This window comes from Alligator mississippiensis, chromosome 11, assembly GCF_030867095.1.
Source record: "Alligator mississippiensis isolate rAllMis1 chromosome 11, rAllMis1, whole genome shotgun sequence".
Classification (NCBI taxonomy): domain Eukaryota; kingdom Metazoa; phylum Chordata; order Crocodylia; family Alligatoridae; genus Alligator; species Alligator mississippiensis.
In genome coordinates, this window is record NC_081834.1 from 74,449,184 (window position 1) to 74,521,005 (window position 71,822).

The window sequence follows — 71,822 nt, forward strand, 5'->3', positions numbered from 1 at the left end:
ATGGTGACATGCCCCTCTCTCAGCAATGTCATCAGGGCCTCAGCACTGGGCCAGGCCTGGAATGGAGGCAAGAGAAAGGATGGTCCCATTCCCCATCCCTAGAGCCTCGTAGAGACTAGGCTCCCTGAAGGGGCAGAATGTGCATCCCTTAAGGAGTGGGGTATGCAACTCCCAGTGATATTTTCCAGTTTATATCTGTCTGGCTCTGCCCAGGCTTCACCCACAGACAACTCCTGCCTCCCCTCATCCCTGCTTAGGTGTCAGCCAGCCCCAGGGAGAGCTTTCTGTTCATACCCCAGTGGCTGGCCCATGGGGAGCAGGGGCTGGGCTGCATTGCTCCATCTGAAATGTGCCCTGGCTGATCTCAGGCAGGCTGGAGGATGATTGCTTGGCCTGTGGGTACCCAGGGACCAGTTGTTCTGGCTGTGGCTTACCTGGAGCTCTCCCTAGGCCTGGCACATTAGCAGAGGCTGCTTCTATGGCAAAAGGAGTGGGCAGTGCATGTCCTGAAGAAGCATGAGGCACAAAGCTGCATCCCACCCCCTACCCTGTGTTTGTGGCAGCAGTGGCTGGGAGGCCGGGAGAGCTGGCTCTGTTGGCTGCAGGTGTGAGGGCTCCTTTGCTCAGATTGTGCCTGTGGTTTGTACATGACATGCAAATGAGGGTAAAAATGCAATGGTGAGTGTGGGGCTGTGCTCAGTAGGCGGATTTCTTCCCAGTGTGTTCAGCACCATGGAGCCTGGCACCAGCGTTGGGACGGGGGAACATGGGAGTCAGCACAGCAGAGACAGGGGACTCCTTGTCTGCACAGATGGTACAGAGCAGTGTGTGAGCTGCTGCCAGCCCCTTCAGGCTCATGAGTCTGTAGGTGCCCAGGCCTGGTGCCAGTCCTTGAGCCCAGAGGGAAATTTACCCAGGGGATCAGCCCTGGGATGTGGGGCGGGCACAGCAGTGCCCACAACCATTGTGAAAAGCATGTGTGTAAACAGAGCTGTGGTATCTAGTCCCTAGTGATGACAGCAGTAGGATGTTGCCTGCTTCTGCCTCACAAGGAAGTGCAAAAGACTATGTAGGACCCTGAGCCCCTTAATGGGTCCTGAGAAGGTGATGGGAATAATGCATATGACCATGAATCACTCCTTAGCATTTTTCATACTGCCTCAGCATGGAGTTGTGACACAGTCCCCATGCTGGGAGGATGTTTGCAGGTGCTGCCAACATGTCCATGGCAAGGAGAGACAGGCTGTGGGATTTCAGGTACCTTTTAGTTAGGCCAGGCAGGAGCAGCCACAGGCAGAAGCAGAGCACTAGCTCTTGCTCGGAATTAGCTGATTCAAGATGAGCAGTGGGACCAGGGCAGGGCAGGGCTGTCCTGGTGCTGCAGGAGGGGAGGCCAGAGCCAGGAGGGAAGCCCAGCTCCTGGGAGCGGCTCAGAAGACAGGTTGGGGTAGGGAAGGACAGGCCAAAGGATAGCAGCCTCGGGAGGGTTAAGGAGGGCCCTAATCAGCTGGTGCCCATTGCAATCAGCTACATCAGCCTCAGCTGCTCCAGCTGGCTGCAGGGAGGCATTGGCTGCACCTGGCAGACTATTATTCTGTCCTGGGAAAGGACGATGAGATGAGAGCTGTTTCCACTCTCTGCTCCAGGGCCCGGGTTGAGGTCTCAGATGTGAAGCCCTGGAGTGAAATGTCCCACAGGAGCCACCCCTGGGCCTGAGTTTGGGGCCTTACTTTGCAGGTGCTCCCCTTCCCTCCCCACCGTCCAGCCCCTGTGGGTTTTGTTCTGCCCCTGGGGCAATGAGAGCTGGGGAGGGAGCTGAGCCCTGTCTGGCTCTGGGTTTGTAAGGCTTTCTGCAGGCTCTTGAGAACTGGCACTGGGGGGAGTCTCAGCCCTTTCCCAGGACAGTGGGGGTGATGGGGCCTGAGCTCAGAGTTTGTACCATGTAAGCAGGAACTCATGGGCGTTGGGGTGCATGAGCTCAGGGTGACTGTCCCTGGAGTAGGAGCTGGGCAGCACTAGAGGGACAGGCAGGATGTTGGGGGTCAGGGCCTAGGAAGGGCTGGGTCAGATTTTGGGTTGGTTTTCATGGAGAAATGAGTGCCAAAGGGCCCTGAGTTTGTGTGAAAGAAGCTTCCACTTTTTGTGCCATCCCAACTCTGTTTGGCATCATGGTACAACTCCCCTGTCTGGGTGTTGGGACTGCTAGGAAAGCTGGTTTTGGAGGAGTTTCCAGAGAGATTCATAGAGGGTCACTCTGTTTTGGAGAGATGCAGCATAGTCTCTGGTCACTATAAGGGCGTGAAGTAATAAGTTGTTTTGGAGACGCTGGTGATTGAGCAGGTCAAGGTAAGGGTCTCTCCAGGCTGCACCATCCCTTTTGTGGGCTCTGTTGAGCTGGAGCTGGTAGCAGAGATCTGGGAACATCAGGGATCAGTCTGCATCAAACCTGACATATGTCCCAGTCACTGCTGCCTCCCCCTTCCTTGAACCCTTGTAGGGAGTGGGGACGGGGTGGTTCTGCCTGTGCCTAATTAACAGCCTGGGCCCTCATAATCAGGAGAAGAAGTCCAGCATTTCCCTGAAATCAGCAGCACAAGGAGGGTAGCAGAGGGAATCCTTGCAGGTGATGACAGTTAAATCTTGCTGTTGGTTCTGGTGCCCTGCTAACAGTGCTGTCTCTCCAGCCCAGTCCCCAAGCCAGTGCTGCTTGTGGGACCTGGGAGAAAAGGGGTCTGCAGCTCAAGGGTTTTGCTTTAGCAACAGAAGGACTTGCTTCACAGTGTTTCTGGCACAACAATACGAGACTGTCCTCAGGGCTCACATGCCTCATCTGTCAGTGTAGCAAGTTCTGGGCATTGCCCTTGGAGATGGTGACCCCCCCCCCCCCCATGCACAGGCTTGCTGCAGTGTATGGTAGGTGCAAGGTTGCTCATAGCAGCTACCCACTCCAGACCCTCCCAAGGAACCTGGGGAACCCAGTGCATGTGGGAGCTGCTGAATGCAAGCCCAGAGGCTTTGCAGGAGAGGTTCAGAGAGTCTCCAGGCTTCCTCCTGGCCTTGCCCAACTCTAGCAGCTGCACCTGGGACCAGGTGTCTGGGAAGAGAGATGGGTTAATAATCATTTGAATCTCACCTGCAAAGACCCCAAGGATCTAGAGCCTCCCTGGGATTGGGATTTGCAGTGCTGCAGTCCCCATTGCCTGGAGCACTTCCCATATCTGCCCAGGATGCCTGTCCCCCTGCCTCATGCCTCCACCCTCTCCATTGAGTAGCCTCCTGCCCATCTTTTCCTCCCTGGATCCCATTCTACTCCTCTCCCTCCTTTCCCTCCCCCGTCCCCTCTCTCCTCTTGTCAGGGAGAAGCATTGATTGAAAACCTCCAGGACATGTCCTGCATCCTTCTCAGAAATGGGGCTCTGCATCCTGGCCCCTGCCCCTCAGCTCTGAGACTGCTGGAGCCCTGGCTCCCAGGGTGGCAGGAGGTAACATGGGTGCTGCAGCTTCTCCCACCCTTCCTGCACTCTCAGGGGACTGAGGCTGGGTCCCCGGCAGGGGCTTTGGCCCTGGGCTCCACACCCTGACTGAGCAGTTGGAGCCTGTGGCTTGAGGAGGACAGTGTTTGCTGGGGAATCTCCTCAACCCTTTTCTGCCTGGAACCACATCTGCTCGGAGCTCTTGCCTCAGCCCTTAGTCACGTGAAGCTGCATCAGGTCTGTTTATCTGGATCTGCAATGATGGGCAGATTCCTAACATGATTTATTTGTGGTGAGCTCTTGCACTTCTCACCTCCGTGCCAGTGTCCCATTGCTTGGGCATACTTCTGTGTGCTAGCAGGCTTGGAGTGTAGCTCTGGGTGGAATGGTCCAAGAAACATATGTGAAGTCAGGTCTTTGATGATTGTTTATGTTGGACCAACTGCATATTTCAGAGGTTTGGCAGACAAGCTCACAGGCTTTACTCATGTTTGGGGAGGAAAGAAGTGATGCCAGAGTGAAGTAGCAAGAAGAAGAATCGGTTGTGTTGAGTCATGTCTGCTGCAGCTGTTTGTGGACTGGATTGAAGCAGAAGTCGGGTCAGGTAAGTGCAGTTCTCATCATCCAGGGAATGAGTGAGGCAAGGATTTGTTTTGTTTGGTGATGCTGTATTGGACTGTGTGCAGTTGGAAGAAGTGGAAAACAAGGCTTCTGGCCCAGAGGCCCTTTCCTCAGGTGCAGAAGAGAAGTAGGGGGTTTGAGCGTGTTCCTTCCCCGGTCGTACACTCTGCGAGTGCAGGCTGAGAGAGCTGCTGGCCCTTGTTCTCGATACCATGTAAGAAGCAGGTGACAAGTACCAGGAATGGGAAAGGGGATTTTTCTCTCTACTCTAGCTGGTCAGTGAAGCGTGTGGGGTCTGGATGCCAGCTGGGCCCTGTTGCGGTGTCTGTGCTGGGCACAGCAGATGTCAGGGATGTGGTGGGTGTCCCGTGCAATCCTCGGTGCAGCTGCAGCAGGGGGTCTAAGGGCCTGGCTGTAGCTGGCAGCTGCTTTAGTGTTGCTGGGCTGGTGGCTTTTCTGTGACTGTCAGGTCACAGGTTACTGTGTTACTTGTGGGGTGGGAGCTGGCTGGCTGGTGGGGGCACTGGGGCAGCTCCATGTGTACCACCTGAGCCCATGTATGTTCACTTGTCCAGCAGGACCATGGTTCCCGGTCAAGGGTGAGAACAAGGGAACCACGGGCTGAGGCTCCTGGCTGTGTGTGGCCATGATACAGCTGCCTGGTGCTCTTGTCAGTGTGTGCTGGAGGTGCTGTGTCCTGGTGAGAGCACTGGGAGGGACTAGGAGGATACTGAGAGATGCAGGAGGCACTGGCTGGGACAAGTCAGGGGCTGAGGGTTACTGAAGCTTCCTTCAAGGTACTGGGAGGATACTGGGGAGCTGTGGCTGTTGGCCAGTAAATGGCTTGTGGGTGATGCTCCTGCTTCTGCTTAGCAGCTGGTTCCTGGACTGTCGCCTGCTCCTCACTGGGGATAGAGTGAGGGCTGGGTTGGGGTCAGCAGCCTGCACTTCTGGTGCGGCCGCCGCCTCCCAGCCCTGCTGGTATCCACTCATTCCCACACCGGAGGCCTGTCCCCCTGCCAGTGTACTACATGCCTGTTGCACAGCCCGTCGCTCCTCCGCTTGTCCCAGCACAGTGGCCTGGCAGCTGTGGGGCCCATGGGGTGACACTCATTGAGACCCTAGGAATGACCAGTGCTGTCTGGATGGGATCTATGAGGGCCATGACAGTGCCCTGGTGCTCAGCACAAGGAGCCTTAGTGCCATCCCCCCCCCCCCCCCCCCGGCCATTGAGTGCCTCTTCATCCTCTGGGAGAAATGGAAGGCACTGGGGGGCTATTGAGAGGTTACTGGGTGGTTACTGGAGGAGCTGGGCTGTTTACTGGGTCTGCCTGGGAAGGTATTGGGAGGCCCTGGGGCATACTGGGGAGCTAATAGGAGGTTACTGGACTCCTTACTGGGGGACACTGAAGGCTGTGACTGCTGCTGGGAGGGGACTAGGAGGTAACTTTTGGGCACTGGGAGGTTCCTGGCCCAAATGCCCGTCACGCAATTGTCCTGGACCTGCCACTCCAACTTGTGCAACTCCTGGGGGCCAGAAGAGCCCCTCTGCATGAGCCTCAGCACCTACACAGTTGCCTGCCAAGCTGCCAGTGTCATCGTTAGTGTCTGGGCTTGGCACGGTCCCAATGTGTGCTTGGAGTGCAAGTTCCAATCATCCAGGCCCCCTGACTCCCTAGCTCTCACTCTCCAGCTCCCACCCCCTCCTAGGGAACCCAGGCGTCTGGGCACTCACCCCCTCCCCTTTCTCTGCCCCCACCAAGTTTTCATCTGCCCGGACAAAAGCAACTACAACATGTATGGTTCCCACTGCCCCACCTCTTGCTCTGCAGCCTCCTCGGTGGGCAGTGCTGAGGGCTGCATCTGCCTGGCTAACCTCATCTCCAATGGAACCGACTGCATCCTGGCCTCAGCTTATGGCTGCCTTGGCCCAGCAGCACCTACCACCCGGTGAGCTGGCAGGGGCATGGTGGGGTAGAAAGGGGCTGAATGCACCCAGATGTGGGGTGGGGCACAGAAGTGTATCCTACAGCCCCATTGCAGCCAGCTATGGAGTGGGGTAACACCAAGTGTAGCTGGGAGTTGAGATGCAACTGCCTCTGGCCTGGGGGGAGTGGCTGAGTATAACAAGTCGTCCTGGACCCAGAGTGTGATCTGCATGAGTGTTGCTGCATGTTCCTTCTTGTTTTCCCATTCATCCCCCACCAACAGGTGGGAGACGCCCGATTTGAGGAGGAGCGCTTTGAGTGCTGTACGTGCCGTGGTCCCGGGGACCTGACATGCAAGCACAGCCAGAGCCCGCCTTCAAGGACTGTTGGTTCCAGGACAGCAAGAAGGACTGCCAGCCCCCTGGTGACTGTGCCTGGCTCTGGGGTGGGGAGAACAGGGCCCGGGATGCAGACAGCTCCCCACATGGCTAAACCATGGCAGAAAGCTGCATATAGTAGCATCTCCAGCTACCTTGCCGCTAGCATTTTACGTGTACATTTTACACCTAAAATGTATGACTTGACTTTTACCCTGACCATGGAGGCTTTTCTGTTCAGCCTGTTTTGCACAAACTATTCGTGCACCTTTGGGACAAAGCTTGTAACAGTATGTGCAAGAAATATATTCCGGCTTCAGGAATGCAAATGCTGCAGAGACGAGTGCATGGGCTGAATGTATGCCTTTGCATCGGTGAGATATACCGTACCCAGCACAGAAAAGTGAGCTGGCCATAGACTTTTTAACACCTTCTGTGGGATGCTTGTACTAGTATAAGGATTTAGTCCACATATTTCTTATACAAAATACAGTGTGTGTCACTTTTCTTTTTACAATAAGAAAACATTTGTCTATCTGCTTTATATTTTAGTGGGTACAATGTAAAGGTGGTTTTCTCTCAAAAATGAAAGGTCAGAAAGAAGGGGAGGAGGAAGGGAAAGGAGGCACTGACAGAGTTGAGTGAGCTTTACCCTTCCTTTGCTTGCAACCAGTTGCTGAGGCTCTCATGTCTGCGTTGTCTTGTTTTTCAGAGCCTGCTTTCAGATGAAAGAAGCCAGAAAGCTCTCGACCAAAGACTGGAGGTACAATGCATGTTATTCATGCTCCATGTGTCAACTTGGAGCAGAAAGTGAAAGCTACCCTTCACCAGTGAAAGCTAGCAGCAGAGGCACAATGCCCACGGGTCCCTACTCTGTTCTAATCAGCTGTAACATCAAGGATACACACAGTCAGTTCAAACCTCTATCGATCACCGCCAATTCCAAGCAGTCTCGTCTACCCGAGCACTAAGGCTGCACCAACCTACTCCACCCATGTTGTCACAGCCACTAGTCCCACCAAACGTACACCACGCTACCTCCTAGCAGTAGCTGTCCAAGCCGACTACTACTTCACCCCCTGCCCTGTAGCCATCAAATCCCAACACCCTGACCTCTCCAACCCTCCACATTATACGCAACCAAGCTAATGCCACTCTATGCTTCACCCTCTAAATGAGGCTTCTGAATGTCCCTATGCTTCTACCAACTCCAGCCTCATGAAAAGGGCAGTCTCTACCCAAAGGACAAAAAGAAAGTATAGGGAAAAAGAAGCCAAGATTGGAATAAAGACAGTAGAGGCAAGATAGGAGGCAAGGCTGCAGGAGGAGAGTCGAGACAAGGCAGTGAGGCAGGAGTGGGGAAATCGGGACAGGGAAGAAGAGGATTCACGAGGCTGACTGGCACATAGTGCATTAAGGGGGGTCCCCAAGCAGGGCCAGGGGACAACAGCCCTGGGGCAGAGACAGTTGAGCAGTAGATGGGGGGCAAGGAGGAACAGGGATGACTTGACATGGCGTAGCCTAGGCTATGGTGCAGACCTCCCTACTCAGCACTTGGTGCTTTGGGCTGTGTAGCTGCTGGAGCCCCACAAGGACAGCTGTGGGTGATCCTCCCTTCCACACTAACTGGGCCAAGTGGCATTTCCCTTGGGTTGCCTTGTGAGTAGCAAAGACAACTGTTTTTGGTTTTGCTGAATGTGCCATAGTTAGGGTGGCCTTTAGTTGGTGCTGTTGAGCTTGTCCTGTTTCCATGGACTATGGACGTGTTATATTTGGCAATGGGTAGAGGGAGGAGAGTCTGCAAATGTTAGAGCAGCCAGTCAGAACTTACTTTCTTGGTTTTCTGTCTGGGGCTAGAGCCAGGGCGAGGAAGGTGCTGTTCGGCCCCAGAATCTGAACCCGGTCCTCAGTGCTGACAGAAAGTTACGCTTCCTTTGCATCCCCTCTTGGTCTCTCACCCAGTGATCCTGACCAACTTAAAGGCTTGGATGCTTTGGCCTTTGCTCAGTGCTGCTGCCCTTGGGAGTGGGAGCTTTATTCAGATGCTTCTGTGTGCCCCCCAGGGGTTCATTGGTAAAGCTCTGGAAAGAGGTGTCCCGTGGTACCTTCTGTGTGGTATTCCTAATAACACTTCTTTCACAGCAAATAACTGATAGCTCGCTATAGTCAAGTTGGGCAGGTTCGACCATTTACTCACAGTGACATACTGTATGGTGGCTCCATCCTGCTTCTGAACCCAAGTTAATCCAGATGGAGAAAGATAGTTGTGATCCTTATTTCCATCGGAGTCTGCCAAAAAGCGGTCAGGCAGGCACCCCTCTTATGCATTAGGAATAGAAAATGTTGCCACTTTGCATGGTTCTGGCCGTTCCTCCTGAGTCTGTATTTAGGAGGGACTTGGGGCTATGTTGAAATGCCACCAACACTCGAAGCTCAGGCTATCATTGTAATGGCCTGAATTTGGGCTGGTTTGATTTCCCAAACCATTTGTGGTGTTACGTAAAACTTGTGAGCACTGTTCTTTATAACATGCAGTATATTTGGTGATCTTTAAGCTGTTACTTTTTTCTAGGATTCTGTTCTGCTGATTTCCTTGTCCTTGGAGGGTATGTCCTCGCACCTTTTGGCTTCCTGCTTCCATTTTTATGTACTGATTGTATTGCATCATTAGAGGGCCAAAGATCAGGGCCCCTTTCTGGTAGGCCCCGTAGATGTAGTTGTCATAGTAGCTAGTGTCTCCAAGAGAAGGGTTTTTTTTGGTCCGTTCCGGTTTCCTCAGTACTGCCTGTGCGAGCTCCTGTTCAACTTGTACAAGCACTAGTGCTGAGCAGCGGGGATCCAATATCTGAAAAAGTCTACTCGCCCTTGCACTGCTGAATAGCGGAAACACCAGGTTTGGTTTTCATTCTCATTGTTTGCAAGGAAGACTGGAGAATGGATCTGTGGGATGGTGGTGCTTTTTCCCCAAAGAAGTTCAGCCTTTCTGACAGGCAGGTTATTGGAGGCTGGACGTGGCAGTTTGTCTTGACAGTTTTGCATCTGAGCCTTAAGGGCACCCTTTGGCCACGTACAGCCTGTCCTCTGGAACAGCCTTCTTGCACCCCTGCTCCTCAGCAACATTTTCAGTTTCATGAGTAGCCCTGACACTATGGCCTGAATATCTCTCCCTTGATTTGTATTTCTTTTAAAAAATCCTTATGTATTGGAGCACTGGACTTAACTGCTTTTAGCAGTAGGTCTGGGAGGGTGTTATAATTGGGTCTACTTGAGCAGCTCACACATAGTATGGTCATTAGTGGTATTTATTATGGGGAGACCGAGACATGCCTTGCACTGGTTTTGGAAAGTGAGGAGTATGGTTTTTGAAAGCTTACCTGTAAGATTTCTGCTGTTTTTCACAGAACTGTCAGGCTTTGTGTCCAGCTCTAGTTATTTCAGTGCAGAGTTGCATTATGCTGGGAGTCTAAGGAGGATATGGTACTTAGGGAGGGTGATATTTAGCATATAGGGCAAATGGCATATGTTGGTAGATCACACCTTTTACTGGACTACACTCTGGTTGTAGGTCCAGGAAGCAGGATGGCTGTTGTGAGAGACAGCATGCCTGGGCCTCATGTTGCTGCATCACTGCATCTCTCTTGTCTGTTATAGCTAGTCAGTAATGTCCTGGTTGTACCCACATTTCTTAAGCAGTGTGCCCCACTTTTTGAAAAAGCTAGGTATCACTATGAAGTGATTGCTTTTTGGGTGGATGTGTAAGACCCCTGACACTTGATGGAATGAATTGGTTGCTTAGCGTTTCCTATACCCAGAGCCATAAACACCTGCATTATTTATTAAATAATTAGGCACTGAATTATTTATTAAATATGTACCATAAACATAACTCTGCCTCTGATACATGCTCTTGAATTAGAGCAGTGGTGCACTGGTACTAAGATATGCATCCTTCAGTGTTGGTGTGCACTTGATCGCATGGTTTCTTTGTGAGGCGCAGACATGCCTGTTTAGGATGCTTCTGAGACTGTCACTGCACTAGAAAAAGACATTTGATTTTCTCTAGCCTGGTTTGGTGCCACCTGTGGCCAGGAAGGGTAGTTGGTCATTCGGTTTGGACAGACTGTGGGCAGAGGTAGGAGAGATCAGAGCCGTGGCTTGGTTGGATGCATTGGGGAGTTTGGGAAGCTTTCCACAAAGGATGGGGGCTGGCTGGGATGGCTGCAGCCTGCATAGGATTGTGGGGCATCTTGTTGGGGTTGGGATGTAGTTGTGGGGGCACTGACTAGACTTTGGGGTACGCTGGGTACTCAAGCAGTAGGGTGTATCCATGCTGTATTTCAGGACTCTGGAGGCAGGAGCTCTGAGGCTTTGAGAGAAGAGCCTCGGCTCCTTTGGTGTGTGAGCCTGGAGACTTTTTGAGCTAGGAGCAGGCTAGGAACTTGGGGGCTTCTGCAATGGTTAATTGGATTTCATGGGCTCAGGGTGGGGAGGTGGCTTGATTGGTTGGGAGCATCCTGGAGTTACACCAGGATTCTGGTGCTGGGGCTTATTTTCCTGCAGCCTGTGGACTTTGGGACATGGATGGGGCCGCGGCGTTGGCTGTGGTCTGGGGCTTGGGTTGCAAGAGGGGTCCTCAGGAGATTGAGTCTAAACCTGGTGTTCAGGGAAAAGACAACATGTTCTTGGGTCATGCCAGATACTCAGGTGAGGTGAGGTGAGGTGAGGGGGCTATGTTGCTGGGGGGCTGAACTAATTGGTAGAATGTCTTGATTGGTTGTATGCAGATAGGGCTTGGAAACCTGTCTTGATTGGATTCCATATTTGGGTTTGGACAGGGATAAGAACATCTCTGGTTTGAAGTAGACATTGTGTGATGATGGCAGTGAGTGGGGCTGGCTGGGCTGGGTGATGGTGATGGGGCAGCTGTTTGGTCTGGGCGTGGGACAGGATGTAGCCCTGTCTTGTTGTGTTGTGATCAGTCCCCTAATTAGTACTTGGTGGGTTAAAGTTAGTATAGTCGTAGGCTAGCTTGTTTGGGTGCTCCCTGTGGGGCTGCTTCTTAGTGGGGTGCACACGGGAGGGCCTTGTCATGGCAGTAAGAGTGAAGGCTGGCAGTGCTGGGGACAGAGGTTTGATGGAACTGGGATGCAAGGATTGTTTGGCTGCATCTCAGAGCTTAGACCAGGTGCAAATCGTAGTGTGTTTGGTGCACCATGAGGGGTGGGGGTTGGCATGGACAACATGCACTTCACACGTACTGGTTGGAGTCCACGAGTTTGGATTCCTGATGGGATTTGCTGGGTGTTGTGTTGGGAAGGGGTGTGCAGGCACAGTTGGTGGCAACTGCCTGTAACCCATGGGCCTGGTTTCGGGATGCGCACAGAGGCAGCCCCTAGTTTGGTTGGCCGTGGGCTGGGGCTTGAAACTGGTGGTGGGTTGCAGGTTGCTGAGGGTAGTCCGACTGCATTGGCCTTTAACGTATGTGAAACATGGGATGCTACTGCAGCTGCACTTCTTCCTGTCCCCGTTTATTGTTCTCTCTTTATAAACCCCCTGTCTTACCTCACTCCCCTAGACTCATAGATGTTAGGGTCGGAAGGGACCTCAACAGATCATCGAGTCCAACCGCCTGCATAGGCAGGAAAGAGTGCTGGGTCTAGATGACCCCAGCTAGATGCCTATCTAACCTTCTCTTGAAGACCCCCAGGGTAGGGGAGAGCACCACCTTCTTTGGGAGCCCGTTCCAGACCTTGGCCACTCGAACTGTGAAGAACTTCCTCCTAAAGTCCAGTGTAAATCAGCTCTCTTTAAGCTTGTGGCCATTATTTCTTGTAACCCCTGGGGGCGCCTTGGTGAATAAATCCTCACCAATTCCCTTCTGTGCCCCCGTGATGAACTTATAGGCAGCCACAAGGTTGCCTCTCAACCTTTTCTTGCGGAAGCTGAAAAGGTCCAGTTTCTCTTGTCTCTCGTTGTAGGGCTTGGTCTGCAGGCCCTTAACCATATGAGTGGCCCTTCTCTGGACTCTCTCCAGGTTATCCGCATCCTTCTTGAAGTGCAGCGCTCAGAATTGCACGCAGTACTCCAACTGCAGTCTGAACAGCGCCCGATAGAGGGGAAGTATCACCTCCTTGAATCTATTCGTCATGCATCTGCTGATGCACGATAAAGTGCCATTGGCTTTTCTGATGGCTTCGTCACACTGCTGACTCATGTTCATCTTGGAGTCCACTAGGACTCCAAGATCCCTTTCCAATTCTGTGCCACCCAGCAGGTCATTCCCTAGGCTGTAGGTGTGCTGGACATTTTTCCTCCCTAGGTGCAGCACTTTGCATTTCTCCTTGTTGAACTGTGTTCTGTTGTTTTCTGCCCACTTGTCTAACCTGTCCAGGTCTGCTTGCAGCTGTTCCCTGCCCTCCAGCGTGTCCACATCTCCCCATAGCTTTGTGTCATCTGCAAACGTGGACAGAGTACATTTGACTCCCTCGTCCAAGTCGCTGATGAAGACATTAAAGAGTATCGGTCCAAGGACCGAGCCCTGTGGGACCCCACTGCCCACACCTTTCCAGGTCAAGACTGATCCATCTACCACGACTCTCTGGGTGCGACCCTCTAGTCAATTCGCCACCCACCAGACTGTGCAGTCTTCCACATGACAGCCTCTTAACTTGTTCACCAGTATGGGGTGGGATACCGTATCGAAGGCCTTCCTGAAGTCTAAGTATACGACATCCACCCCTCCACATGTGTCCAGGCATTTCATAACCTGGTCATAGAAAGAGACTAGGTTGGTCAGGCACGATCTGCCCGCCACAAGCCCGTGCTGGTTTCCCCTCAGTATAATTTGCCCTGCCGGGCTCTCACAAATGTGAGCCTTGATAATTTGTTCAAAGACTTTAACAAGGATGGAGGTGAGACTGACTGGCCTATAGTTGCCTGGGGTCCTCCTTCCTCCCCTTTTTGAAAATGGGGACCACGTTAGCCCTTTTCCAGTCTTCTGGGACTTGGCCCATGCGCAACGAGCGTTTGAATATTCCTGCCAGTGGCTCTGCAATGATGTCGGCCAGTGCCTTCAGCACCCTCGGATGGAGCTCATCCGGGCCTGCCGACTTAAAGGCATCCAGTTCTTCCAAATGACTCTGCACCACCTCAGGATCTACGTATGGAAGTCTGGCACCTTGCTGCTGCCTCTCTACAACCCCAGTGAGAGACTTGTCGTGCCCCTTCACTTAGGAACACTGAGGCAAAGAACTCGTTGAGGAGTTCAGCCTTGTCCCCCCTATCTGTCACCAATTGTTTCTGCCCATTTAGCAGGGGTCCTATTCCTCCCTGGGCCTTCCTTTTACTCCCAATATATCTAAAAAACAATTTCTTGTTGTCTTTTACTTGGGTTGCCATCCTCAGCTCCATGGTAGCTTTGGCCCGCCTAACTGCCTCCCTACAAGCACGAGCAGAGGAGGTATATTCATCTTTAGTGATCTCACCCTGTTTCCACTTTTTATGTGCTCCCCTTTTGGCCCTTAGGCTGCCCTGGATTTCTCTGGTCAGCCATGGAAGCCTCCTGGCCCCTTTCCATTTTTTTGCCTCGCTCGGGGATCGTCTTGCTTTGTGCCCGAAGGATTGTTTCCTTTAGGCACAGCCACCCTTCTTGGGCTCCCATCCCTTCAAAACTCCTACTTGCAGTGCGTCCTTGACTAATCGCCTGAGTGCATTGAGATCAGCTTTCCTAAAGTCTAGCACTTTCACCCTACTAGTTACCTTACCCACTCTCCGTCTTATGTTGAATTCTATTATAAGGTGATCACTGTATCCCAAATGGCTACCGATCTGGAGGTCCCCTATCATGTCATCTCCTGTTGCCAATACCAGATCCAGTATGGCATTCCCCCTACTGGGACCATGCACCTCCTGTGTCAGGTGGAGGTCCTGTATACAGGTTAGAAACCTGCGTGAGCGATGGGACCTTGCTGTCTGCGTCTCCCAGCAGATGTCCGGGTAGTTTAGGTCCCCCACGACTACCGCCTCTTTAGCTTTTATGGTCTCCGAGAGTTGCCTCAGGAGCCCTGCATCTATTTCTTCCCCTTGGTGTGGGGGTCTGTAGCAGACCCCTACCACCAAATCCCTTTCTCCTTGCCCCCCATGTAGCCTAACCCACAATCCTTCTACTTCCTCAACCTTGGATTCTGTCTCTATGAGGGTTGATGTATATTGCTCACTGACATAAAGTGCAACCCCCCTCACCCCCCCCTTTCTTCCCCGACCTGTCCTTTCTGTACAATCTATAGCCCTCAATATGTACCACCCAGTCATGGGATGAATCCCTCCAGGTCTCTGTTAGCCCCACTAAGTCATAGGTGTTTAGTGCAAGCAGGAGCGCTAGTTCATCCTGCTTGTTCCCGATGCTCCTAGCATTAGTATATAGGCACTTGAGCCCTGCGACTGGTGCCTTTGCTGCCCCCCCGCTCCGAGTCCCAAGGGGCCCTTTGATTCTTACCTTCTTGTTTCTTACCTGTTCTGTAGTGCTGGTCTCCCCATGGCTTTCAGGTTTCCAATGTTCTCCTTCAGGCTGGGCTGTCCTTGTGGGTGCCACATGGTTTGGTGGTCCACAGCTTCCCCTGCCCTCATACTCCCCTCCCCCCGACGAGCCTAGTTTAAAGCCCACCGGAGGAGATCCGCCAACCTAGTAGAAAACACACGCTTACCTTTGGGGGACAGGTGAAGCCCATCCCAACTGAGCATGTCCCTCGTTGTGATGTGCGGGTCATTGTCCAGGAAGCCGAAGCCTGCCTCGAGACACCACTGCCGAAGCCGCCAGTTGGTCTCTCTGATGCAGTTCTCCTGCAGTCTTCCTCGTCCGGTCACTGGTAGGATGGAAGAGAAAACCACCTGTGCACCGAACTCCTTCAGCACACCACCCAGAGCACTGTAGTCCGCCATCAGGTGATCGGGGGTTCTCCTGGCCGCATCATTAGTACCCACATGGACTAGGACCATGGGGTAATAATCGGTGGGCTTGATCCTGGCCTGGATTACCTCCGCCACATCCCGAATCTTTGCTCCAGGGAGGCAGCATACCTCTCGTGCCGAGGGGTCCTGGCGACAGATGGGTCCTTCCGTACCTCTCAGGATGGAGTCGCCTATGACGAGCACTCGTCGCCTCCTCTTCTGGATCCTCGTGGATCTCTTGATCTGTTCGAGTGTGGAGAACGTGGTGTTTCTTCTTGCCCAAGGGTTTCCTTCTCCCCTTCCATCTCCTGCAGGGTCGCCAGGGCCTTGTACCTGTTCACCAGTCGGACTGGAGAAGCTGGTACTGGTTCGCTGTGAGCTGCTCTGGTCCTGGCTGTGACCGTCTGCCACTCTGCTGTGGAGGGCACTCCCCGGGCTGCTTCTTCCTTCGGTGCCTGGGCCTGCAGGGAAAGGAAATAACTGTCAATTTCATCCTCCGCCTCCCTGATCCCCCTCAGCCTGCTAACCTCCTCCCGGAGCTCCCTCACCTGCGCCTCCAGAGCCCTAAGACGGGCACCTGCCGGACAGGTGTGGGGGCCCCCAATCTCTGCTCCCCCCGGCCCTGCTGGGGATCCCCCACAGACCAGGAGTTAGGGGGACATCAGCTCCCTCATGGGCTCAGTCTGGGTGGAGGCCTCGGACCTGCCCCGGGTAGCCTTGTCCCCCTGGGCAGAGGCCCTAGCAGCACTCCTCGTAGACACCATTCTATAAGCTGCTGGTTGTAGACCTGCGCGGTGTCTACGCCCTACCCCTACAGGAGTCCCATTCCTGGCCCTTCCTGCCCGCCCGCCGGCGCGAACGCCTGCGCAAACGCCGGCGTGCTCTTACAGAGTGCACCTGTTTGCGTGCTCTGTTCGCGCCTCGCGGCTCGGGAGCGCAGCTCCCTACCGGCTCAGCTATATGGGACCCGGGGGGCTTCACCTCCAGATCTGGTTCAGCTGTGCCGGGTCCCTCCACCCCACTTACCTTCGGGGGATCAGCTGCTGCTGCCCCCGCTGCCGATTCCTCTGCTGCTGCCGCATCTCCGGTCAGTCGGTTGGTAAAAGGGCACACGTGCGTGCGGGACACACGTGTGCTGCCTCCTCTCCTTCCCGCTGCTGGTTCCCAAGTATCTCTGGCTCTCTATATATGTCTGCCCAAAGATATGTCTGTCCCTATACATCTCTGGCTCAACATATCTCTTCCTCCTTATATCATTGGCTCCTTATACTTCAGACTCCTATATTTCTGGCTCCTTATATCTCTCTCCCCATATATCTCTGGCTCTATATATTGGTTGGTGAATTGGCTAGAGGGTCGCACCCAGAGAGTCGTAGTGGATAACTTGGTATTGACCTGGAAGGGTGTGGGAAGTGGGGTCCCGCAGGGCTCGGTCCTAGGATCAATGCTCTTCAATGTCTTCATCAGCGACCTGGACGAGGGAGTGAAGTGTACTCTGTCCAAGTTTGCAGAAGACACAAAACTGTGGAGAGAAGTGGACACTCTGGAGGGCAGGGAACAACTACAAGCAGGCCTGGACATGTTGGACAAATGGGCACAAAGCAACAGAATGCAATTCAACAAGGAGAAATGCAAAGTGCTGCACCTAGGGAAGAAAAATGTCCAGCATACCTACTGCCTAGGAAATGACCTGCTTGGTGGAACGGAAGCAGAAAGGGATCTTGGAGTCCTGGTGGACTCCAAGATGAACATGAGTCAGCAGTGTGACGAAGCCATCAGAAAAGCTAATGGTACTTTATCGTGCATCAGCAGATGCATGACGAACAGAACCAAGGAGGTGATACTTCACCTCTATCGGGTGCTGGTCAGACTGAAGTTGGAATACTTCATGCAATTTTGGGTGCCACACTTGAAGAGGGATGCGGATAACCTGGAGAGGGTCCAGAGAAGGGCCACTCGTATGGTTAAGGGCTTGCAGGCCAAGCCCTATGAGGAGAGACTAGGACAACTGGACCTCTTCAGCCTCCGCAAGAAAAGGTTGAGAGGCTACTTTGTAGCTGCCTATAAGTTCATCACGGGGACACAGAAGGGAATTGGTGAGTATTTATTCACCAAGCCGCCCCCGAGGTTACAAGAAATAATGGCCACATGCTAGCAGAGAGCAGATTTAGATTGGACATTAGGAAGAACTTCTTCACTGTTCGAGTGGCCAAGGTCTGGAACGGGCTCCCAAGGGAGGGGGTGCTCTCCCCTACTCTGGGGGTCTTCAAGAGGAGGTTAGATAGGCATCTAGCTGGGGTTATCTAAACCCAGCACTCTTTCCTGCCTATGCAGGGGGTTGGACTCGATGATCTATTGAGGTCCCTTCCGACTCTAGCATCTATGAATCTATGATCTCTGTCCCCATATATCTCTGGTTCTATATATCTTTGTCCCAATATATTTCTTGCTCCTTATATCTCTGCCTTCAGATATTTCTTGCTTCTTATATCTCTGGATCTATAGATCTCTGTCCCCATATATTTCTAGCTCCATATATCTCTGTCCCCATATGTCACAGAGCCCTGAGGTGCCCTGCTCCCATAGAGGGGAACACTGCTAGGGAAGAAGACCTAGCAGGGAATAAGGAGCCCAGCTGTGGGTTGCCAGGGCAACCAGAGAGAAGGTCAGCTGACCCTAAGGGGCAGGGCCTGTCTCTTATAAAGCCCAGGAGCTGAGGCCAGAGGCAGTTCCCTGCCAGCAGCCAGAGAGGCAGGAGCTCCTGGAGTAATGATGCGAGAGGCAGCGAGAACCGCAGGTACAGCTTGACTTGAGTTGAGCAATGTTGTTGTAGCCACCTGGCTATATGTTTGAGTTATAGCCAGGAGGCTCAAATTTGTGTTGCTGTTTGTTAAACCAATCGGTGGTTTGGGTGAGGCTATTAGGGGTTGGAGGAGGCCTCATAGGGGACTCGCAGCAGACTGCGAGGACCCCAGCACCAGTAGGCGCAGCACACGGGGTGCATAGACCCCAGCCCCAGAGAGGGGCATTTTAGAGGCCCAAGTTGGCTGCGGTGAGCCCCAGAAAAGGGGGGCAGCATTTTTAGGAGCCAAGTGTGGGCCCAAGTATAGGCACGGAGAGCCCAGATAGGGGGCAGCTTTACTGAGGTACCCAAGGGTGGGCAAGGAAGGCCCCAGGAGGTGGCAGCATTGTGGATAAGGCCCCAGAAAAGAGGGCACAGAGTGAGAGGGGGCCGGAGGGAGCCCTCACACCTTAGGGAGCGTGCAGTAAAGGAAGGAAGGCCCAGGGAGAACAGTAAGGGGCCGAATAGTGAGAGAACTGAGACAACAGTGATTCCTATCGACGAGGTGTGGACTGCGGTGTAGGGGAGGAAACGGAGCTGCAGATAGCATCCCCTAGTGGCAGAGCAGTATAAGGGCAGCCTCCTGCTAATTAATACTAATTAATTAATTAAGATCAAGGCATGGCAGGCGAGTAGGCAGGCGGCTGCCCCAGAGATAGGTGTGTGGGCCACATTAAGAGTGGCCCAGAGCAGATGCCTGTCACACCATATATTTCTGCTTACTTACATTTCTGTCTCTATATATCTCTGGCTCCAAATATCTCTCTCTCATTATAATTCTGGCTCCATATATCTCTCTCCCCATATTTATCTGGCTCTATATTTTTCTGGCCTCAGATATCTCTGCCCCAGATATACCAGGCTTCTTATATCCCTGGCTCCATATATCTCTCGGTCCCCGTATAGCTTAGCCCCGTATATGTCTGACTCTATAGATCTGTGGCCTCATGTATCTCTCTCTCCTCCATATCTCTGCCTACTTACATCATTGGCTCCTTACATCTCTGTCCCCATATCTCTGCCTACTTACATCATTGGCTCCTTACATCTCTGTCCCCATATCTCTGCCTACTTACATCATTGGCTCCTTACATCTCTGTCCCCATATCTCTGCCTACTTACATCATTGGCTCCTTATATTTCTGACTCCTTATATCTTTGGCTCCATATATCTCTCTCCCCATATATATCTGGCTCTATGTATGTCTGTCCCCATACATTTCAGACTCCATATATTTCTTGCTCCTTATATCTCTGTCCCCATGTATACCAGGTCCATATATCTCTCTCTCCCCCTATATCTCTGGCTCTATATATCTCTGTCCCCATATAAATCTGGCTTCTTATATCTCTGAGTCTCTATATATCTTTGTCCCCATATATATCTCTCCTTGTATATACCTGGCTCTGCATATCTCTGCCCCCATATATCTCATCGCGACCCTCAATGCACAAACTAAGTCTATTCCATCTTGGAGGAAAGGCAGCAAGAGGGCACAGCAACCCCCCTAGCTCTCCAGGGACCTAGCAGACCTCCTGAGGCTAAAAAGAAAGGCCTACAAAGGATGGAGGATGGGAGTCACCTCCAAGGAGGATTATTCTGCACTGGTCTGGTCCTGTAGGGAGCATACCAGGAAAGCCAAGGCTGCAACTGAACTCCAACTAGCTTTGAGCATCAAGGACAATTAAAAGTCCTTTTTCAGATATGTGGGGAGCTGGAGGAAAAGCAGGGGCAACATTGGACCCCTGCTGAACCAGATGGGGCAACTGACACCTGACACACAGGAAAAAGCCAACCCATTAAATAGGTACTTTGCGTCAGTCTTTCATCAGTCCCATGGGATGCCCATGCCCACTACGGGACAGGGAAGTCCGGATGAGGGTGACCCCCTGCCCTCCATTAATGCTGACTTCATGAAGGAACATCTTGAGAAGCTGGATACCTTCAAGTCAGCCGACCATGACAATCTTCACCCCAGGGTACTCAAGGAGCTGGCGAGCATCATAGCCCAGCCTCTAGCACGGATCTTTGAAAACTCTTGGCACTCTGGTGTAGTGCCCGAAGACTGGAAGAAGGCCAATGTGGTGCCTATCTTCAAGAAAGGGAGGAAAGTGGATCCGGCTAACTATAGGCCCATCAGCCTGACTTCTATCCCGGGGAAGTTCTTAGAAAAGTTTATTAAAGAGGCCATCCTTAATGGACTGGCTGATGCCAACATCTTAAGGGATAGCCAGCACGGGTTTGTTGTGGATGCTCTTTCTTGACCAATCTCATTTTCTTCTACGACCAGGTGACCTATCACCTGGACCAGGTAGGAAGAGATTGATGTCATATATCTTGACTTCAAAAAAGCCTTCGATCTGCTTTCCCATGATCACCTCTTGGAGAAACTGGCCAATTGTTGCCTTGGGTCCTCCACGATCCACTGGCTGGAAAATTGGCTCCGGGGTCGGACCCAGAGGGTAGTAATTGATGGAACTCAATCATCATGGTGTCCTGTGACCAGTGGGGTCCCCCAAGGCTCTGTCCTTGGACCCATACTGTTCAACATCTTCATTAGTGATGTGGACACTGGAGTCAGAAGCGGACTGGCCAAGTTCGCCGACGACACCAAACTTTGGGGCAAAGCATCCACACCAGAAGACAGGTAGGCGATCCAGGCTGACCTGGACAGGCTCAGCAAGTGGGCGGACGAGAATCTGATGGTGTTCAACGCCGATAAATGCAAGGTTCTCCACCTTGGGAAGAAAAACCTGCAGCATCCTTATAGGCTCGGCAGTGCTACACTGGCTAGCACTATGGAAGAAAGAGACTTGGGGTTCATCATTGACCACAAGATGAACATGAGCTTGCAGTCTGATGCTGAGGCTAGTAAAGTGACCAAAACGCTGGCTTGCATCCATAGATGCTTCTCAAGCAAATCCCGGGACGTCATTCTCCCCTTTGTACTCGGCCTTGGTGAGGCCGCAGCTGGAGTACTGCATCCAGTTTTGGGCTCCACAATTCAAAAAGGATGTGGAGAAGCTTGAGAGAGTCCAGAGAAGAGCCGCGCGCATGATGAGAGGTCAGGGAAGCAGACCCTATGATGACAGGCTGAGAGCCCTGGGGCTCTTTAGCCTGGAAAAATGCAGGCTCAGGGGTGATCTGATGGCCACCTACAAGTTTATCAGGGGTGACCACCAGTATCTGGGGGAATGTTTGTTCACCAGAGCGCCCCAAGGGATGACGAGGTCGAACGGTCATAAACTACTCCAAGACCATTTCAGGCTGGACATAAGGAAGAATTTCTTTACTGTCGGAGCCCCCAAGGTCTGGAACAGCCTGCCACCGGAGGTGGTTCAAGCGCCTACTTTGAACACCTTCAAGAGGAAACTGGATGCTTATCTTGCTGGGATCCTATGACCCCAGCTGACTTCCTACCCTTTGGGCAGGGGGCTGGACTCGATGATCTTCCGAGGTCCCTTCCAGCCCTAATGTCTATGAAATGTATGAAATATCTCTGCCCCCATATATCTCTCTCCCACTATATGTCTGGGTCTATATATGTCTGTCCCCATATAGCTCTGGCTCTATTTATCTCTGGCACCATATATCTCTAGCTCCTTATATCTATGCCTCTATATATCTCTGTTCCCATATATCTCTGACTAATTCTATCTTGGTCCCCTTACATCTCTGGCTCCATACAGCTCTGTCCCCATATTTCTCCTGCTCTATAAATCTCTGTCCCCATATATCTCTGTCCTCATATATCTGTGGCTCTGTGTCTCTGTCCCCATATATCTCTCTCCCCAATATATCTCTGGCTCTTAATATTCTCTGGCTCCATATATCTCTGGCTCCACCTCAGTGCTGCCAGGGGTCCTACCTCCATGGTGCCACCCTTACGGAGCCCCTCTGAGGCTGCCACCCAGATGGAGCCCTTGTGGGGCCAGGCAACCACCTGCCCCTGAGCTGTGGGTGTGGCCCGGTGGGATGCCTGGGGTTGGGACTCGGGTCTGGTGACTCCCTTACCTGCCCCTCCTGTGAGCACCTTCAGGCTCTGGAGGGGCAGGTGGCAGAGCTCCAGGCTGAGGTAAGCATGAGACCCCGTGTGCACAGCGCCCAACTAATCGGTGGCAGCAGGTACCTTTCAAGGGCAGGGCAGTCCGAACGATGCTGTGCCTGCTTCCCAGGCACCCCTTGGGAACAGGTATGCAGCCCTGGTGCCCCTGGAGGAGGAGGCAGAAGAACTGGTCACCAGGGGAATTGAAGCCGGTCAATGTACATCACCGGCTCAGAAGAGGCACACCCCAAGAAGGAGACACACAGTTCTGGTATTCGGGGACTCCGTCCTAAGGGGGACCGATGGTCCAATCTGTCACCCAGAGCCCTGGTCACAGCAGGTCTGCTGCATGCCTGGAGCGAGGATTCGCAGTTTCACAGAGACCATCCCTAAAATCATCAAACCCTCTGACTACTACCCACTGGTTGTGGTCTATGTGGGTACAAATGATGCATCTAAGGGCAAGCTGGATAACATTATGGAGGACTACAAGGCCTTGCGACACCAGCTGAAGAGGATGGGAGCTCAGGTGGTATTTCCCTCCATTCTCCTGGTAAGTGGATGGGGTAGGCATCATGAGGCCTGCATTGACATGGTTAACCAGCTGCTTCAGAGCTGGTTCCACAAGGCAGGCTTTGGGTTTTTTGGCAACAACCCAGGTTTTTGTAAGGAGGGAATGCTGGGGTGAGATGGGTTTCACCTCTCCCCTAATGGCAGACCTATCTTTTCCTCTAGGTTGGCTGATCTCATATGGCGGGCTTTAAACTAGCTTCAATGGGGGAAGGGGTCGCTTCAAGTGGAGAGGGTGCTTCACCATCATGCAGGGTGACAAGAGGAAGGGAAGAACAGGTAAGTGTCAACATCTGAGGCCACAACTGTCCTGAGGGTGGGAGGAAGGCATGAGCACCCTCAGGTGCCTCTGCACTAATGCTTGTTGTATGGGGTGTAAGCAGGAGAAACTATCCCTCCTGATTGCAAGTAAGAACCCAGACTTAGTAGGGCTCACAGAAACCTGGTGGGACCTTACTTATGACTGGGCAGTGGGCATTTGGGGGTACACCCTATATAGAAGAGACAGGACAGACAGGAAAGGGGGGGGGGGTTGTGCTCTATGTCAAAAAGCACCTCACATCATCAAGGATTAGCTTCCGGTTAGAGGAGGGTCGGGCAGAGACACTATGGGGCAAACTACAAGGGGGGCAGGGCGAAAGGACCTTACGGTGGGTGTCTACTACAGACCACCCAACCAGGGGGAAGAGCTAGACCAGGACTTCTCCAGTCAGCTTATGGAGGCAGTTAGGTCAAGGGACGTTATTGTCATGGGTGACCTAAACTACCCAGACATTTGCTGGGAGGAGCAGACAACCAGGTCTGACCGCTCGCGTAGGTTCCTGGCTGTATTACAGGACCTTCAACCTATCCAGGAAGTGCACAGCCCCACTAGGGGTAATGCCTTGCTGGACCTGGTCCTGGTCACGGGGGATGACCTGGTGAGGGGACTACAGGTCCTTGACCACCTGGGCAATAACCATCATCACCTGCTCGATTTCATTATCCAACGCAGGGCGTCTAGGGCTCACATGAAGGCTAAAGCCCTTGACTTCAGAAGGGCCAACTTCAATGACCTTCGGAGACTAGTGGGGGAGGCACTTAGGGCCAAGAAGGTATAGGAGATGGGAGCCCACAAGGGATGGTAATACCTTAAGGGGACGATCCTCCAGGCCCAAAGGATAACAGTCCCTGAAAGAAGCAAGTGGGGTAAGAGCGCCCAGAAACCCCCTTGGCTCAGCAAGGGCATTCAACAATGCCTGAGGACTAAAAGGGAGGCATACAACTAGTGGAAGGGAGGAGCTATCACCAAGGAGGAGTACTCCTCCTCTGCCCGGGAGTGTAGGAGGGCTATTAGGAAGATCAAGGTAGAGATGGCACTCACGCTAGCGTCCAGGATTAAGGACAACAAAAAGTCCTTTTCAAGTACATTGGGAGCAAGAAGAGAGCACCAGGCAATGTAGGGCCCCTTCAAGACACAAACAGTAATCTTGTGGCCACACCAGACAAAAAAGCTGTTATTTTTAACAGTTTCTTTGCCTCTGTTTTCCTGAACAGGGACCGGGATATCCCACCTACCAGAGGTAGGGACAATCTTGGGGATAGCTCTATCAAGTCTTCAGTCAGTGCAGATGTAGTTAGGGTTCTTCTGGAAGGGCTAGACTTTTTAAAATCTGCAGGTCCAGATGCCCTCCACCCAAGGGTATTGAGGGAGCTGGCAGGGGTCATCGCGGAGCCTTGGCCCAGCTGCATGAGCATTCGTGGTCATCTGGCCAGGGCACCTGGCATTGGAAACTGACTAATGTGGTCCCTATTTTTAAGAAGGGAAGGAAGGAGAACCCAAGTAATTATAGGCCTGTAAGCCTCACCTCGGTTCTCGGGAAGCTCTTGGAGAGGATCATCAAGGAGCATATCTGTGGGGGGCCTGCACGGGAGATAATGCTCAGGGTTAATCATCATGGCTTCACTAAAGGCAGGTCCTGCCAGACCAACCTGATTGTCTTTTATGACCTAGTAACTAAATCCTTGGATGATGGTGTCACTGTAAGCGTGGTCTTTCTAGACTTTAAGAAGGCCTTTCACACTGTCTCTCACCCCATCTTCATCAAGAAATTAAACGACTGTGGCACTGATGCCCGCACAGTTGGATGGGTAAAAAATTGGCTGATGGGGCGCACCCAGAGAGTAGCTGTGGACGGGCCGTACTCAACCTGTTGAAATGTGAGCAGTGGGGTACCCCAGGGCTTGGTCCTCAGGCCCACACTGCTTAAAATCTTCATCAGTGACTTGGATGAGGGGGTTGAAAGCACGTTGTCCAAGTTTGCTGATGATACTAAGATGTGGGGCAAGGTGGGCACACTTATAGGGTGGGAGATGTTGCAACTACATTTAGACAGACTACAAAAGTGGGCAGACGAGACTAGGATGGGGTTCAACATAGACAAATGCAGGATGCTGCCCCTTGGGAGAAGGAATCCACAGTATACATTCAAGAGGGAAACTCCCAAGCCGGTAAGCACGGAGGCGGAAAGAGATCTTGGAGTCGTTATTGACTCCAGGATGAACATGAGCCGCCAATGCCAGACTGCAGCCAGCAAAGCCAGCCAGACCTTGTCGTGCATCCAAAGGTGCATCTCAAGACAGTCCAGAGAGGTGATCCTCCCCCTCTATGCGACTTTGGTCAGGCCGCAGTTGAAGTACTGTGTCCAGTATTGGGCGCCGCACTTCAAAAGGGATGTGGCCAGCCTGGAGAGGGTTCAGAGGAGGGCCACCCTCTTGGTGAGAGGGCAGCAGGACAGGCCCTATGAGGAGAGACTGAAGGACCTGAATGTGTTCAGCCTCAGCAAGAGGAAGCTGAGGGGGGACCTGGTGGCTGCCTACAAGCTCATCAGGGGGGATCAATAGCAAATAGGCAGAGCTCTTTTCTCCCCAGCACCACCTGGGGAGATGAGGAACAATGGTCATAAGCTGATGGAGAATAGGTTTAGGTTGGAGATCAGAAGGCAATATTTTACAGTTAGGGTGGCCAAAATCTGGAACCAACTTCCCAGGGAGGTGGTCCTCACCCCTACCTCGGGCATATTCAAGAGGAGGTTGGATGATCCCGTCTGGGGTCTTATGAACCCAGCATTCATTCCTGCCTGTGGCAGGGGTCAGGCTAGATGATCTGTTCAGGTCCCTCCTGACCCTAGCTACTATGAAGGGGAAAGAAAATTCCCTACTTGGGGCACAGCTCTGTATTGTCATCATTTGCTGTTAGTATAAACCACCAAAAAATGAATAAAGTACACCCCCTTCCCATGCTCAGAAAGAAATGTGACTCACGGGAGAGTCTTTGAGTCATGGTGCTGCCCCCAAAGATTATCCCCACCCCCTTCTGCTCAAGTTTGTCTCAAGGTCCATCTAATCATCTGTTTACATATTTTTCCTCATCTGTCTAGCAGGATATCACTTCCTGCTTTCAACAGTTTATCAGAGACTGTGAGAGCTATTTCTTTTTCTTTTGGACAGCCAAGTGGAAAATGTCTCTCAGATTCAGTCTCTTCCCTTGTTTGGTTGATTACAAAGCCAGTCATATATTCATAGGTTCATAGATGCTAGGGTCAGAAGGGACCTCAATAGATCATCGAGTCCAACCCCCTGCATAGGCAGGAAAGAGTGCTGGGTTTAGATGACCCCAGCTAGATGCCTATCCAACCTCCTCTTGAAGAACTCCAGAGTCGGGGAGAGCACCACCTCCCTTGGGAGCCCATTGCAGACCTTGGCCACTTGAACTGTGAAGAAGTTCTTCCTAATGTCCAATCTAAATCTGCTCTCTCCTAGCTTGTGGCCATTATTTCTTGTAACCCCCGGGGGCGCCTTGGTGAATAAATACTCACCAATTCAATTCCGTGTCCCCGTGATGAACTTATAGGCAGCCACAAGGTCACCTCTTAACCTTCTCTTGCGGAGGCTGAAGAGGTGCAGGTGCCCCAGTCTTTCCTCATAGGGCTTGGCCTGCAAGCCCTTAACCATACGAGTGACCCGTCTCTGGACCCTCTCCAGGTTATCCACATCCCTCTTGAAGTGTGGCGCCCAAAAATGCACGCAATATTTCAACAGCGGTCTGAACAGTGCCTGATAGAGGGGGAGTATCACCTCCTTGGATCTGTTCGTCATGCAACAGCTGATGCACGATAAAGTGCCATTAGCTTTCCTGATGGCTTCGTCACACTGACTACTCAGGTTCATTTTGGAGTCCACTAGGACTCCAAGATCCCTTTCCGCTTCTGTTCCACCAAGCAGATCATTTCCTAGGCAGTAGGTATGCCTGACATTTTTCCTCCCTAGGTGCAGCACTTTGCATTTCTCCGTGTTGAATTGCATTCTGTTGTTTTCTGCCCATTTGTCCAACCTGTAAAGGTCTGCTTGTCGTTGTTCCCTGCCCTCCAGAGTGTCCACTTCTCTCCACAGTTTTTTCATCCACAAACTTGGACAGAGTACACTTCACTTCCTCGTCCAGGTCGCTGATGAAGACATTAAAGAGTATCGGTCCAAGGACCGAGCCCTGAGGGACCCCACTGCCCACACCCTTTCAGGTCGATACCGACCCTTCCAATACGACTCTCTGGGTACAACCCTCTAGCCAATTTGCCATCCACCGGACTGTGTAGTCATCCAAGTCACAGCTTCTTAACTTGTTCACCAGTATGGGGTGGGATACCGTATCAAAGGCCTTCCTGAATTCTAAGTAAATAACGTCTACCCCTACTCCAGCGTCCAGGCATTTTGTAACCTGGTCATAAAAAGAGACTAGGTTAGTCAGGCATGATCTACCTGCTATTAACCCATGCTGGTTTCCCCTCAGCATAGTTTTTCCTGCTGGTCTCTGTTACCAAATTTGCCCATTACTTTGGGGTGTGCTCATTTATTAGGGATAGTTTCTAGGGTCTTGGTGATTCTGTCCATGTGCTGCTTGTGTTACTATATGGAGCTGTATTTCTCCCTTCTGGAAGCCCTCACCCCCAGTGGAGCTATCTTGCAGGACTCAATCTCAATGGGACTGGGTTCCTCCAGTCACCAAATCAGTCATACACACAAACACACACAAATTAACGTGACACGCCTGATCTGGCCGGGCTGATCAGCATGGACAGGCTGACACCCTCATATGCCAAGAATCAGTTCATAAGAGCGACAATAAAATGCAGTCAAACACAAGCACACAGGTAAACAGAATCCCTCTGAATCTGGCTGGGTGTCCAGCTGACACCCTCATGGGCCAGCATTCAGTTCATAAGGGCACGTCTGAGTCAAACTGGGTCAATCAGCCTGTACAAGCTGATCCCCTTATGTGTTTCAAACTCAGCACGTCCCAATCTTTGGCCTCTTGATGAGGAAACCCCACAATAATTTAGGCTTCACAGGGATCTTTAGCATAGGTAAAAGAAGCGTTGCTGCAGAGCATAGGAGGAAAAAGAAGCAGAGAAGGAAAAATATACCCAATTACTACCAGTTTGCCTATAAAAGTTATTTATTGCTAAGCATATGAAATATATAATAGTACTAGTAGTAATAGAGATGCAAAAGAAAAACAAGCACAAACAATGACAATACTACCCTGGTTTCACTAAGTATTTGGGGAAACTTAGCTCAAGCTTAACTGATATAGTTCAGGTTCAGAAGTTTATGCCTAGAAAGAAGAGAGAACGCTGGGAATCTCACCGAGTCCACGGTACCCAGGCTGCAAAGCTGACAGGCACAGTCTGTAGCACAATCCTTGAACAGAGAGACGATCTGTTCTTCCAGCGTCCCAAGAACGACAGGGGATGGTGTCAGCACAGGAGTTTTCTTCTTCTTCTTTCTTTCTCCTTTTCTTTCTCCCTGCTGCTTCTTCTTCTTTTTTTTATGCGCACACACTTACAGATTTTTATACCCTCAGTTCAGCTGCTTTGAAGCACCCTCAGTAGTGTAAATCATTGTCTTTTCTATTGACAAGGGGTTATCTGGTTTGGACCATCTCAGGAAACTGATTGATAATCAGGAAACACTTAAGATTAGGGAGTAACCCAAATACTTGGGAGCCAGCTTGAGATTCCTATGGATGGCAGATATCCTGATGGGATATCTCATGGTTTCTTCAGGAACAATAGATAGCTTGCAGCATCAGGATTTTGGATTTTTACTTGTTGTGCACAAGCCTCAGCTTAGCATGACTTTTCCAGATTTTACTATAGTCTTTTAGCAGACTTAAAGCAATTATTGGGGTACTCATAACCTTTTGTGGAGAGGACTCCCACCAGTCGTCTCAGGAAAGATACGACAACACCTGTGATTAGGGCTCCAGCAGGCTGGATGCTGTGATGAACCCTTAACCATTGTTCAAATGTTGCCCATACCCCCTCTGACTCGGTCTCTTCCCTCAGCATTCCCTAACCCGGCAACCGAGTTTTAGTCAATCAAGTTTAAATAGGCCTCCCATAGTGGGACCGGGGAATGTACGGCCCAAGATGCCTATTAAACTTAGAGCTGTGTGTGTGTGTCTGGGGGGAGAAAAGTCCTTAGCAAATCCAGATTAGAACTGGTCTGATAAATGCTGAGCTGGGTGTGTGTGAACATGGGTTAATTAACGTTGGAAGCACAGATTCCCCATCATGCAGCGCTCTCCTGCTTCTCTGGTCCCAGAATTCACTGCAGTCTCTGCTTCAGGCTTTCTGTTTTCCAACTCTCATGTAAATGAATGGTCATCTGGTTCCATCTCGGATGTAAATGAGACCTAGGGCAGTTGTTTCACTCTTATCACCCTTATCTGGAGAGTTTTAGGTGCGTCTCTCACTGCATCTTAATCAGTTTTGTTTAGGTAGAGGAGGGGAGGGAGAGGGGGGGTGAGTCCTTGTGAGTCAGACAGACTGCATCCTGTGCCAGGGTTGCCCAAGAATACAGAGCTGAGGTGTAACAGCTCTCACAAATGTGAGCCTTAATAATTTTTTTCAAAGACTTTGCCAAGGATGGAGGTAAGACTGACTGGCCTATAGTTGCCTGGGTCCTCCTTCCTCCCCTTCTTGAAAATGGGGACCACATTGGCCCTCTTCCAGTCCTCCAGGACCTGGCCCATGTGCCACGAGTGTCCAAATATTCCCACCAGTGGCTGTGAAATGAAGTCAGCCAGTGCCTTCAGTACCCTCAGATGGAGTTCATCCGGGCCTGCCGACTTAAACGCAAGTCCTGAGATTTCTTTTCTGCACGCCTCAGACTTCCTGGTTTCTATCTCTGGCTTTTCATCACTGATTCTGTCTGGTAAAAGCCTGACTGCCTGTGTTGCAGCCGAGGTGATTATTACACTTCACAGTAATGAGTTAGAAACCAGTACCTGGCTGACAGTAGTCAGAGAGAGCATTATGTGCTGAGTAAGAGCTTAAATGTCTTAGGTGTGTTCTACTGAGAAGCCGTTCTAGACAGGAAGTGCTTGCAAAGTCATTAGGGGAGCTTTAATTTCCATCTGGGCAGCCACCTGAAACGTCCTCTAATCTTTCAAGTTAAAAACTGTTCCTTACAAATGCAACACTGTCCTTAAGTCTTAAAAATTCATATTTTTCAGGCTTAAGGGACATCTGTTTCTATGATAGTAGTAATAAAAGGAAGGAGAATGAACGAATGATGAGGTAGGGATCCATGCATTCAGTCCACTCAAATCTTCCACTCACTCAGATCTGAACCTGAAATGAAACTCACCACCAAGGACACCCACGACCTTAAGTGTGCTTCCGATTGCTGCATGATGGCTCACTCTGCACAGGATGTGCAAGCGACCCTAGAGCTCTTCAACACTTTGTACAAGAGACTTGGCCTGTCCCTGAACTCTGCCAAGATGAAGCTTCTCCACCAACCCTTCCCAGGCCTGCTGGAGAACTGATCGTTCCTCGCAGTATCTATATAGACGGGGAGGCTCCGCAGTATGTGGAGCACCTTCCATATCTCGGCAGCCACCTCCCTCAATGGGCTACCATCAATAAAGAAGTCCAGCACCGGGTCAGCTGCTGCAGTGCTACTGCCTTCAAGCTGTGACAATGTGTCTTCAAAAATAGAGACCTTGGGAAGTCGATGAAGGTCCGGGTTTATAAGGCTCTTGTGCTGACCACCCTCCACTACTGCAGTGAAACCTGGACCATCTACCCATACCTCATTAAGGCCCTCGAGAGCTTTGACCGGTGGTGCTTGCATCAAATCCTATGGATCAAATGGGAGGACTGCCAGACTAGCATGAGCGTCCTCCATGAAGCTGCATCAACCAGCATCAAAGCCTTGCTCTTGAGAAATCAACTCCAATGAATAGGCCACTGAGTCTGGATGTCCAAGAACCACCTCTCTCACCAGATTCTCTTCTCCCAGCTCTCCACTGGCCAATGCTCAAAGGGCTGCCAAAGGAAACAGTACAAAGACAATCTCAAGGTCACCCACAAGCACCGGGGCATAGACACCAATGGCTGGGAGGAGCAAGTTGCTGACCATTCAGCATGGCACTACCTGGTCCACCAAGGTGTCTGCCAGTTCGAGGCCCAATGACATGATACTGAGGTGGAACGGTGGTGGTGGAGGAAGCATAAGAGGCCAACTCAGGACTCTGAATCCCACTCCCCCCATGCAACAACATGCCCCCATTGTCAAAGAATTTGTGTATCTAGAATCAGTCTCCGCAGTCACCTGAGGACCCATCAAGCCTGATGGATGTCATCCTCAACCTCGAGGGACCACCAATGCATGCATTCAGTGCAGGTTTCCAGAGAGCTCAGCTCCCATTTATGTATCAGAAAAGGGGAACAATTTTTGGAAGAGCTCAGGTCTTTGGGTTCTGAGCACTGCTAGAAAATCTGAGCAAGAGCTGATCTGGCAAGGGGCATGTGGGATAATTTTGTGTCAACAAAGGAAGAATTTTGTGTGTGAAAGCATCTAATCATTGATCTTGTGGTGTTCTCTATTGTTTTTCCTCACTACGTCTCCATTTTCATATAATGTGAACCAAAATGACGGTCCTTAGGGAGAGGGAGCTTTTCCTTTCTTGCAACGGTGAGAGCATCGCTGCCAGGTCCCGGATGAGTTTTTATTGCTCAGCACTGATTGCTGCTCACAGGCAGTCTAGGAAAAATGTCTTTTCTGCCTGTTCATCAGAAAGAAGTTTGGAGTCAGTGCTTGCAAGTGTCTTCGGTCATTTTTCAGTAAACTTGCAAAGACATGTTTTCCCCACATGTACTTGACAGAGTGGGGTTTTTAAAGTGACCTTTTTTCTTTAAATACTTGACCACGGGGAATGAACACAAGGGTAATTAACACTGAGAGCATTTCTTTGCCCAGAAGAATTACAGGCATGGAAATTAGGGTAAAACTGCACTTCATAAATGTAGTGGATGCAAAACATCCTGGACTACATATAGACATTGGATTTATGGCACATTATACCCTGCTTGTTATCTGGTTAACCCCAGGTAACCTCTCTACATTTTATCAGTTAGGTTCTTATCACCAGGTCAACACTCCTCCTTTCCCTGCCATGCATCTGTCTCATACCTGTTGTCTCCCATAGCCTCTGTTCCTCACTGCATTGTATCTGCATTTTCACAGACCTGGATTTTGCATATTGGCCTCCTATTCCATCCCAGCAAATCATTTTGGAACCAAGAGTTCTAGTTTGTTGCATGTCTTCTATCCCATGCAGCTACTTCAGAGCCTATGCCCTGGAAAACATCATGACTGAAACCCCACAGACTTTCAACTGGAAGTTGACGTTGATAGCAATGGATTTACAGATCAAATTAATATTCTGAAACGTAATTAACTCTAATTGAAATGAGCTATAATTCAGTTTAACCTGAGTGGAGCATCCATAGTAGAGTCTTTTCTTTTAACCTTCCAATTTCCCTTTCCTTACAAATGATGTTAGTAGTAGTGGAATTTGAGGTGTGGGGAGGAGGAGGAATAGCAGGGAAAGAGCTTGTTCCACTTGTATGGTATACTGAATGTGGGACCTTTTTAACTTTTATTTACAATGAAGCCTACCGGCTAACCCCACACTGAAGCACCCTTATGCCCTAGGCAGCCTGTCCACAGCATGTTGAGCCAAGGGGAGCAGCCCTGGGCCTGCAGGCTGACCCCAGGGCCCCCCACCACCCGGGGCTCCTCCAAGCTGGCTCAACATGCTGCAGTCCTGGGCAAACGTTCAAACAGCATGTCTGGGAGCACTAAACTCCGAAGCAATAAACTCCAGGGTTTATTGCTTCACATTAATGTAGATGCACCCAACCAGTAGGTCTTTTCATGCAGTTAGTTACTACTCCACAGAAGGGAAGGTGGCAGAAGGTGGGTTAACATTTCTCTGTGAGCTATTTGGTAAATTCAAAATCCTTGCTGCTTTTCTGCTCTAGGAAATAAGGAAACCTCTTAGTCCCCTGTGGGCACACGGTGCTTCAAGTGGCAGCACTAGGTTGAAAAGGACTTGGACTCCAACCTGCCAGTAGCATAACTGAACTGCAATGGAGAGGGAAAGCCTGGCAAGGGTTATTTCTCCTGGCACAACTTACCTTCCTCCTTGGAGACAGCAGGGGCTGTATTGAGATTGTCAGGACAAAACCAGCTATGACAACTAGTGCTAATTATCATATTTACTACGGTGGTCCCTAAAGCCCCAGACTGTAATGAGGACCTTATTGTGCTAGGCAGCTGTACACACATAGTTTGATACAGTCCCTGCCTTGAAGAATTTACCTTCTAGATGGGCAATAAGGAAAAGATTGATTGTGGCCTCCCCATATTTAATGTATAGGAAACTGGAGCTCAGATTGCTCATAGGCACCTACAGAATCTCATTTTATTTTCTACAGTGATCCAGGCCCATAGCCTTTAAGTCTCCGGCTTTCACTGACACTTGAGCTTTCTCTGTGCCAACTTCATTTGTGATAGTACTTAGACTTCTGAATCAGCACATACTTCCAGAAAGAAATTAATGATGAGACTTTCCCAAGGTCACATGTCAAATCTGTGGCAGACCTAGGAGTAGAAGATGTTACTTGTGAGCACCTGAACGTTGCTTCAACACAAGACCCAGCTTCTTTCCGCACCTTGGTATACTTGCTTTCTCAAGAGGGCCTGCCAATGTGGTTTCCAGTTTATCTGCTGGTCTCCCATCTCAATATCTCCCCTCTTCCCCCCTCAAATAAAGCATTTTAAGCAAGGTGGTGAATCCCCTGTCCCTTCCAGTGAGTGAGCAAGCTCCTCAATCTCACATGGTAAGCGTGTGTATTACAGCATGCACTAAAGCAAATCCTGTGATCAACAGCTTCCATTTGTTGCTTTGCATTGTTACTTTAATTTCACCTCAAACATATATGTCAAACTTTGTTAGCGTTACTTGCATTGCCATAGCAGACGGATGGCAGCCTTGGAAGGATCTGTTTCTGCTTTTGTTTCTCATTTAATATATAAATATGTACAACAAGAAACAGAACCCACAACTGAACTAAGTTATAGTTAAAGGGTTCATAGTGGTGTGACTAAATGAATGAAAAATCCAAATGTATGGCATTTCTCTGTACATAGCGCTTGAAACTTGAACAGCTTGGCAGTTGTAACATTGCAGAATGTTTTATTACTGTGCATTCCCACAAGGTGAATTCAAATAAGGATTAAAAGGCACTATAAATCAGATTTCATAGCTGCCTAAACCACCAGCAAACTGTTGGTACTTGTTTTCAAAAGCCAGCATCCTTGATTCTTTTAAATGTCCTAGTATCTCCTGGTCCAAAAACAATGATAGACTACCAAGGCCCCCAATCTTGCACTGATCTCTATGGAGCATCATCCAAACAGTACACCATACTAACATAGCATTACTTCCTCTTTCAGTGATTGAAGGGGTGTGTGTGGTTCTTCCTTCAATAAGGTACCTAGCTCTTCAGCTTCAGTAGAAACTCCTGCTTTAAGTGAGATTCCAGAGCTGCAGGAGGAACTAGTTGGAAGTATTTTGGTAAGACATTTCATCAAAAAAATACCATTTTTAACAGCCACACATGCACACGCATGCCCTGTGGACAAAGGCTGACAATTTAACTTGGACAAACTTTTTAAATTGTTTAAAGGAAAATTTTGTTTTTCGTTTGTTTTTTAAGGACATTTCATTTTGAACTGTGTTGGTTACAACAGGGCATCAGTGGTTGGCAATAAAGAAGTTTCAAGACTGCTGGAACATTGTTTTGAAACAACACAACAGAGAAAAGCAATGCTTGAGGGGGATATAATAAAGGTTTACACAATACTAAGTGGGGAAGAGAGAGTAAATAGGGATGCAGTATTTACGGTTTCTCACAATACAAAAACTATGGGTCATAAAATGGAACGCAGAGGTAGTAAGTTCTTTTTCGCATAGCATGTAATTAAAGTGTGGGCCTCATTGCCACCAGCTGTGGTGGCACTGGGCAGTTCAGCTAGATTCAGAAAGGGATTGGACACATGGTGGGAGGAAAGGTGCGTCACTAGCTATTGAGCATGGGAGTTAGGGGTACAGCCTCCGAATATGAGCTTCCTAGACCTTAAATAAGGGGTGGGCAAAACAGTGGATCTGGCCGGTGGCCAGACTCCATTTCCCAGAAGCCCCTGCCTGTGTGGCTGGGGCCAGTTTCCATGGAGAGCCCAGCAGCAGCTGTGCTGTGATAGCAGGAGGGCGGGGTTTCTGTGGAGACTGGCCTCCACGGCTCTGGCATGGCGCGTGGCAGGACAGGGGAGCTGGTGCAGGGCTGGGCTGGGATGCTGTGGTGGTGACAGCATGGCCCGGAGCCAGGGCAGAGCCATGGGCCACTGCCTGCACACCCCTGCCCAGGACACGCAGGCTGCAGATCACGGCTCTGCCCTGGCTGTCACTGCCGCAAGATCCCAGCCCAGCCCCAGAGCAGCTCCAAGCCCTGCCAGCAGGAGAAGCGCTGGGGAGGGGCTTGCGGGGGCTATAGCCACCCCAGAATTCCCAATAGCCAATCCTTCCAGTGCCGCTGCCACCACCTGCTCATCACAGGTCCCCCTCAGCGCCCCCAACCAGGAAGAGGCTGGCACCGCTGGTGCTGCCAGCGCTGCTGGGGCCGGTCTCCATGGAAACCCAGCCCTGCTGGGAGGGAGCGAGGGTAAACTTGCCCCCCCCCCAGTTCCAGCCCGAGGTTCAGACCTTGCAGGGCCCCCCTCAGGGATGCTCTTAGATGAGCTGATGAACACTTACTGTGGCTGATTCACTGTTATGAAACGCTCCAAAGGACTGTAGGTTTCTGATGGGGTTGCTAGTGACCATTTATTCCTAGCTCAGGGAAGCACAGACTGGTTTGACAATTTAAGCGCTCTGAGATAGAAAAAGAATCCCGGCAATGGGGTAAGAAGTGCCCTTGACTCAGGGAGTGACAAGTATCCAGTCTATCACTTTGCATTACACAGACATCGGAAGAAAAGAAAATGGCATATGCTTCTTGGAGTGTTGCTCTGAGCCGCCCTGCTCTGCCATTCACCCAAACCTGCCCCCGCCCTGTTTTTTTTTAAAGCAAGGACTCATCTTTGCGGTGATACCAACAGACAAGTCTGTATCCTCTGCATTTGAAAAAGCATCGAGCCACTGTCTTCAAATTCCCTGCTCTTGATTTTAAGCCGGATTGGAATCAAATGTAATTTTAACTCTGGTCCCATTCAACAAATCTCTAGTGAAGTCCTATTAATTTTCAATCAAACTTCAAGAAAACCAATTAGCATTTTCATTTCTATAGAGCCACAGAGGCAGAATGTATAATTAGCCTCCCCACCTTGTTCACAGAGGAAGAAATGGCATGGAGAGACTCCTCAGTCCACCTCTCCTTACAGTATATTTCTTTTATCCTGCCTGCCTCTTGGAGGCACCAGATGGGATGTCTTTAGGTGTCTGCAGCCCTACAGTCCCTCTTCTCCTCCAGCTGCTTTTGATGTCCCCCACCCCACCCCAGTCACTGCTGGTGCCAAAGCTGCACCCTGAAAGCACAGTGCCCACATGCTGGGCATTGCATAGCCTCCAGCCCCTGCTGGGATTAGCATTGCCATGTCTTAAATATAAAATGATCATATTAGAAGCTCAAAATTATCATCTTTGCTGAAAAACTATTGTACACTGAAAATATGCAAATAAATATACAAATAAGCCTGTTTCCTATTTACTGTATATTGTCAGTGAGTGTGTGAGAACTGGATCCTCAGAGTGGAAGCATTACTTTATTTTGAGGCAAACAGTCACAAGAAAGTGTTAACAGCAAAGCCAAAAGCCAGCTAAGACATCCTGACGGGGACTTGGGTTTTGCGTATGCTGCCCTAATGAGCTGCCTCACAAATTATCATGTATTTTGAACACTTTTACTAGTATTGCTGTTACATCATACAAGGGTGGAAATTACCATGCATATATGACAATTATTGTACACCTGTCAACACTGGTTGTGCTCTCTTCACGGCTGCTGCCTCCTTCCTGCCTGCACCAGGAGCTGCTTGCTTGCATTCATGCTCCTGCAAAAGGTAGTGCCCCTGCTCCTGTCCCCTGAGCTACTGCCCTGCACAGAGCCAGTGCGGGGCTCTTATCCCTGAGCTTTCTCCAAGCCAGCCCTGGCCAGGGACTCAAATAGGGCCCTGCCTCATGTGCAGCGAGGACAGGGACTCTTGGGCCTGCACTGTCCCTCTCTTCTCATGTGCCCGGCTCTCAGGTCCATCTCCCCCATGCCCATAACTTGCGGTGCATTGATTCTCACAGGAGCCCTAGGGGCCAGGGGAGTGCTAGTGTCCCTAGTATGATGTGGGGGGCATTCACTGAACACCGCAATGTCTCACAACCAGGCTTTGGCACCTCAGTGAATGGCGCTTCAAATCCTGTGTGGTACAGACATTCAGAAAACCCATGGCTCTAAGTTATGCAGGATTGTGTAAACACAGTATAGTTTAGCATCTGCTGTTATTAATATTATTAGTATTATTAGTATTAGGGATACTTTTCCTTTCCTTTGTTGTGTGCTTGGGGGCCTGTTGGCCAAGCTTTCAGGTCCAAAGTGCCCTTCTCCATACTGAGCCCACATTTGGAGAAGGCCATGGAAACCTTGTCCAACATCTCTCCCAGCTGTACAGTTGGTCCAGCTGCAGATGTCACAGCTTTCCCACCCCTTCTCGCCTCATACATTTCTAGGACCATCAAGGCCCCAGTGACACTCCCCCTGTTGCACATGGATGTCTTCCTCAGTACTCGGACAACGGCTGCCAAGGTGAAAGCCTCAGGGGTGCAAATGGTAGCTGTATTGGTCTAAGGACATAGGCAGACAAGGTTCTTTGGGTGAATCTGATATCTATTATTGGACCAATTCAAATAGTTGGAAAAAATTCTTCTTTGCCAGCTTTCAGGTATAAATACCTTCATCAGACTAAGGAAGTGTCTGCAGATGGTCTGTCAATAAAAAAGGTTAAAGCCTGATACTTAGTTAAGACACTGAGTGCTTTCAAAGAGTATGTGATTCAGTTACGGTTTTTGGCAGACCTGTGGGAAGCACGTTGGCAAGGTGTCTGCCCTGCTCCTGAGCTTTAGCTCCTATGACATGAATACCCAGCTCCATAAGTAAATACGAAGAAGAACTGCTTATCATTTTTGCAAATGTAGAGCAGCAAATACAAGCCACCTGAAAGCAGGTCTTACAGCCCCCTGCTAACGGACATTGTCTTGCAGTATGTCAGTAACTTCATCTGCCTCTTTTATGTAACTTCTCTTATTTTGTGAACAAAATATATCTGCTGAATTGGGAGGAAGTAAATCTAGAAGACACCAACATTGTTTTATTATAATAAAGCTATTATCCCCAACAGATGCTGCCCCAAAATTAGTTTGTTTCATAAGTGCATCCCCAGTATTGCTTCAAAACTGCGTGCAATATTTAGAAACGCTGTTCCTAGACAAAGGCCTAATTAGGGTCCCTGCCTGTTTTCCAAAATGTTTTGTGAGTTTGAAAACAGAAGGGGTGGTGGGGGTGTTGTGTGTGTGTTTTGTGAACACACAACATGCGAGCCTCTGCTGTGTATCTGTGACTCCAGAACGTCCCTTCACACCACGGTATTTCTGGTCTTGCTTTCTGTTCATCCACTTTCCCTGGAGAACAGTTTGTGTTGCTTATTTCCTACCGGGGTTGCTGGCACTGCCATGGCCCTAAAGGATCCTGTCTGTAGGAGGAGAGGAAAGGGTTAAAGCAGAGCCTTGGAACTGAACCCACCGCAGCTGAGACTTGTTCTGGCCTTGATTAAAGGCTGCCAAAGGGAGTGCGGGTTCTTGCATATATGTGGTGAAGTAAAGACTTGTTTGGTCCTTTTATTTTTTTTTAACTTTTGGGTTTGTTTTTTTCATTTCTCTCTCTTTTGGGGGGAAAAAAACACTACTTATTAGTGTTGGGATGAAATAGTTTGGGCAGTTGGGCATTTTGCTGAGTGGGTATAAGCCTGTTTGTAAAGTTTGGGATGAAATGGATAGTTTGGGAAATGTCTACAGTTGCTCTTCTCTGACTGTCAGAAAGAGTATTTGGTGACAGCCCCTCAACAGATCAGAAGAAATCAGCAAGCATCCACCCTTGGGTAGCCAAGGTTCGTGTCTACTAACTACAAGCCTGACATCTACATGGTATTAATAGGGGTGTAGGTTGTAGCCCTGTGGGTCTAAGGATACAGGCAGACAAGGTGCTTTGGGTGATTCTGATTATCTTTTATTAGACCAACTTGAATACTTGGGGGAATTTTTTTTCCCCGACTATTTAAGTTGGTCTAATAAAAGATACCAGATTCATCCAAAGAACCTTGAATGCCTATGATATCAAGAGATGAGCTGTAATTGTGGGCTCAAAGGCTGAGGGTGCAGATTCTGCTTGAAAAATGCAGCTTCTTATCAGAAGCTCGCTTCAGAAATGTGCAGCTTGGATACCAAAAGCATTTTGTTAACAGGAAAATCATTAATGTGAAACTGTGCAAATGAGAAGGTTAGAAATGCTGAAGTGATTTTGATGCTTCATTGTTAGGTTTGTTTTTTTGGGGAGGTGGAGACTTCTTTGTTCATTGTGTTTCTTCAAGTGGCATTTGAGTTCCTAACCAACTTTGGGCACTTTTGACAATTTTACTTGCAATATAAAAATACAAGCAATAATGATAAACATCCTAAATGCATTTTCAGCTCATAGGGTCAGTCTCAACTGGTGTATTTGAGTGTAGCTCAAAATGAGGAGTTAGATTATGCCATTGCCATGACCCAGTATTTTCAGGCCTCCCAATGCAAAACCTACACCTGTCTTGCAGAGAGAAAAGGAACTTTCTCTTAGTAAAAAGCATGAACCCTGTAGCACAGGCCACTTCTTACCATTTAATTAGTTTATTCAATGTAAGGTCATGGTCAAGATCACGCCCAGGTTTCTTCTGTACCATTTTTGGTGGAGTTGAAAATGCTTTGTGTAGCAAATATACATCAAAGCCAGGAGGTGGTTTCAGTGCCAGCCAGCTTGAAAACCAAAACCAAACAAAAAAAATGTTCTGGATTTGAATCTTCACAGATGCCAATTAAAGGGAGGCCTTGAGATGTAAAGCAGCACACAACAATAATAAAAAACCCACTCTTGGGTTGAAGATGTGCCTGATTACTAATGAGCAGACAGTTGCTATGCTATTCCAGGTGCTGTTAATAAAAGCCTCTTTTCCTGGCAGCTGTGACCCTGTGACAAATCCAAAAGACTCATGGGTGGGATACGTTGCCCCTTGGTAGGTGTCCCAGGCAGGTCATGTGAGCCTAGTGAAATAAAACCTAATCCACAGCACAGAGGGCTGTGTGGATTTTTTTCTGATGAGTCCATCCATGAAGCAGTGATTCAGTTCCGAGAGACCTACCACGTCACTTAAGTTTTGTTCTGTTTTCTAACCAGTTTCTCCCCCTCTCCTATTTTCTGCTTGGAGTGAAGCAAAACAGCCTTTTCAGCCTCAAAGTTTTGGGTTTCTTTGAAAGGCACCCAACGTTTGATTTCCACTCATTCATGACAATGTAACTCGTTCATTTTTAGTGTAATTTTTTTCCTGGATTTGTGCCTTTTTAAGTGAAAGGAGAATCAGGCTCCCTTTTAAGAAGGAAATTAGTCCATAAGACTTGCTAACGTTGAAGCGTATAGCAAAGCTTTATATATGGCAGTCTTCTACTGCTAGTTTTTAGTTATTTGTGTTTTTGCATCATTTACAATAAACTTTTAAACAAGTTCATAAGGTGTTTGTTTTTTCTTTTGAAGTATTTCACTACTAAGCACCTAACTTATTTCTGCATAAGATGACTTACTTGTGAAGAATAAAATGTCCTCCAGTGCTAACAGAATCTGTCGTCCTTTCATAACAATCACTACTATCGAATGTGTATCTTGCAAATTAAATCGAGCATTTAACATTTTTGACAGGAAGTTTTTTGCAGTGTTTTGCAGTGATGGCCTTGAGCCAACTAGCAACACTGTTGGGGACCCTGTTTGGGTACATTATTAGTCATAAGTATTATTTTTTGTAAGTTTGAATCACTTGTTTATCCTTCAGTGAAAGCATCTACATAATTATCAATGTGAATTATTTCACACTCAAGTTAACTGAGGTCCAGAAAAGTTAAGTATACTGTTCCATGGTTTTGGTGACAGAGCTGAGTAGAAAACACAGAAGTCCTTGTTTTCAGCATCCTTTTCTAACCATTATAAAAAAACATAAAAATCAGCCTTTTTTTTTTTTTTTTTAAGAGTTGCCAGCTGTAAAATTCAGCCTAAGCAAAATGCTAGCAAGCACTCAGGGAAGGATATTCTCATTTCATCAATGCTTTGTCTTTCTCACCCAGGCAGAGAACTGCCTCTGCAGAGGATAATACACAACATGGCCAAAGGATTAAACAGCCCAAGGAGAGAGCACCATTTGTATATTCTGCTACAAGGTACGCAAAGCAAGCACCTCTGTTAATCAATCTAACTTATATAATTGAGACTGCAAATTAGAGAAACAATCAAGTGAGAAACTATTGTAATTATGCAAAATCAACCGGTGAACTATGTGACAATCTGTCAACACAATTCATATATTTCAACACTGCTACATGCAGTAATTATAGAGGGGGAAACAAGGGGAACTACACTTCCAGTGCTTCATTTTTTAAGCCTCACTTGGAAAGCAGTGGAAAGGTAAAATGGTGTCAGTATTCATTTGGGGAACAAACCAGTGTCTATTCCAGTTAGCTAGAGCCTTTGCAATAGGTATTGGATCTGATGTTGGAAACTACAAAGTCATCTGCTGTCCAATCCTGTGTCACTGGATTCTAGCAGAGGAACTTCTGTGTCAGGAGGTCTACAGGATCCAAACCGAGTCACTAGAGCACCTTACTGTTACACAAAATGTCATTCAAAACTGTTCCAGGTGGTATCATGTGCACTGTTGGGTTAGTTTTGATATAGAAATGTGTGCTGCTCAAGTTGGAGTTGGATGAAATTTGTCATTTTTTGAAGTTAAAAAAAAAATACTTTTCTGACAAAAAATAGCTTGGGCATTTTGACTTTTCTAAATGTTTTTCTTTGTTTTCATCAGCTCAGTAGCAGTTATGGATGCTTCTAAATCCTGTGAGGCTGTGAATCTCTGCTTTTTATTCACAGGGAATTAAGGGTAAAGGATTGGGTCATTTCTTGCTTATCTATTTAAATGTGTAGAAGCACATGGGAGCAGGAGGGAGGACTTCTCCTTGACCTCTGGATGCTCATGATCAAAATGTATCCTGAATTCATAAGTATGATTTAATATAACACTCAAATCCCTTCCAGCAGTTTCTCACCCTTAAAATTTTGGTTGGACCAATTTGCCCTGGGCCTAACAGACTGTTTCTGTTCTTCCACCTCAACACTTGGTAGTTCCTGACTCAACGAGGAGTCGCATTACAATGAGTAAGAACATTTGCAGTTCGAAGTATTCCTGCATGTAAATAAAGGGCGGAAGAATCGAGCAAGGACCCTGCTACTTTACTTTTAGATCACAAAATTCCTCTGTAGAAATGATGGAGAAAAAAATACCCCACCACTGCAAAGTTAATACAAGTTGTGATATGAATAATGTTCCCTGTGAGCACTTGCGAACAACTAACGATATAAACAGAGGACAAAAGAAAAATAAAACGGGGGAGTAGGCCTGTGCAAACAGGGAAGTATTCAATTTGGATTCGACCAATTCGGAGGACAGTGATTTGATTCAGCAATTCGGATCACTGTTCTAAATCGATTAGGCCAAATCGGTTTTGGACGATTCAGCGCAGATTCAGAGATTCGGCCATAGACTATAAGGGAGAATCACTGAAATACCTATAACTTGATCACTTTTTGTCAGATTTCGATGAAAACAGCAGGGATGGTAGCCCTTTCTGAGGGCATGAGGCCTTCCAGGTTTCAAGGAGCTAGGTGTAGGGGTTTCTGGAAAACTGCACCTCAAGTTGCTGACAAGAAAAACTCATTATGTGTGATGTTGTGTGTGTGTGTGTGTGTGTGTGTGTGTGTGTGTGTGTGTGTGTGTTCAGGCCCAGCGGGGGGAAAACTGCAGGGCTGGTAGCCCCTGTCCTCACCCTTACAATTCCACTGCAACCAGTAAGCCTCAGGCTTCTCTCAGATCTTACAGGTCTGGGCTTTCCACAGCCAGGACTGTGAAGTGGCTGGAGGTTATCAGGTGCCTCCTTCTCCTACCTGCCTTTCACCAGGGATGTTCACAGTTCTGGCATTTTATAGGGCTGCTGCACCACCGGTGGTCCCATCCAGACCTCCCTACTCTGCCAGGGTGCAGTTTTAGGTGGTGCGAGGATGATGTGGGGCCTCCTCCTCCTCATATACCCCAGCCCTTATGCCTCCAAGTTCTCCTGGCTCAGGAGCTCAGCAGGGAGATGTTCTTACCCTGCTCATGGGTGAGAAACTAAACTGCTGCCTCCAGCTCCGAGAGTGGGCCATTACATGGCCACCCTGTCCTGCCACATACATCGCCCCTCGTGCGGGCATGAGGCCTGCCAGGTTTCAGGCAGTGGTGCATGGGGTTTCTGTGAATCTGCACCACAAACTGCTGAAAGCAAAACTTGTGTCACTTGTGTGTGTTAAGGGGTGTGGTTGTAGCCGTGTCAGTGTAAGGATATTGCCCAGAGAAGGTTCTTAGATTCATAGATGTTAGGGATGGAAGGGACCTCAATAGATCATCAAGTCCGACCCCCTGCATAAGCAGGAAAGAGTGCTGGGTCTAAATGACCCCAGCTAGATACTCGTCTAACCTCCTCTTGAAGACCCCCAGGGTAGGGGAGAGCACCACCTCCCTTGGGAGCCCGTTCCAGACCTTGACCACTCGAACTGTGAAGAAGTTCTTCCTAATGTCCAGTCTGAATCTGCTCTCTGCTAGCTTGTGACCATTGTTTCTTGTAACTCCCGGGGGCGCCTTGGTGAATAAATCCTCACCAATTCCCTTCTGTGCCCCCGTGATGAACTTATAGGCAGCCACAAGGTCGCCTCTCAACCTTCTCTTGCGGAGGCTGAAAAGGTCCAGTTTCTCTAGTCTCTCCTTGTAGGGCTTGGTCTGCAGGCCCTTGACCATACGAGTTGCCCTTCGCTGTACCCTCTCCAGGTTATCCGCATCCTTCTTGAAGTGTGGCGCCCAGAATTGCACGCAGTACTCCAACTGCGGTCTGACCAACGCCCTATAGAGGGGAAGTATCACCTCCCTGGACCTATTTGTCATGCATCTGCTGATGCACGATAAAGTGCCATTGGCTTTTCTGATGGCTTCGTCACACTGCCGGCTCATGTTCAACTTGGAGTCCACTAGGACTCCAAGATCCCTTTCCACCTCCGTGCCACCCAGCAGGTCATTCCCTAGGCTGTAGGTGTGCTGGACATTTTTCCTCCCTAGATGCAGCACTTTGCATTTCTCCTTGTTGAACTGCATCCTGTTGTTTTCTGCCCACTTGTCCAACCTATCCAGGTCTGCTTGCAGCTGTCCCCTGCCCTCCGGCGTGTCCACTTCTCCCCATAGCTTTGTGTCATCTGCAAACTTGGACAGAGTACATTTCACCCCCACGTCCAAGTCGCTGATGAAGACATTAAAGAGTATCGGTCCAAGGACCGAACCCTGCGGGACCCCACTGCCCACACCCTTCCAGGTCGAGACCGACCCATCTACCACGACTCTTTGGGTGCGACCCTCTAGCCAATTCGCCACCCACCGGACTGTGCAGTCATCCACATCACAGCCTCTTAACTTGTTCACCAGTATGGGGTGGGATACCGTATCGAAGGCCTTCCTGAAGTCCAGGTATACGACATCCACCCCTCCTCCTGTGTCCAGGCGTTTCGTAACCTGGTCATAGAAAGAGACTAGGTTGGTCAGGCACGATCTGCCCGCCACAAACCCATGCTGGTTTCCCCTCAGCATAATTTGTCCTGCCGGGCTCTCACAAATGTGAGCCTTGATAATTTTTTCAAATACTTTACCAAGGATGGAGGTGAGACTGACCGGCCTATAGTTGCCCGGGACCTCCTTCCTCCCCTTTTTGAAAATGGGGACCACGTTAGCCCTTTTCCAGTCCTCCGGGACTTGGCCTGTGCGCCACGAGCATTCGAATATTCCCGCCAGTGGCTCTGCAATGACGTTGGCCAGTGTCTTCAGCACCCTGGGATGGAGCCCATCCGGGCCTGCCGACTTAAAGGCATCCAGTTCTTCCAAGTGACACTGCACCACCTCAGGATCTACGCATGGAAGTCTGGCACCTTGCTGCTGCCTCTCTACAACCCCAGTGAGAGACTTGTCGTGCCCCTCACTTAGGAACACTGAGGCAAAGAACTCGTTGAGGAGTTCAGCCTTGTCCCCTCTATCTGTCACCAATTGCTTCTGCCCATTTAGCAGAGGTCCGATTCCTCCCTGGGCCTTCCTTTTACTCCCTATGTATCTAAAAAACAATTTCTTGTTGTCCTTTACTTGGGTTGCCATCCTCAGCTCCATGGTAGCTTTGGCCCGCCTAACTGCCTCCCTACAAGCACGAGCAGAGGAGGTATATTCATCTTTAGTGATCTCACCCTGTTTCCACTTTTTATGTGCTCCCCTTTTGGCCCTTAGGCTGCCCTGGATTTCTCTGGTCAGCCAGGGAAGCCTCCTGGCCCCTTTCCCTCTTTTGCCTCGCTCGGGGATCGTCTTGCTTTGTGCCCAAAGGATCGTTTCCTTTAGGCACAGCCACCCTTCTTGGGCACCCATCCCATCAAAACTCCTACTCTGCAGTGCTTCCTTGACTAATCGCCTGAGTGCAATGAGATCAGCTTTCCTAAAGTCTAGCACTTTCACCCTACTAGTTACCTTACCCACTCGACGTCTTATGTTGAATTCTATCATAAGGTGATCACTGTCTCCCAAATAGCTACCGATCTGGAGGTCCCCTATCATGTCATCTCCCGTTGCCAATACCAGATCCAGTATGGCATTCCCCCTAGTGGGACCATGCACCTCCTGTGTCAGGTGGAGGTCCTGTACACAAGTTAGAAACCTGCGTGAGGGATGGGACCTTGCTGTCTGAGTCTCCCAGCAGATGTCCGGGTAGTTTAGGTCCCCCATGACTACCGCCTCTTTAGCTTTTATGGTCTCCGAGAGTTGCCTCAGGAGCCCCGCATCTATTTCTTCCCCTTGGTGTGGGGGTCTGTAACAGACCCCTACCACCAAATCCCTTTCTCCTTGCCCCCCATGTAGCCTAACCCACAATCCTTCTACTTCCTCCGCCTCGGATTCTGTCTTGATGAGGGTTGATGTATATTGCTCACTGACATAAAGTGCAACCCCCCCCCCTTTCTTCCCCGACCTGTCCTTTCTGTACAATCTATAGCCCTCAATATGTATCGCCCAGTCATGGGATGAATCCCACCAGGTCTCTGTTAGCCCCACTAAGTCATAGGTGTTTAGTGCAAGCAGGAGCGCTAGTTCATCCTGCTTGTTCCCCATGCTCCTAGCATTAGTATATAGGCACTTGAGCCCTGCGACTGGTGCCTTTGCTGCCCCCCCGCTCCCAGTCCCATGGGGCCCATTGTTTCCTACCTTCTTGTTCCTTACCTGTTCTGTTGTGCTGGCCTCCCCATGGCTTTCAGGTTCCCAATGTTCTCCTTCTTCAGGCTGGGCTGTCCTTGTGGGTGCCACATGGTTTGGTGGTCCACAGCTTCCCCTGCCCTCGTACTCCCCTCCCCCCGACGAGCCTAGTTTAAAGCCCGCCGGAGGAGATCCGCCAACCTAGAAGAAAACACACGCTTACCTTTGGGGGACAGGTGAAGCCCATCCCAGCTGAGCATGTCCCTCGTCGTGATGTGCGGGTCATGGTCCAGGAAGCCGAAGCCTGCCTCGAGACACCACTGCCGAAGCCGCCAGTTGGTCTCTCTGATGCAGTTCTCCTGCCGTCTTCCTCGTCCGGTCACTGGTAGGATGGAAGAGAAAACCACCTGGGCACCGAACTCCTTCAGCACGCCGCCCAGAGCACAGTAGTCCGCCATCAAGTGATCGGGGGTTCTCCTGGCCGCATCATTAGTACCCACATGGACTAGGACCATGGGGTAATAATCGGTAGTTAATCTGATATCTTTTATTAGACTAACTGAAGAGTTGGAGAAATTGTTCTGTGCAAGCTTTTGGGTTTAAAAAACCTTAGTCAGACTGAGGAATCATTAGTTGTACGTGCATGAGTGTGTGTGTGCTCGTCCTGGACAGAAGGAATAGTAAAGAAGCCAGAGGCTGGCACGCAATGCAGGCAACAAAGCCAGTCAGTGAGAATGGAAATGGAGGTCTCAGGGTTGAGAGACAGACTCGGGTAGGGGGAAGGGTTATGTAGCAGGTAAAAGTGGGGAGGAACTTGGGGAGTCGAATCTCAGGTTGGTTGTAGAGTGTCATAAATCCAGTGTCTATACTGAGTCCATGAGTTACTATATCTAGGAGGTTAGTGAAGTGAAGTTCATAGGTCTGTCTGTGAAAAGTGGTTTGTAAATTCCCATTGAGGATCAGGACTGAGAGACTGGGAGACGGCACCCATGTCACTAGTTTTTCATGCCTGCAGCCAGAGGTGCAGGGCCCCAGAGCCCAGGCTCCCCCTCTACCTGTCTCCTTGATACTTGGCAGGCTTTGTGGCCTAAGCAAGAGCTACCATCCCTGCAGTTTTCACTCCACTGTAGCTTAACACACACATGTGACAGGAGTTTTGCTTTCAGGAATTTGAGGTACAGTTTTCCATAAACCCCTATACCTATCACCTTGAAACTTGGCATACCTCATACTCTCAGAGGAGGCTACCTTATCTGAAGGTTTCATCTAAATCACCTGAAAGACAATGATGTTATAGCTATTTCATTGCTTCTCCATTATACTCTATGGCCGAATCTCCAAATCGTCTCTGGATTGTCCAAAGCGATGTGGCCGAATCAAATTGGAAAAACAATTCAGATATCTGAATTCAGTCTCTGGCATGGAAATTGGCTGAATCCAAATCAAATAGTTCCCTATTCACACAGGCCTAATAGAAAATCTCTAAGCAGCCTCAAAAGAATGAGAAGCCTGCAAAGAGTTAATCTGTTATTGGGAATGACAACTCTGCTCGCCATCTGTTTTAGTCCAAATTGATCATAAAAAAATATTACTGATTTTAAATTAATAAATACTGTGTTAGAAGAGTAATTGGAAGTTTCATGAAATATGGATTTGGAACGTTGGATATAAATAATAGAGCATATCGTTTTGATGATAGCTTTAAAAGATTTCTATAGAAGTACACATTTACTTCATATTTGTTTTCCTGTTGTCCACAGATTTGCCCTAGTCCCATCACTGATATGGATGTGATTAAAAAACAACAACAACAAAAATAGATGTAGGCATGCTCAGTTGAAGGCTGAAAGAAGCCACACACTAATCATGTCTGACTTCAGCTGGGTGATCATTAGAGCTAGTTAGGGATTTTGGAAGGATTGTTTTCAGTAATAAATTCCAGTTCATAAAACAATTTTTTTTTTCCAGGAACACACACACCATTTGTGGCAGAAAATGTTTACATGAGCCCATGTTACAAGAGAGCAAGACTGACATGTTCCTGACACAACAGCCAGGTGGTTTGGAGAATCACCCAAGAGCCAACAGATCAGGGTTCAAGCTCTTCTGCACCTGATTTAGGCTAGAGACTTGAACTGAATTCTCTTACAACATAGATAAATGCCCTCACCACTGGCCTGGTGGTTATTTTGTGGAAGGAAGGCTTGTTCCATCTTAGATGTGAGCAAATCTCAGATGGGAGGGGGAAAGGCTGGGAAGGAGATTTTCATCTTTTAAACAAATTCTCCCTAGAGGTGTGTTTTTTTGGTATGTGTTGTGACTAGCCATTGTCACCTTCAAGCTGTATATTAAGCTGCCTGCAGTGGAAGTTTATCCAATTTAATATTACCAGGTGGGTAGATTGCAATCTTAGCTTCAGTACCTGATAGCATGAAATCAGGCTGCAAGCCCTGTGGATAGCAACTTAAATTCCTTAACTTGACAGCACCTATTACCTTGGGTCTCTGGGTTTCTTAAAAACTGCAACAATAAAAGAATACCTTGATTTTATATATATATATATATATATATATTCATATGCTCAATATTTAGTCTGTTAAATGTAATCAGGGTCTGGGGCTGGTGATCTAGTATAGGATGTTCACACTTCTCCTTCTCTGCCATAGCATTGAGGGTCTCCTGGGGTTCATCAAGCCTTGAGGGAGAGATCTGACACCAGGATAATTATTTTTTTCCCCTCTAAGTTCACTGGTGAGCCTTGGGCCCAATTTCGCAAACACTTTCCATTCCTCTGCACAACTGAATTCAAGATAAGCACGTGCGCGAGTGAGTGTGAAGTGTTGGTTTTCCTGGAGTAGAGAATCTGCTGCTTTGAAAATTTTAAGATACAATATAAGGCAAACTATTCAGCTATGAGTATATTGACCCCTTTATTGGGGAAGGCTTTATGTTCACAGCAGAACGTGTAAAACTCTTAGTGTGTTTTGTTGAATGACTGTTTTTTTTCCAAAAAACAAGCAGCTTTCAAGCCATGAAGTTGATTTTCAAATTCTTGCTTTCTTGTACAAATCTCTTTGTACAACTGGACCCTTAAGAAGGACAATGAAAAACCTAAATGGAGGCACAGAGACCCTGCTGCAAAACCCACTATGGGCAATCTCCACGCAGATCTCATTTCCCTGTTCTTTGTGTCCCCCAGCTACAGCACAGCACTTCAACATGTAATGAATGGTGAGCACAGGGATCATCCCACCTCCTTTTAGCAAAGTATTTAAGGTGCTGCTTAAATCTGCTCTAGTCTTGTGGCAGCTATCTGAGTCCCTAAGGAAATCTTTTGGATTCTAGGACATCCAGGAATAGGGCTGAATCTCCTCCGAATTGAATCACCACCCAAAACTTCACACAGCCCTACTAGATCAGTGCTACTTCTTGCTGAAAAGAGTAGCAGTGTCATTCACATTAGCAAAGGCAGTGTCCAAGATTCCATAAAAATCCTATGTTTTTAAAGAATTTACCTAGTAAACCTCACACTCAGTCTTGCACTTGGACCAAGAGCAAAGTTAATTACGTGTTTGTTAGTTTTTAGAGGGTTGGGGGTGGGGCTGGGGAGGATAAAGAGGGGTCTTAAAATATTTTCATTCATAAATGAGCAGCTAAGAGATAATGGACTAGATGTGCACTAGATCAAGACAGCGGTTAAAACTGGTTGCTTGTTTGAGGAGGCAAAATGAGGGTAGCGTGGTGATTTACACAACTGGCTGGAAAATAGTTTCCTTTCTGTGACAAAGTTTGTCATTTGTGGGGGGTGGGAGACTGAACTCTAAAAATGAATTTTTGGATTCTCAAAGCCCTCTGTCATATCTTTTGAGAGCTCATGTTCCCATAGGGTATTGTGGTCTCTCATATTAGTTATGGCAAGAGATGTGCCCAAATAATTTACACGTACCAAGTGCAAAGGGTCCAGCAGGAAGGAGTGAGATGCAGAGGTTTCAGAGCTAGTTGTTTGTTTGGTTGGTTGGTTGTTTTTTTGAGTAGTGACCTTCAGTAAGGTTTTGAGTAAGCTTTGGGTATGGCCTTATGGCATATGTGACATCTTGTGCATGGTATCCTTTTAAATGCACCTACGGGTGATCAGAATACCCCTTATGTAGTGGGTGCATGGAAATTGGGAGCTAATGGATCAGGCTTGTGATTCCATCAGCCTATCATTAGTTAAAACTTACTGGCAGGGCTTAGTGAGCACCTGCAGTAATTATGAATGTGGGTCCAAGGTATAAACTAGAAGATTAGTCTGCAAAATGTTATAATCTCCCCAAAAAATTCATCACGGGCATAAATAAATCACTGGTTATAGATTATCAGTGTCCAGCCAGGATGCTGAACTAGACAAATCCCCACTGTAAAGGTCAGCAAAAGAATCATTGCAGAATCTCAGTGGAGTGTGATAAATTAAGATCTGTGCTTAAAGCATGATTTGGGGCTAAAGGACAGGAGCCGGGTGTCTCAAGTATCACTTTGATGTTTCATTCAAGGGCTGTCACCATGTGAAGTTCACCTGAGCTACTGGTATGGATAACTGTCAGACAGCAACAGCTGCTGAAGGATGCAGAGAAAGTTTAAAGCTCCCTGTTTAGGGCAATGTAAAATGATTGTGTTTTTTTTTTTTTTCTTCAGTCTTGAGATATTATGTGTAGTTGCTTTCAGACTTATGAGCAACAACATTAAGAAACAGCTTTGTTTAAAAACCAAACTTTATAGTTAACTTCCTATTTTACCTGTCAAGACAGGGTTAGTATTACCACCATCATTATTATGGGTTCTTAAAGAATCCCTGTCAAAAGGGAGTAAGCAGCAATGTGTCTTCAGTACGCTGAAGACAAATACATTCAAATATATTGAGGACATTTACTCCTCCGACTAGTCCATGCTGAAGGTCAAAGATACCATTTCTCTAGTAGTGGTACTTCAGTGATCTAGATATAAGACTGTCCCTGTCTCTGTAACTCTGTCTATGCTGCAGTCACACCTTCACTTGCATAGCCTTTTTTTCTGGTCAGGCAAAGCTGTATTTCATTAAATATTCTGACAGACTCTAACCCGGACAATTTTTTAAAGCCATAAATTAGCAAAGCCTGCTAAGTACACACTCACATTTAAGCACGTTGCTGAATCAGGGAATAAGCATGGTGGGACATCTTGAGACTCGCCTTAAAACTCCTGGGAATTAGAATTCAAAAATTTTGGATTGGCATCGAACATCATATCCAGGCCAAGGACTGTGCATAGCATGTATCTTCCTGTCAGATACACTTTACATTTACTCTTCTCTAAATACTGCTGCCTCAGAAGAGATTTTCCTTTTGAAATTTTTCACGCAAGTGCAAATTAAGATATAGCTGCAGACCCAACCCCCAAAGCAGCTGGGCCAGATGTGCAGTTAGCAGATGTGGTTGTTGGTTGATGTTGCCAGTGCATTTGATGCATCTTGCCTGTTTGCAAACTGTAGCTACATGAACAGTAGTTTTCAGACTCCTGTTTTCAAGGAGCTGGAACTAACTTCCAAGGGAAGTGGTGCTCGCCCCTACCCTGGGGATCTTCAAAAGGAGGCTACTAGACAGCCACCTAGCCGGGGTCGTTTGACCCCAGTACTGTTTCCTGCTCGTGGCAGGGGGTTCGACTTGATGATATGCTTAGGTCCCTTCTGACCCTACCTACTATGAACCTATAAGGCCCAGCACTTGTGTTTGTGCATCTGGACACATTTCCAATGATAGACTGAGGTTCATTTTGGAGGTCTGCAAGACGGCAGGGCTGGGGGGTGGGGGGCCGGGGGTCAGTCCTTCCTTGAGGAGGGCCATGAGTAAATAAGAACAGATGATGGCCATGTGTGAAGCAGTCTTTAAGTGAGAAAAAAAAATTACCATTGTGAAACTATATTCCTGAGCAACCCTGAAGGCACATAGCCATTTCCATCTAATTTATGATTTTTTCTTTTTTTTCCCTAATCCTCAGCTACGATTCATCACAGTGAATGTTTCATCCAGCATTTTACTTAGAATATTTTTTTTTTCTTATGAAAAGGATGTCTTTTTTCCGGGGGGGGGGGGGGGGGGGGGGGGGGGGGGGAGCCAGTAGATAAATTTCATGTCACTCCAGCAGCATGTCCTTTCTCCTGCACATGTCCCTTCCCTTTAAAATTGTTGATGTCATGCTGATGTTAACATTTGTTAATACTGACATGGGTTATAAAATTGATAAATATGCTGGGTTACTGAAGGCACACGGTTGTTTTAAAATGGTTGCTGACACTATTTTAATTTTTCATTGAATGCTGGCATTTTCCCCAGGGGTTTTAAAAATTCCTGAGCTTTTTTTATGGGAATACAGTAGGCTCCTCTATGAACAATGTAATTTTAGTGTTTATGAAAAAGGAATTAGTTTCTATAAATCTACTTTCCACAAGGTGCATGGGTCTCTCCAGCAGCAATGAGGCAATGTTTGGCTTTAAATGCTTCCCTTGTTAGCCCCAGAAGAGGAGGCAAAGATGCAAGCTAACTGTCAGATAGGTTGATATTTTCTTCAAAAGTTGCCATTGAATTTTTGGGGCGGGAGGGAAAATTTGAAATGACAAACTTTGACAAAAAAAAATCAACTTGGTCCAGAAGAAATTAAATAGTCCTGTGATTTCTCAGCATGGAGGGCCCCTCAAGTTCTTCATGATCTGGTTATTAACTACAGTAGGTTAACTTTTCTTGAAACTTAGAAGTGTTAACATTTAACAAATTGTGCATTTAAAAAAAAAAATTCCTTTTCCACTAGCTAAATAGAGAGAAATAGGGTGGGGGAATTGTAGAAGAGGAAAGGGGTAGGGACAAAAACCATTCCCCACCCCACACACACACTGAAAAGCTGGAAAAGGCATGAACTTTTCTGCTGGAAAATTTATACTCACATCTAGGAGTGAAACACCCTGGTAATTCAGCCAGGCAGGCTCTTTCTGTTTTGTCTGTCCCACATCTTCTACAAGTTATCAGAGACGGGGACCATTTAGTATAACCAGTCTGCCATTTCTCCAAGAATGAAAGCATCCACTTTGAAAGACAGTGTACAGCTATGTTTGTACGTTAGCATTAGACGCCACTCTTTATTTGCTGCACCTGCTTAGATCTGAGAAGATGTATAGGACTTCTTGGGAGGTACCTCTATTGTATATGTGGCAGTCACTGGTTGCATCAAGGAGCAAAACCAGTCAATAGGCAAGAAAGACTTTGTGATCCAAAAAGAAAAGGAACATATTTTAACGCTTAAATGTAATTTTTCCCTACAAAACTCTCCACTGAGTTGAGCTCATCTCTTCCCAGACCCACGAGCAAAAAAATATTTTTTTATTTCAACAGAGCTCAAGATCAGGTAGGTTTTCCCCCCAGTCTGCAGGAGGAAATCCCTTAACTATGATCAGAACTTTTTTTTTTTTTTTTTCTCTTCAATAGACACACACAGAAAGAGAGACAAGTTTTACAGACTGCGTGAACTTGTCCTAGACAAGCAGAAAATTGCAGACAAAATCTGCTGCTTTTTAAAGTTAGCTGTGCATCACAGTGGCTTGTTTAAAATCTCCAGGGTTTTTGCTGCTGTTCCTGTTCATTAATGAAGGTGTGACCATTTGTTTGATGGTACTGTGTGGTTATCCCAACTGACACCATGGTCCCACCTGTTGCTGAGTGCCACATGCAAACTTCCTTAAGAATAAATTGATGTTATAGGCATTAACCTGAGTTGAACAAGTAAAGGAGAAGGGGCAAAGGTGAGGAGCCAAGGCATGGACAAGTGAAGTATCTTGCCTTAGTTCGTCCAAAACATTGATAACAGAGCCATAAAGTGAAGCCAGTGCCAGTCTGATTATCATCTGAAAAATTCACCAGTAGTTGAATTAATGGAGGATTGTATTTCTTAGTGGAAATGGAGTTAGGGTTAGGGACAACATGGCTGCAGGGAAGTCAGAAAATCTGTGCTTTAACTCTTTCCCAGCTTGCACTCCTTTATGTCTAGTGTTTGTAGTAATAGATTTGTCTTTGGCTCACTTGTCCTCATTCTGATTTTCAAAAATGGCAAACACGTTTATGTCAGTGGGAACTGCTGAGTGCTTAATACTTGGAAAATCAGACTGGTTCTTTAGGAGACCTAATTATAGTTTGTGTGGGGGAAGAGCATGGCAGGGAGTGAAAAGCCATTTCAGAACAAGAAATGGAAACACTCCAGTCTGATAATGCGGAAGTGGGACATGTTGGCATCATCAACATACCTCCTTAGAAGTTCTTAAATGCAATGTTGTCAAAACTGACACATTCTTGTAGAAAGCTTTTATTTCAATGACATGACATTTTATGATGGAAAAATATTTTGTCAGATAATTTTTGACCAATTTTATAACTGATGCTTTACTGCCTCTAATTCTAGGTGATGTCTCTTACTTGAGACAAAATAGGTTAGGTTTTCAAAATCACAGAGTTGGTTTCAGAAGAAGTTATGATGTTTTGAAAATTGTTTTCATTCTGAATAAAAACAAATATTCTTGTAATTTGCTATAAAATGGATTTTTTTTGAGAAATTCCCATTCATAATCCCAGCATTTCTTGCCAAAATTTTAAAATATTTCAAAAAATGTTGGAATCTAATTTCCAACACGTTTTTAAATAGATTTTCATATTTACATTTTTATTTTTACATTGTTTCATTATTTCCTACTGATGTGGAATAATACCAGATCCATGCTGAAGTGAAGAATGGTCTGATTTGTAGGCCAGACCCACTGTATGATCATGAAAGGTCAAATAACAAAATTACTTTTTTGGGTTTTCTTGGTTTTTTTTTTTAAAGAACAAACCATTTGGTCTTTTAAATTATTGACATTTAATGAACCATGTCTTGTTCACCCACAGGTTTAGCCACTTTCTGTTGTTTAAACTCCTTTACCTTTACATGAGACAGATTGTAGGGCCCCCTGGAATAGCTTTCTTTTATGGCCAAGAGAAAGGAAGGACAGTGGTTTTATTGGTCCAGCACTGCTGTTGGGCATCAAGAGAAAGAGATTAAGTTCCTTGCTCTGCCATAAGCTGTTTCACTGTCACTTGTGACTTGATTTTTTTTCCAAGTGTTGAGCACAGGTAGTTTTCACTAATCTTAGTTAGAAATTAGGAGAATCAATGACTTGGAAGAGCTGAGTCTTTGTGTCTCTCTCGCTGTAGGTTCCCAATGGCTAAAAAGGAGAGAATGGCCCTACCTTTTTTCCAACATTGGTTTGAGTTTACTCTAGATGCTCAGTTCTTTGGGATCCATGACAAGGGTATTTCCTCTGGGTTTGTCAAGGGATCAGCTCCTAGAGACCAACATTCAAGTGCTTGTTCCTTCTCCTTCAGGATTTTTAGTTTCCTACCTCCCAGCTGAGCACCTTAATCACTAAGCAGCTTCCTTTTCTAGTGTCGGTGAGGCTATCTCTTTCTAGCTTTTCCTGAAGACACTTGAAAGGTCTTGGGTTCATCCTCATGAAGGTCAGAGCACTTTATTTCCCCTCCAAATTGACAAAAGCTTTTATTTCTGGATGGCAAAGTAGTCTGCCATGCAGTTCGAAGGCTGTGATGAGAGTGGAAGGTGACATGAATTCACTTGGCACTGCAAAACAATCCAATTAATATGTAACCAATTCGCCATACCATCAGCTGTAGAGGCACAAGTCACTCCTTTTTCAAACATTAAATGCAGCATTTAGTAACTGACTTGACACCGAAGAGCTGTATAATAAGTCACCAATTGATTACCATTAGCCTGTCAGGTATTAATTAGAACAATTGACTAATGTCTTTCTAGTTGGCACTTGTGTTTCCATTGTTAATTTTATGCACTTAACGTAATGGGAAAGGCAGTCGTAAGAGATGGAAAAGGACAATCTACTACATCCTTCTGTCAATTTAAGTCAGAAACATGCCCAAGTGCTTTCTATGGTCTAGTTTAAAAGGCACATACAGTAGAGTTTGCAGCACTTCTCTAAAGAGAATCTTTTTTTCCAGCAAGAGTAGGTCTTTTTAGGTCCCGAGTATGATTAGCTACTAATTAAATGGACTGAACTTTTGGCAAGAGTTAAATCTACCACTCCAGGCTGAAGTTGCCATGCAAAGGGATCTCTTTTTCACAGGGATAGAGGGCAATACTGTTGTTTTAGGGATCATCAAGAAGACACTATCAAAGGGGCCTGGGGATCATTATGCAGTAGTGTGAAAGAATTTGGTTGCTTCGTATCATGGCTAGATGATGTTTATTATAGTTCAACCAATTTAGCCTTACCTGGCTAGGAACATTCCCACTGCAAAACTAGTGCACTGTCCTCACTGTTTCTGTATTTCCAGCCTTAGCAAACATGTTAGCTTCGGCTCCCTGCTGTGCTAGCTAAGCTGTACATAAAGCACCATAAAAAAAAAAATAGATTTTTTTTTTTCTTCTGTACATAGCAGGGATAGGTTATGGTAAAATCCTAGGTGGGAGACCAAGTTGACTGTGTGTTACACACAAACCCATAAAGCTGCTCCTGGTAGTGATCTCCTTACAGCCAAAATTCAGATGCTACGTCAGAAGTCAATTGAGTCAGTGGGAGCCTTTCCCTTCACTAAAATGGGCTTTAAATGAGTCCTCAAGGAGCAGAGCCTTTTAATTGTGATGTGTCTCCAAGTGCAAGCTGCAGCGGTATGGCAGTAGAGCTGCATTTCAGTACACGAAAACCAATAAAAAAAACTCCTTTATCAATAAAGACTCATTAAAACATGAGGTTATATTATATTAAAGAGCATTTTGTAACCTTAAAGTGCATTGTATTGACTCAGCCTAATGAGTACAATGTAGGTTTGCAACTTTTTTTTACTTTTTTTTTTTTTTTAATTACTCTGTGTTGCAGATCATTTTACAAAAGAGCAATAATACCCTGGGATGATTAGACATGAATCTGCTCCCATGATTTATTCATAGACAGGTCATGTGGAGACAGAAATCTGCTCTGGTATAAAAGGCAGGCCCGAAGGGAAGTGATTTCAGAATGACAAAGCTAGGAAGGTTTAGAGTTTGGATATCCCACGTTGCATTGGTGGTCTTTCTCTTGGACACAGACCTGTCCTTATATGTGTGTGTGCGCACATTCGCGCACACAGATTATTATGGTTTCACAGTCAAGCATGTAAATATTAGGAAATGCCAGGATTTAAGTCTCTTATGTAACCTCATTTTGGGACATGTTCTACAGGGAGAGACAAGGGATGAAAGCACATGGAGATGACAGGACTTGCCCAAAGTCTGTATGTAGTGGAGTCAGAAATAGCATCTAATACTCCTGGTGCTTGAGTGGCCCTTGACATATTGGACTACGTTGCCCATCAGAAGTCTGCCCTAGCTGCTAGCAGTTTGGCTTCTGCCCAGCAGAAAACAGTGGGCCACATGCCCCATTGTGAGGCTATATCTACCCATTTGCCCCATTCTCAAAGTTGACATTGATTGATGACACAAAACATTGTTATCCACAGCAATTTTCTAGATACAGCTGTTTGTTTCTGCAGTCACAATGTCGGAAGTGCACCATAATTTCTCTAGTGAGATGTTTGGGTGATTGCCTCAGCTTATCACTGCTCACAGAATGGACTTGGGGGCCTGATGGTGGCCTGCATGAGAATCAGTCATTTGCCCATTTATTAACCCCTTTCGTCACAAGCTCCCCTAAGGGTGTACGGCTCGGTTTGGGATGCTGATGCAATGCAACAGACACACAGTAGGAACACGCTACAAGCATCAGAGCCTGTGAATAATTGTAATTCCCTTTTAATACTTTTCCTGAAACACATAGTATGTGTGCGTGCCTCCCTGTGGCTAGTAGCATCTGGTCAGCTTTAGTTTTGATTTGTATACAAGAGATTATTATTTGGTCCATGGGTTTAACTCTTTTTTTTTTTTTTTTTAAATTGGCAATTTATAGAGCTTCAGTTTAGTTTGTAGAAAATTTTATATTGCATGGAAATTTTACTTGACCTTGATGAGATTAAATGGAAACTGTTCCATTTAATATTTATAGCAATTAGTGCTGCTATGTATTTTTACCAGACGAATAAACGCTAGGTACATTATAACTGATGCTATGGCTGCAGCAACCTTAATTTTACCCCTTGTTGCTCTTCACTTCCCCCAAGCACACAGGAACATATGACTGTCCACACTGGATCAGACTCGTGCTTGTTCTAATGGGAGTGCAGGGATCTTTTCATCCATCCATGACAGTGCTTTACCAAGGAAGTTAGTGTTTTGTACATACTTTTTCAAGGCAGGGTGGTCTAGCTGCAGGTTGCCCAACAAATCAGTGTACATCCAGGAGTATAATTCAAGTCTCTTGAGTCTCTTACCTCACCATCTTGCAACCCTGGAAAGCCATTGTGACAGCACCAGATCCTGATGATTTGAACAAGAGCAGAGACCTTGATTCTCACATCTGTTGAATATAAGTAGGTTGATGAGGACTCTGCTAAACATATGGCATACACTGGGGAAAACAGCCTGTTCCCCATGTGTGCTGATATAAGACTATTCATATATTTGTTTCTACGTATGTACAAACATATACCTTCCCACCCCTATCTCCCCCCTGCTCACCACCACCAAAGAAAGAAACACGGGTTGGAAAAGATAAAAACATAATTTGAAGTTATTTGTTGGGAACAAAGAAGGAAGATTAAATTGGGGGTTTGCAGGTTGAAAGAAGTTGATTATTACTTATAAGCATTTGTATCATCCTGGCTCCTCCTCAAAGGAGGACCAGATCCTCAGATGTTATAAGTCAGCCCCATCCCCTACCGCTCCCCCCAACTTCAGTGAAGCTGTGTTGATTTACAATCTCTGAAGTAGTCTCTCTGTCCGCTCCAAGGAACAGATTATGTAAATAATCTTTTACAAAACTTCATACAAATCCTTAAATTTTCTGCCACTTGACAGTCAACCTTTAAACATGGCCTACAGAGATCGACGATCAAGTGAGCAAAGCATGTTCCAATTAATTATTTCTTTAATGTCTTTGAATGGAGCAGAAGCAAGTATATCTTGCTACTAATAGAAAACCAACAGGAAAAAAATAATAGCTCTTCTTCCTCACTGAAAGTCAGTGCTTTCCTTGAAACACTGCACAAGGCAATGGCATGTGTCACACAAGACTAGAATTGGCGCTCATGGTGAAAAAGTCCTGAGGGCACTCAATTCAACACTTATGTTCCCTGTTCAAACCTGGTGGCACTGTCACTGTTGTTGGCAAACAGAGCAATTGTTGTTTTGTGTGAAGATCATGTAAAGGTCTATTAAATGGCCTGACAGCTGGAACAGAAGCAATTGCCTGATTTGCATTTTAAGGGAGCAGAAGATGTGCGGATCTGAATGTGCTTCCTTGGCTATGACAGATGACTAGATGCTAGATGTGACTGGAAGCATACATACTTTATTTGTGCATAATTAGCTCTTCTTGAGAAAACTCAGATAAAACTCCAAGTTTAGCAAGCATAAGAATCCTCACTCATTTAATGTGCTTCTGTTATTGAACATACTTTCTTATGTGGATGTATATACCTTTCCCCACAAAAGCCCTATTTTTGGATATAGCATAAGTTCTGAGAGTTTCACAATGGTAACCAATCTAATGGTTGTTCTTGGGTTATGTTTTTTTCTTACTAACCAATGATGGAAGTTGACTTTGTTTTTAGGGGGTCAGAGAAGTTTGAACATGAGGAATGATTTATCTAATGTTGTAAAGACAAAGAGAAAAGTGTTTTGGTTGCCCATGAGTACCCAGAATTATAATTAATAATTATTTTGCTGCAGTGCTTACAACCAGCTTGATAACGGTTTAGGCATCTTGTGTTTGGACTGTGCTGTCTATTGTGCTGTCCAATATGGTCTCAGTGTTGCCTTTTATTCTCCCATCTCTATCTTCCTGTTGTCTCTTGTCCTGTGCACAGATTCTAAGCAAAGAGCATCATTTAATTCCCTGTTTGTAACAAACCTAGCACTATCGCTTCTGTTAACATCAATTCTAATATCGTAAATGGCTTAATCTGTCTGTCTGTCTAATGTTTGCGCTCAAGTGTGTATGTGCCACCAAGATAGGCTTACCATATATCTGGGTTTCCCCGGTCACATTCCCACTCTTTTTAAGCCCTCTGATGGCTGTCAGGAGTGACGGGCACCAGCAGGGACAGGGAATGGGGGGCTGCTGGTGAGGAGTGAAGGGCACCATCATGGCCCAGGGGGGCAGGGTACTGCGGTTTGGTGAGTGAGAGGCAGTCGTACTGTGAGTCATTGGCAGAGTTAGAAAATACATCCCAGAAGACTGAACTTTGTTTCATGCTGTATACCTCACTGCCTCTTATGCATTATAGTAGCTGTAATGCAACTATGCCTTTGGCTCTGGGACTGTTCAGCCTGGGGAAGAGAAGACTGAAGGAGGAGGGACTTGGTGGCTGATTATACGTATGTAAGGGGTGAATCTTGGGAGCTGGGAGAAAAACTGATCAGCAGGGTACCCCCAGAGGACAAGGAGCAATGGCCATAAACTGGTAGATGGTGGTTTCAGGTTGGAAGCGAGTGTGGCAGGGCACTCCCGTGCCTGCTCCTAGAAGAGCAGGACCTGCCTGGGGAGAGCCCGAAGAACCAGGCGGGAGCCCAGGGGCAGGTGGCCATGGCAACCGGCTAAGGCGGGAATTAGTCCACACCTGCACCTGGTTGGCTGGTGGGAGGGGCGGGGCCATGGGCCCAGGTAACCCCAGGCTGACACGACGGGAGGCAGGTCTCTGCTGGCAGCTGAGGGGGAAGGAGCCCTCTGAGGTGAGAAGGGAAAGAGGCCTGACTCACCTCTGCTCCGGGCAATGGAAAGGGGCAGAGCACACCGTCGGTAGCCTGCGTTAAGTTATAGCCCCGGGGCTTATGTTTTGTTTGAAGTTTTATAAGGCAGGTGGTTTGGGTGAGGCTAGTCGGGGAAGGAGGAGGCCTCATTGGGGCCCACTACAGAGTAGAGACCCTGGCACCAGAGGGGGCTCAGAGACAGGGCTGCGGAGAGCCCAGTGAGGGCAAGGGGCCAAATTACAATGAGGCCAAGGCAAGACAATGCCAGTGCCATCTGTGAGGCTTGGGGCGTGGTAAAGGGATGGTTGGAGCCACGCGTACATCCCATAAGGCTAGGGTGCCCCCGAAATCCCCACTGTGAAACAAGGGGTCCGGGAACCCATGGGGTTCAGTAAGTCCATCAGACCGTGTCCCAGAGGACTTAAAGGCAGGCTCCCTATTTTCGTATTTCTCATCAAAGTTGTGGCGCGAGAGAGCTGAGGGTGCCCATCTGGCCAAATTGGCATGGTCAAAGGGCCTTAGCCACCTTGGAGAGCCACCTTAGGAGAACGCGGCCATCCTTAAGGACCCCGTCCCGTGACAGCAAGGAAAAACTAAGTTGTGGTACGAGTGACCAGAATCTGGAGTAGACTGCCCACGGAGGTGGTGCCGTCCCCAGCCGTGCAAGTCTTCAAGAGGAGACTGGGCTTGCTGGGATCGGTTGATCTCAGCAGTATTCCTGCCCCGAGCAGGGGCTGGACTTGATCTTTCGAGGTCCCTTGCAGCCCTTAATTTCCATGATTTCTGTGATAGTTTCTTCTGGGACTGTAGGCAGATTTAGTGTTTTAAATGCTGGTTACCTCACCGGGAGAGATTTCAGACTGAGGGAAAGTAGAGTGTATTTCTTGTATCCTCTGCAGGATAAATAGGAATTAAATGCATATTATGGGTTTTTACTGAGTCAAACTGTGAATTCTGCATTCTTTTGATTATTCAGGTTTTATGACTGGAGCCTCTTATTCTTTTTAATTTTAAAATAAGAGAGGGGAGGAGGGACACACTCCAATTACAACTTCAGAAATGTTCTTTGTAACTGGGAATAAAAAATATCAAATGAGATAGGAATGAAGCAATACCTTGTCTTTGCTTGTTACTAACTTGCAGTTATTATTTTCATTAAATGTTCACAGGCATAATTTCAGTTATTTAAATCAACATGATGACCTAGTTTTAAAATCAGTTGGAGGGGAATATGGCTTTAATTATCTTTGGTGATTGCTTTATAAACCCTACAGAGGACATAAATGTAATCTAACGTAAATGTAAGGCTCCTGCACCAGCAAAAGGCCCAACAAAATGTTTGTTTTTTTGTGGTACCTTTTAATATGGTACCTAACTTTCAGCGAATAGAAGCAGCAAGTAAAAAGAGAATTCCAGATCTGATGCACAGTACTGTATGCATCAAATACCCTTTATAAATGGGAGAGTGGCAGACTCATACCACAAGTATATTTCCTGCACTTCTGGCAAATATTGTGTTTACATAAAATCACTTAATGATAGACATGAGCCAACCACTGATATGCTGGAAGTGGTTAGTGGCTGCCATCAAGTGAGTCTTCGATCCAAAGACTGTCATAGGCCTTGTCAAAGCTCTAGTGGGTTTTCTACTGTGCTCAGTGAAAGGGACAATTAAAAGAAAAATAGGGCTGAAAGTTACACTGGAGTTACCCGACCTAACCTCCCTGCCTGAGTGTTGCTCCTAAATCTTCTCTGACCAATGCTTATCCAGCCTTCCCTTGAAAACTTCCAATGAAGCAGTTTCCCCAACATCCCCGGGTAGTCGGCTTCACTGCCTTAACAGTGTTCAACTGTGCTAAATAGCTTTGCTGTAATTTAACGCTGTGGTTTCACGTCCTGCCCTCTGTAGAAAGGGAGAACGGTTTTCCCCTCTTCTTTTACAGCAACTTTTCTCCTTACTAGAGAAACAGTAAAGAACTACTGCCAAGGCAAGCAGTTGGACAGTATGGCCTGAGTCAAAATGAAACCAGGTAGATTAATCAGGATTCTCCCTGCGACTTATTGCAAATATAAAGGTTAGGATCTGGGTTGCACCTGGGTGTATCACTGCATGTGTGTTGGAGGGTTAGCGCCAGTAGCTGAAAGCAACAGAAGCAGTAGTGACTGTGAGAGGAAGTGACAGTAATGACTGTTCTCCGAAGTGGTTGTCTACCCTATAAACCTGCTGCTGGCAGACAGCAGCTATCAGAGGGAAGACTCCAGGGTGCATCTCCACTTGTAGTGCTTCTGGATGGTTTCAGTGCAGCAGCTGTGTGAGGAGGGCATGAGATGCACCCTGGGAGGCACTGGCTTTTATTAGGGTCATGGCAACCAGCAGAAAGTATGGCTATATTCTATACAGACTTTCCGGTTGCCTCTCTGCAGTGGCAAAAGCAGGGTGGTGTTGCTCTGATGGCGAAAGAAGGTCTTATGGATGGGAGCCTGCTGTTTTAGGGGAAAACTGCCAAGACTGACATTCATAGTTTTGATAGCTATGGAAGCAGTTAGTAAATAAGAATGTAGAAACATGAAATTTCAGAAGTCGTTTTATGAATATCCATGGCTCTTTCAATACATCTAGACGTGCCGAGAAGAACTACTGTTTTAATAATTCCTAGCAGGAAAAATCTCCGGTTGCATCTTGACACCGGCTAATTAGTTCTGAGCCGGAATGCATCGGACTGCCAAAGCATTTAGCCTGCTGTTCTTTATCTGTCTTATATTTTAAATGCACTGAGGCGAATAAGCAGTTGTGGATGCATTTATTTGGTGCATTAACTGTCTAAAACACTTTGCATTTTTTTAGTGGTGATTCATTTGAATTTTGAATTGAAGGGTGAAAAAGTTCTCTGATTTTATTCTTAGGTGTTATGAACAATCTGCTTTATGTAACTGAGACTGAGCAGTTAATGCATCCCAGCACAGATCCAGAAGTACAAGGCAGAGCCTTGCTGTGGGCTTGTGGTGACACCTGTCTCAGTCACATGGTCATTTGGGCTGTCGAATCATTCCCTTGCATGGCATGAGTTGCAGAAGCTGATGTATCTTAACCATCCCAGCTTGAGAGGATCCTTTTTTGAACCAGGATTTCAATTGCAGTTTTTGCTTGGAAGAGCATGCAGTACAAAACACTGGATCCTGATCATCAGGAAGCAATACATAGACTTTTTCTCCCAAGAGACTGAGTTCTCTTCCAGAAAACCATGTCAATGTCTAATTGACATTGATAGCACAAAAAGTGTGATTGACTGACAGGCTTTAATGGAAGAGAGCTGGATAAGACCACATAAGCTCTCAATAGCACCATTTTAATTTCTTTCCTGAAGATGGAGGATAAGAAGGAACACTCTCTGCCATCACTTCCCAAAGAAGTCACACCACCTACTTCAGTGAGAACAGCAAAATCTTGTGGGAAGAGGGAGGTGTCAACAAGCTAAGACTTTTTTTTATCACTGGTTTGTGGCATTGGGCTCAGTGGATTGAAGAATACCCAAAACCGCCTCTATTCTGGGTAAGTTCTGGTTCTGAGATCTCAGCGTTTTAATTACTATCATCCAGCAGTTTCAAATGATCCCTGTTAACTTTGCATCAGTGTAAATGTTTATTTACATTGTGAAAATCGGGAGCCCAATAAGCATCATAAAAATAGGTTGTGGTAGTGCTGCTTCCAGGACTCGGTGACCCATCTCCCAGCGATAAGGACGTGCTGAAGCTCTTTTTGTTTCTGACGTTGTATGTGGACAGAGAGTGATTATTTCCAGTGTATCTCAGAATTGCCAAAGGTATTATTTGGGATTATTGCAGTGCAAGTGCTCTTTGCTCAGGTTTACTTAGGTTCTTGGAAAATACTAAATGTTGCCTTCCTAATGCCTGGTCACACCCTGCTGTAATAAATGTTAAAACAAATTAAAAGTAAAGATTAAAGTATACCATAGTTGAACTCCTGAGATGTATTGCAACAGCACTTCCACTTGCACTTCAATTTCCCGCAAATAGCTTCCTATCTTAGGTGCCACACATTGAGAAAAAAAAAAAAATAAGCTCCAGTTAGATTGAAAATGCAAGACTACCAATAAGCTGCTAAATTACTTACTGTTATCTATTTTTATATTGCAAGCCCTCTTGGCAATCCATGTTCTTTACAAATTAAGTTGCACGGAGGTATAGTTCTCAGTAGCCATTAAGTTTCAGCACAAAATGCCTTATTTGCATTTTTTATGGCTTAAAACTACTAACATGAAATGATTTACTGTTTGTAGGTGGGGGGAAAGGCTACTGAGGAGCTTATTGTTTGAGTTGGACTTTTTCAGTCTTTATTGGCAGTGTTTACCTCAAAATGTTAAATGTACAGTAGTGGACTATATAATTTAAAATCGGTCTCAGTCACTAAAGTGTGCTAACGTATTATCATCTAGGAATCTGCATAATATGCAGGATTTTGTCCAATGAATGGGATGATGCTTTTTAAATTACGCCAAATATATTGCCAAACCGCCAAAGATAGGAGAGCTGAGGAGCAGAGGTCGCTAGGGGGATCTCAAACTGAACCTTAATTTCTGGATGTATTCATAAAATGGTGAGGGCTGCCATGGCTCAGAAACACCACTGATAGATGGATAGAGATACAGGCCTGATTTTCAGCCGGGTATAAAATGGTTTTAATGAAGCTGTGCCATTGGGCTTCAGTGGATGCCAGCAGAGCTGGGCCAGTTTGTGTCCCATAAAATGTGTCTATAGTCAGAAGCAAAGACGGGCTGAATTCAAGAATAAGAAGGTTGTGGATTTCTGAAATAAGCTAATTATCATTGTTTTTTGAAAAAAATATTATAGTATTTTTGTATGTTTGTTTTCCTTGTTGTAATTAATGATCCTTTAGTAAAAATGTTATTGCAGAGGAAGCAGGCCTCTCTCCAGCACCATGTCAGACCTTGAAACTCAGTTCTTCTAGGGAAATGAGTATGTTCTCCCCAGATTTGTAAATCTAGTTGTGTCTTAGAAGATATTGGACTTGATTTTCCTCTCACCTCGCCAGTATAAACTTAAATGGCCATCAGTGGAATTACATGTGTTGATGCAAACCTGATGTGACAGGAGAGTAGGACTCATTCCTACTTTATCTGATTCAAATGAGAGGAATTGGGATTGGAGCTCCTTAGAGCTCCAGTGGGATACACTCCAATGGGTGTATCTGTGGGCTGATTTTTTTGCTGCATTATGAGGCACTCATTTGTAAAATGGTTATGCCGCCATGCCTGTATTGGCCAAAACTGGACCCTATCATAGAGAGAACTGCTGTTCTGCTGATGAGATTTCGGCTCCCGAAAAGTTTTCATGATTTATGCTAGCCTTTTTTTTTTTTTTTTTTTTAAACCCCTTTTCTATCCTTGAGTTTGTAAGACATGTCTGGTTGCATTACACCTTGTCAGAATATGATATGTGGCATAAGTGGCACGCAGCTGAAAATAACCAGGAAAAATTTACCTGATGCAACACATGCTACCCTACCACAGCTGCTGATCTTCATCATGATAGTGCAATGTCAGAAAGCTAATATATGCCCGCAGCCTGGGAGTTCTTGCCTTGCACAGCACAACAATTAGTGAGTTCCTGACATCCTCAAGTCTAAATCAACATGGCACATGCCATACACTTCTTTAAAAAAAGTCTTATTTTTGTCTAATTGGAGTCAGTACAATAGAAACGACATTTTACCTTTAGCACAAGTCTCATTTTACAGGTATTATTTTGGCTCTTTCTTGTCCTTTCATCCTATACATTTGTCTTTTTTATGCCCTGAAAGAAATAGATGAGAGAGATCTGTAGGATCTGCACTGTGTTGCACAACGTGGGGGGAGCAAGTCTCAAGTAATAAAATCTCCAGGATGAATAACCTTTTTACAATGAGTGGAGCATATTAAAAAGTCTACACTTGGTTCTGGATGTCTGTTGGAATTGCTTGCCTAAGTCCATAAAACCTTTTACCTGGGTGTTCAAGACTTACAATTACTGCTAGTTTAAGTTGATTGGACTTGACAGGGTTGGTTGGGTAATCAAACCTTGGTTTTAATCACTTCTATCCACAGAGCACCTTGGATGCACAATTTTGCACCAGAAATTCATTTTATTTTATTTTTTTGTTGCTATACAAACACAGAACAATACAATGCCCAAAGAGCTTAGAATCAAAGTAAGGAAGCGAGTCATTTTTGCTAGGACTGCAGGAAGAATGTGTATGGGTCCTTTTAGAAGATAAAATGGGAAGGCAGAGAGAGAAAAAGAGGGGTTTGCACACTCTAGCAAACACATAAGCATGAGCTTAACTTTTAAATATACAAGTATAGTCCCCTTGAGTGCTTTGTTGGATCTGGGCCTAGGGAAAAAGGAGAAACATTCTCCTGTTCCCTATGAGGCATATGGTATGCTTGGGTTTAAATGATTCCTTCCCTCTGATTATACTGAAATAAGTTCAAAGGAATCTATTGCAAATATCTAAGAGAGTGCCAGTAGAAAACCAATCTACCTGGTGGGCTGAAGTGCTGTGTTAATCGAGGATGCCAAAGCCTCAGCATTTCTCTTTCCCTGGATTTTTTTCCTCTCTCTCTGTCCCAGAGAGAGCAGAGAATTGGTCACAGGGTCAATTCCACTGAATTATATTGAAACCCTGTGACAGGTAGGGATCTGGATCTGGTGCCATGTTAGCAGTTCTGTACAACCCACTTGCAATTTCTTGTTTGTTACAATTCACAATATACTCTCCAAAAACTTTCATTCATTCACAAACAGTCTACACAGCAAGTTACTCTTCTGTCAGGGTTTTGTGACCATGGGTTCTGGCACTTGGGGCATCTATCTGGGAAGGAAACAAAGTGGGGAGAAGCGATTTCAGAGCTTTCTAAGGATGAATGCAATCAGATGTTTCTTCTGTCACTTTGGAAGGGTATCCGTCTCCCCTGTGCTTTGTGCTGGAGGCATGTGAATGACTTCATTGACAAGAGAGTACCAGGCACTCGACTTTTTCTTCTACTTTGGTTAAGTTTGTCAGCCTCTGAGACTGGCTTTCTGTTGCTTACAGGGCCTCTCTTTCCCTCAGTCTTTATTTACATTTTATTTTCTGCAAAGATAATGCGTCTCAAAATCTAACACCAAACGAGCCCAATGATAGACAAGCTGCTTTTTTATCATCATTGGGGAATTACTGTCATTTGCTAAATATGTGACCCTCTCTCTCTTTTTTGCTGTCTTTGCATTTTCAAGGCAAGATAGGAGTGCAACTAGGGAATCAAAATACTTGCCTTACTGAAAGCAAGCTGCTCAGAGGGCCCACAGTTCCCTGTGTAACCATTCCCCCATTAAAATAGTCACAAATTCTGCCTTCCTGCTTAGTAGAAATACATGGCCCATGCTACCAAATATTTCTGCCACTGCACAGGAAGCTCAGTTGGTGTTAGATTGTCTTGGACTTCCATGCTCTTGTACTGATTTACACCGGCTAAAGGTCTGGCCACTGTCATTTAATCTTTCCCAAACATTTGTCCACAGAGACTTCAAGGTGCTTTCTTAAAGGAACCTAATAAATCTGCTGCATGCAGTCATGCCCATTTCACTGGGAATGTCTGAAAAATGACTGTACCAGATGGTTAGATGTGCTTTCACTCTACATAATAGAAAGAGAAGGAAACAACGAAACATTACCAACAAATTGGTCACTATAGTAAACAGCTGTCTCCTCCTACCATTGGCCTAGCTGTGTTGAGTGCAAGTTATACCAAAGGAGAGATTTAAAGGAAAAGAACAGGTCCAGTGTTGTAGGTGTTTATGGAAAACCTGTTGTCTGTCTAAAGGACATGGGTCAAAGCAGGAAGGTTATTCTTTGAAAATATAGCAAGAATGCAATGGAGGCTGGTATCATGGGCCGAGAAGAGTGAACAGCTGATCTCTTGATAAATAGCAGGTAGCATGAAGACTGGCAAGGAAGGTATCCTATGGGATTTGTAGAGCATCAAGAAAATCCATAAGAGCTGGGCACCAGGCATGCTTAGTAGGTTTTGTGAATGTCACATAGCACATGTCTGCATTTGTAGGGCCCAAAATATTGGTGTGAATCTGGCTTCTTACCCAAGTGACCCTAGCTCCCTAACGCTAGGTCACATATTATCACATGCTTTCCAAGTAGTTGTTTTTAGCACCAAGGCCAGCGGTCTGGTTCAAGGCGGGATCTTCAGGGTACCTGTGAGGAAGGAGTATGTCAAAGCTGGGCCCCCAGGGATGCAATTATTTGTACTGGAGGGCTACTTAACCAGTTTTGATGAGCTGTTGAGGGCCACACACACATGCTCTCTCATGCATGTGGAAAAGCCTATGCACCCACGCACACAAGAATTCCCTGCAGCTGAGCCAGGGCTAGTGGGAGCAGAAGCAGGAGCCCACTCAGGGCTGTAGGACCCCCAAGCCCCTATCCCAGAGCTGGGAGCCAGCACTTGCTGGCAGCATCCACAGCAGGAATGTACAACCGAGCCGAGTCAGGCTGGGCTGGGCCAGGCAAGTGAGTGTGGGGCCTCTTCCCCTGGCACCAGCTGTGGTTCAGGGATATCTGCTCCCCTGCACCAATTGGGGCACCTGGCAATTACCTGCTACCCCTGGTAGATGGCCCAGGTGGCTGCCAGCAGTAGGGGAGAGGTGCTACGTGACTTCACAGCATGGGCTGTGATATAAAGCCAGAGCCAGGTGGACAGGTGGGACTGCTTCCACCCAGCATCCCCATGTTGTTGAAGAGAGGCCGGAGTTGGAGCCCAAGCCTAAGCACAGTTCATTCAGCCTCTGCCCACAGAGGATGCCCCAGAGGGGATGTAGTCTGGCCACAGGCCTCCACCCTGACATAAGGGCCCCTGGAACGCATGCACATGCACACACATATCCCAACCCTGTGGCCCTATGACAGGGTGGGATGGGACAGCGTGGAGGCCCACAGCCAGACTTCACCCCAGGTAGAAGCTGGATGAACCATCCTCAGGCTTAGGCTCCAGCTCCACCCTCTGCTGGTGCCAGGGGGTATTTTGGGTGAAAGCATCCCCACCTGCCCACCCAGCTCAATGTGGCAAGCCCTGGACAAGCCGTTTTTGGGCGCCAGCCTCTGCTGCTGCTGTGTGGGCTGGCAGGGCTACTTCTGGGAGATGAAATCCAGCCTTGCAGGCCCTAGGCGCTGCCTGCCAGCACAGTATGGGGCCCAAGCACAGCTTGCCCAGGACCTGCTGCGTGTGCCACCACCTGGATGCCTGCTTGCAGGCTGGATCTGTTCCATGGGTCACATTTTGCCCACCCCTGGAATATGTAGCTTATATCAATCGTATCTATATCAGTGTGCCAACAGATTCCATACTCCTGAGTCCAGCTCCCCAAAGTAGGAGATTCCCACTGAGGTGACTAGGAAGGTCTCAGCTGAAACGGATTCAGACTTTCTACAAGAATGTATTGTGCTTGAGCCGCTGCCTATTTCTCAGAAATGAAATGTACTCTGCTGAAAAAATCCCACAAAAATGCATCCTGCCACCCTGCCCTCACCTGCTTTCTAAAGTATGGCATTAACTCTGTGCATACTCCAAGAGTAACTTTGTCCACTTAGGTTTTGTCTAAGAATGTCTAATTCTCTGTCTCAAAGCCTTGCCTGTGCTGGAACCAGAAAAGGGACCACCAGGATCCACAGATCTCCATCTATGGTACTTCTGTCCTGTGGAGTAGGGGAGGAATGAAAGTTTCCCAGTGAATGTTCACCATGGTAGTGAGTTGTAGTGAATTTTGTAGTGGATGATCGTAGTGAATTTTGTAGTGGATGATCGTAGTGAACGATGGTAGTGAGTGTTGTAGTGGAGGCCTGCGTCCTGGGAACTGGATGGAAAGTGTGAACCTGTTGGTGCTCTGAGGCATAGTGCTCTGTTGGGGTTGTTTTATTAGTATGTCACAGACAGACACTACGTAGTATTAGTGTAAGCATA

The 71,822-nt window shown here is 47.2% G+C and overlaps 1 long non-coding RNA gene across 3 annotated transcripts; it reads left to right on the top strand.

The window, feature by feature from the left end:
* Positions 1 to 1,573: 1,573 nt before the first annotated feature.
* LOC132244247 (uncharacterized) lies at positions 1,574 to 49,923 on the top strand. Of its 3 annotated transcripts, XR_009455836.1 has the most exons (6): positions 1,574 to 1,737; positions 3,929 to 4,077; positions 5,858 to 6,044; positions 6,306 to 6,446; positions 7,112 to 7,162; positions 48,856 to 49,923. It is a non-coding gene; the product is annotated as an uncharacterized LOC132244247 (long non-coding RNA). The 3 variants fall into 3 exon arrangements; XR_009455838.1 differs by lacking the exons at positions 5,858 to 6,044; positions 6,306 to 6,446 and having other exon boundaries at positions 1,578 to 1,737; XR_009455837.1 differs by lacking the exons at positions 1,574 to 1,737; positions 3,929 to 4,077; positions 5,858 to 6,044; positions 6,306 to 6,446; positions 7,112 to 7,162 and adding exons at positions 39,060 to 39,405; positions 41,660 to 41,752.
* The last annotated feature ends 21,899 nt before the right edge of the window (positions 49,924 to 71,822 follow it).